This window comes from Parambassis ranga, chromosome 14, assembly GCF_900634625.1.
Source record: "Parambassis ranga chromosome 14, fParRan2.1, whole genome shotgun sequence".
Classification (NCBI taxonomy): Eukaryota; Metazoa; Chordata; class Actinopteri; family Ambassidae; genus Parambassis; species Parambassis ranga.
Window position 1 is genome coordinate 1,048,268 of NC_041034.1, and position 53,247 is coordinate 1,101,514.

At 49.7% G+C, this 53,247-nt stretch overlaps 2 protein-coding genes and 2 non-coding genes across 6 annotated transcripts; 1 reads left to right on the top strand and 3 right to left on the bottom strand.

Moving 5' to 3' along the window:
• Positions 1-19,313: 19,313 nt before the first annotated feature.
• Positions 19,314-22,804, bottom strand: LOC114446219 (uncharacterized). Its single transcript, XM_028421711.1, has 2 exons — positions 22,671-22,804; positions 19,314-21,915 (listed from the first exon to the last, which is right to left on the bottom strand). The coding sequence occupies exon 2, from the start codon at positions 21,852-21,854 to the stop codon at positions 19,368-19,370; it is 2,487 nt and encodes an 828-aa protein (XP_028277512.1). The 5' UTR covers positions 21,855-21,915; positions 22,671-22,804; the 3' UTR covers positions 19,314-19,367.
• Positions 22,805-23,013: 209 nt separating this feature from the next.
• trnav-aac (transfer RNA valine (anticodon AAC)) lies at positions 23,014-23,086 on the bottom strand. The gene has a single exon. It is a non-coding gene; the product is annotated as a tRNA-Val (tRNA).
• Positions 23,087-23,258: 172 nt separating this feature from the next.
• On the bottom strand, positions 23,259-23,331 carry trnav-cac (transfer RNA valine (anticodon CAC)). The gene has a single exon. It is a non-coding gene; the product is annotated as a tRNA-Val (tRNA).
• A 487-nt stretch (positions 23,332-23,818) lies between these two features.
• znf346 (zinc finger protein 346) lies at positions 23,819-32,346 on the top strand. 3 transcript variants are annotated; one of them, XR_003671715.1, is made up of 8 exons: positions 23,819-23,934; positions 24,896-24,999; positions 25,093-25,188; positions 26,524-26,671; positions 27,421-27,636; positions 27,722-27,821; positions 28,214-29,980; positions 32,337-32,346. XR_003671715.1 is itself a non-coding variant. In XM_028421308.1 (7 exons), the coding sequence occupies exons 1-7, from the start codon at positions 23,874-23,876 to the stop codon at positions 28,374-28,376; spliced, it is 891 nt and encodes a 296-aa protein (XP_028277109.1). In that variant the 5' UTR covers positions 23,823-23,873; the 3' UTR covers positions 28,377-29,986. The 3 variants fall into 3 exon arrangements, 1 of the variants encoding a protein (XP_028277109.1); XR_003671714.1 differs by having other exon boundaries at positions 23,823-23,934; positions 27,418-27,636; XM_028421308.1 differs by lacking the exon at positions 32,337-32,346 and having other exon boundaries at positions 23,823-23,934; positions 27,418-27,636; positions 28,214-29,986.
• The last annotated feature ends 20,901 nt before the right edge of the window (positions 32,347-53,247 follow it).

Consider the following 53,247-nt stretch of genomic DNA (forward strand, 5'->3'; position numbering starts at 1 on the left):
TGCAGTCAGACCCGTGTGCAGTTATTTTCACGTTGACACTAAATGAAGCCTGTGTGTGTGCGGAGTGTGTGTTCTCACATTATGTGGCGGTCAGTCACACACACCTGCAGGCTGCAGCTCACTCAGCTCTGAATGGATGTGTGATTACAGAGAGAGGGGGGAAGGTTATAGTAATCCTCCCTCGCTCGCTGCAGGTCACACAAAGTGTTGAGCTGGGAGAAAAAATTTGGGATTTCACTACAGCGGTGAGAGCTGTAACCATGGCAACAAGCATCCAAAAAAAAAGGGACGGCGAGTGCAGACAACACACAGCGTACAGATAACCTGCACCTGTTCCAGGCTCCTTATAAACTCAACACAAACACTGTGAGCGGCTTATTTCATGCTCCGTGGTTCAGGAAGTGGAAATATGACATCATTAACAGCTCAGTCTGGAAGATCTGCACGACTCCTGCGGAGCAAAAAACAGCCAGTAAACAGCTTTAAATTCACTGACTGGACCCAACCTGCAGGGCTGAGACATGAAGCCCAGCAGAACACTGCAGTTCCTCCTGTGGCCTCTGGGGGCTGCACATCCTGGTTCAGTCTGGTCTCTGGATCTGAGCTGAGCAGAAACACGGTGAATGTCTGGTGGTGGTTTTTCTACAAAAACCTGGAAGTCTACGATGTTATTGTATAATATAATATATAACATTTTAGAGTGAGGCGAGCAGCAAGTCCTCACAGAAAGTCTTCCTGTCAGGGCTTTGATTTTGTAGTTCTGTTTGTATTAACTCTAGTTTGAGTATTTCCTGTCTTATTTTGAAATCACTGACCCTCCTCTCGTTTCAGGGGTCTTGTCTTCCCCCTCCTCATGTTCTCCCTCCTCCTCCTCCCGATGATTACCTGCTCCGCCCTAATGTGTCTCACCTGCAGTTCATCAAGTGTCCACTAGGGCCCCCCAAAAATGTGAGTCAGTCCTCACACAGACTCTGTTTAAAATGTTTACAGCCCGAACACTGTGTGATAAACACAGAGGTCATTAAAACACAAAGGGTTAATGCAACTACACATTATGCAGCTTTTAAACCCTCCATTAGCATACATCTGTGTGTGTGTGTCTGTGTGCTGCCAGGTGTCCACATGTCCCTGTCAGCTAGCTGCCAAACAGCAGCAAAAACTCTCACCAATAATTACAGGAGGAGAAGCTGAGGAGGAAGAGAGTGTGTCTTTGTGCGTGTGTGTGTGTCTTTCTGTGTGCGTGTGTCTTTGTGCATGAGTGTCTTTGTGCATGAGTGTCTTTGTGTGTGTGCGTGTCTTTGTGCATGTGTGTGTCGTTTTGCGCGTGTGTGTCTTTGTGCGTGTGTGTGTCTTTGTGTCTTTGTGTGTCTTTGTGTATGAGTGTGTGTGTCTTTGTGCTTGTGTGTGTATGTGTGTCTTTGTGTCTTTGTGTGTGTGTGCACGCAGACAGCTGCAGACAGTACTCGGACAGCTCGGCCCGGCTCCAGCTCATTATGTGCGGCCTGCAGCGTCTCTGAGTGGGTTTCCTGGCAGAGGCCTCGGTTCTTCTCTTTAACTCTTCCACCAGCAGAGGCAGCATCAGATCAGCTGACACGCCAGCAGCCATTCATGTCACTGCCATCAGTGGACGGTAATGACTCCCTCGGGGCAGCAACCAAAATCAGATTTTTTTTGAAACACAAATTCTTGTCTGTTGGTTTTAATTTCCATGATATGACCAGAAGTAAACGGACAGCGTGTGCAGGGACGCTGTCGATCCTGAAGCTGCTGCTGATGACCGATCGCATCATTGATTGATTGTCCATGAAGAATTGATCAGTGTATTCTGACATCTGATGGACAAACCTGTGGAGATGTCCTGATCAATGTTCCTGTTTCCAGACCAGGAAAGGACAGGTGAGGTCACACGTCAAGTTAAACGTAAACTATTTTTCTCTGAATTCTATTCAATGTTTTTGCCCCCTGCTGGTGGCTAGAAGGAATGCAGCAGCTCAAGCAGTCTGAGGGAGGATGATTGTTTTTCTGCCTTCTGGCTCTTCACTGTGATCAAATCCTCACAATCACCAATACATCACTGCTGACAGCACACACACACACACACACACACACACACACACACACGCTCACACACGCACACACACTGAGTGGCAGCAGCGTCCTCCGGCTCATCCCTGACTTTCATTTCCATTTGTCAGAGTGATGCACCGTGCACGCTGCTTTCCATACACCTGCAACCGCCGTTACCACGACAACCACAGTAAACACACCACATTACAGCCGTATGTACAAAAAGGTGCAGAAAGTCTGAAAGATAAAACTTTGCTTCCTTTTAAACTACTAGAACATGGTCAGCTCATGTGCAGAGTGTTAAAAACATCCTCCATTATTCATTCATTCAGCAGGAGCGTTCCAGAGATGGAGGCTGCATACATGAGGGCGGGCGTGTTTACAGGAGTCTTTGTGCCGCCAGACCAGACTCACAAACTGCTCCGCAGCCACAGTCCTTCCTCTGACTGAGACTTCCTGCGCTTTACATGAAAATCCACTTCCTGCTGAACGCGGCGTCACAGATCTCTCCTCGGAGCAGCAGACCGTGTGATGTGAGCTCCTCCACAGCTCGGATGATGTAACCAGCAACAGGCCGTCACTCCCATAAAACAATCATGGCGGCTCATCTTCGTACATTTACCTTTGATTCAGTGCGACAGACAGCAGTCAGCTGATGACCAGAAACACAGCTGAGCGGAAACTTAGCAGGAGCTAGCCGGCTGACGCCTCCTGCTTAATGCAAAGGTTAGCCACATTAGCTTTGTACTGTTACATCATTTAGGCCCCGTTCACACTGGAGAAAGTCAATCCAGCTAGAGTGGGATTGAATCCAGATCGCCTTTAAACTGGATACATTCAGACCTATTTTCAAATCTCACACACACGTGTCCACGCTCAATCCAGCTTAACCTCCTCCAAACCACTAGGTGGCGCCTCATAATATACAGAGTCCGTTCAGGCTGAATCCTGCTCTAGCCGGATTGAGTCCCCCAGTGTGAATGGGTTGATGCTGTTAGACACTAACATAGGCAACAATCCAAGTTTAGCATTAATGTAAAGCTACATCACGCTGCTACGTAAATACCGTCCAGTTAGTAAATGTACACAAGCATGTTCAGCTTAGCCAGCTAGCTTTAACTTAGCTTCACTGCAAGGATCTGACACAGTGTGTGACCTTCTACAGTGATTTGTGAACAGCTAATGTAGCAACCAGATTAGCCACGGGGTAGTTTTAGATAATACGTATGTGAATTAGAAGCCATGTTTACCCCAGAAGAAGAAGAAGGCTTGACTTGGATGTCATCATGCACTCAGACAGCACGCAGGCTAACCTGAGCTAACGCGGTGCACTTCCTGTCATTTCTGCAGCATCTTGACTGGTTGATGACTCCGTCCTCCATGTAGCCTCCTGCTGCTAATGTTGTATCTAACGTACATGTGAACAAACAGCAGCAGCAGAGAGGACAACCCGGCGTGAGACGACATCACTTCCTGAGTCCCGCGGCGCTCATTAAGGCTCCTCAGGGGGTGATCAGAGAGCTGACAGCCGGAGAGGACGTCTGCAGACACCAGCCGCCTTCACACCACCCTGAGAGCCCACAGCCGCTCTGAGTCTGTGACGGAGGTTTGTGTTTACTGCAGTGTGTGTGTGCGTGTTAAACGTCTCCTTAATGTTTGATGGGTGGGGAGTGGCGGCCGCTGCTTCATGTATTTTTAAAGCTGAAGTTACGCAGGCTTTGTTCTGCCTTTTAGCTGGCCTACTTTAAAGTTTGCAGCAGCACTGAATCACATGTCGACTCCACCGGCTGTCGTAAACAACATTTTCACACCTCGGAAACACAAAAGGCAGCGCTGCATGTGCACTTACTCCACACTCTGCCTGCAGCTTCATTTAAAACAGCAGGAACCACTGAATTCCAGAACATCCAGACCTTCACTGTGGAGGCTGTGATGGCTTCAGCACCAGTGGGTCTGTGGTGAGGCTGAGAACGCAAACAGCTTGAGGCCAGCTTTGGTCCGCACGGAGACGGCAACGGCGCCAGCTCCTCTGAAGGTCTGGATGGTTCCGGCGTTTCGTCCACACGGAGCGTTTCAGAGGTGAAAACAACAACTTTTGAAAATGGGTCCCAGGGTGGATGCGTTTGAAAACGCCGTCTCCATGTCTCCGTGTGGACGCCCTGAAACGATGATGACACAGCTCCACCTCCCCCTCAGCTCTCACTCCGACGACAAACTACGCAGCTTGTTTCAGCTTTAGCTCGTCTGCTGACACGAGCAGCAGGTGGACGACAACTAAGAAGGTTTAGATCCATGTTGTTCTGTTTACATCGCACGAGTTCTGTGTGCATGCCCCGTGTCTTCTTCTCTGTTTGTGGAGTGCTTCTGTGGTAGCGTTACAGCGCCACTCACAGGCCTGGCATATGTACTACAGCGTTTTCAGTGGTTTGTGCGGATTCATGTGGACACACACGTTTAGTGAAACGACGCCATCTTTACGGAGAACGTTCTGGAAACGAAAAACGACTTCGTCTCCATGTGGACGGGGCCTCAGCTTCAATAAGCTTCTCCACCATTTTTCATCAACTCATTTTCGACTCTATGCTGACTGATGAGTCATCATAGATTCCTTAAACCATCAGTGTAATTATTCTGCTGAGGGTGGCCTGTAATCTGTAATCTGTAATCTGTAATCCTTTGTTTGCTTATTTTGCTTCTTTGATCTTTTGTTGGTTTTGTGACCATGAGAACACGGTCTGAAGACGCTTTGTGTTTTCATACAAAGACCTGTGACGATGATGCGTTTCCTCGGTAACTGACCTCATCAGGACGGCCCGCAGTGTGATGGAGGAGGAAAACTCAGAATCAGCAGGATTCGGAGCGCTGAAGGTCACGTGATGCTGCGTCAGTCCTCCACACACAGCAGATCAGAGGCCAGTGTGTGTGTGGATATAAATCATTCACCTGTACACATGTATGTGCATTAATATATTATACACGGCCTGTTTGATCCATATTAGACTGTTATGGTTTATTGATCAGCCTCATTAATGATGCACGGTGTGTTTAAATATTCACCGAGCTGCTGGGACGTCCCAGGATGATGAAATATTAACCTGAAACACACGAAACAAAGACGATGTTTGTGTAACGGAGCAGCTCAAATCTGCACACAAACACATCCAGTCAAACAAAGAGTCCAGAGCCCGCTTCAGACTAGACCGCTTCAGACTAGACCGCCACCAACGGCCCGAGTAGACCAGAGTCCCCCACAAATCAGGCCTGAACTGAGTAGAGGTTCAGACACAATGTCTGAGAGCCAAAGTAGTTCAGACTTTAGCCCAAAGCCGGGCCCAGAAGTTGTAAACCAGCTGAAAGAACTCAAATGAAGCTGTTAGCTAAGTTCAATCAGGAAGACTCTGCTCTTCATCATCGTTTAAAGCACGTCACTCAGCAGTTATCCCTCTATCCGCCTCCCTGATCTCTCCCTCACCCTCTCTCTCTCTTTAACCCCCCACTCTGACCAGGTGATTAATACGAGCACCTCCCTCACCAATCAGCTGTCGGTCCGTCCCTCACCTGCCCAATCGCAGCCTAGCAGAAAAACTTAAAAAGTCTTTCATCTCTCCTCCAGCTGCTCTTCAGATCGACTTCTCCACCCTCCTCCATCCTCCTCCACCCCAGGCACTGCCGGATTCACGCCAGTTCAAGGCCTCCTCTCTTCTGCTCTCCAGCCTTCTCCACCACCACCAAGTCTAGACCTGGGGGGGACTTCTGATTCTAGCGGCCTCTCCTCCTGCTCCTTCCCGCTTTTGGATGTGGTCATCGTGTCGGGGTCTAAAACGCCAAAGCACATTCCAGTTCCTGTATAGCCATAAATTCACTCTCTGAAGTCTCTGCTGATAGAAATGATCCCAGAAACAAAACCGCAAGTCCAGTCCAGAAACCATGATAACAGCCTTTTAATGAGGTGATGGTGCAGCTACTGAAGGTGCTGAAGGCAACAACTAGTAACAGTCAGGCCAGTGTCAGCTCGGGCCACTCAGAGGCTCCACACAGCTGAAAGCTTTTTAATGGCCTGTGTGCTAATGAACCAGGCTGCTGCTGAGAGTCCCATATTAGCCATGAAAACACCTTCTGTGGGGCTCCTCGGCTCCCTGCTCCTCAGCTCCCTGCTCCCTGCTCCTCGGCTCCTCGGCTCCCTGCTCCTCAGCTCCTCAGCTCCTCAGCTCCCTGCTCCTCCGCTCCCTGCTCCTCGGCTCCCTGCTCCTCGGCTCCCTGCTGCTCGGCTCCCTGCTCCTCGGCTCCCTGCTCCTCAGCTCCCTGCTCCTCAGCTCCCTGCTCCTCGGCTCCCTGCTGCTCGGCTCCCTGCTCCTTGGCTCCTCGGCTCCCTGCTCCTCGGCTCCCTGCTCCTCAGCTCCCTGTTCCTCGGCTCCCTGCTCCTCGGCTCCCTGCTCCTCAGCTCCTCAGCTCCCTGCTCCTCAGCTCCCTGCTCCCTGCTCCTCGGCTCCCTGCTGCTGGGCTCCCTGCTCCTCAGCTCCTCAGCTCCCTGCTCCTCGGCTCCCTGCTGCTGGGCTCCCTGCTCCTCAGCTCCTCAGCTCCTCAGCTCCCTGCACGTCTCTGTGATCTACCGGCTTCATTATGCACCTGATTACGCTGCACATCGTTAATGGCTCCATTAAAACTGATTAAAGTCAGACAGCGAGCGCTGTCACACACTGAAGTCAGTGGGACCATGTCGCTGCGTGTGTTCCAGCTCCGCCTGGACCCTGAACACACCCTGACCTGGTTTTTGAACATTTATAGTGTGTGTGTGTGTGTCTGTTTATTGTCAGTAACATGCATGGTGCAGCTTCTGGGTGCCGGGTCAACTGCAGAAAGAGCATTTTCTTTCTTGGTTGCCATGACAACAGCTGGTTTTTCAATGTGTCTAAATTATTTTAACAGTCAAAACAGTTAGCATCCCAGAGATGGATACTTTTGTTGGACAGATGGAAAATCATTAGAGGGTCCAGAACCAGCTGTCCCATCAGAGCACAGCAGAGTTGTCTGAAGTCTCTTAGACCCTGTTCACACTGGGGAAATCAATCCGGCAGGATTCGAGCCGTATCTGGAAATATCTGAATATTTTTTTTTTAGTCTGGCTCAGGTCTGAACACGAATGCAGCCAGCGAATCCCGCTAGTCATACTTCTGGTTCACGGTTCTTCTGGTTCACAGTGTCCAGGTCAAGTACAAAAGCTGTATGTAAACAATCGTCGAACTACGACAGCTTTGCTGCTTTGAGTTTATTTTCCACAGGGCTACAAAGGAATAAACTGTGTGAACCAAAAAAACAAAACGAAAAAACAAAAGAACAAGCAGCACAGGACAAAAATCAAGAATCATGACGACATCAAAATGCACGACGCATGCAGGCACACGGTCCTACTGTGACCTGAACGGACTCTGTATATTACGAGGATGTGGGGGTGGAGGCACAGCGGCTGTCAGACATCACCGTGACGACCATAAAGTTTCATCACTACTTGAACATATATCTGTGTTATTAGCTCCTGTATGATGATAATAATAACGACACTCTGCCTCCCATGACGTCACATCCTCTATTGAACTTAGCATGCGCGCTGTGTAATACCACTCTGAGCCACTAGGTGGAGTGAGTGGGTGCAGCATCTAGCCTGCCTTCAGCTGAACCAAGCATCAAGCATGATGATCTGGTGTACTGTTCCCTTGCTGGAATAAATGAGATTATCTGGACTACGTGGATGTTAATCCTAATCCCTGAAGCTTTCTTTACAAACAATATGTCAGCTGTGGCTTCTGTCAGCTGAGTAACTGATTAATCAGTTAAAAGTAATGAAGTGCTTTCAGAGGAAATAATAATGGGAGCAGACATGTGCAGTGGGAGGTTAATGTGGCCCCGCTGCTGCTGCTGCCGCCGCCGCCGCCGCTGCCGCCGCCACTGCTGCCGCTGCTGCTCTTTAACCCGGACAGCATCTATCTATTCTGTATATACTCACACATTTCGGTGGAACCGAGTGAGTGAGTGTGTGTCTGTGTGTGTGTGTCAGCGGCTGGAGGAGGGGGAATACACAATTTGTTGTGCTTAGAGCGGAGGTGCTGAAATCAGCAGAAACATTCTGCTTCAGAAGACTTTTGCTCCGTTTACGGCTGCTTCCACTGCACATTCCAAACAGCTGAGAGCCACGAGGCCGCCGCTCTAATTGGTTTGCTTCACCTGCTTCACACACACACACACACACACTCAGGTGACAGGTAAACAAAGCTGTCAGGGTGACAGGCTGTTTAAGCAGTCAGCTAACGGCTGCTGCAGCAGCCCGAGTGGGATTTATCTTCCACAGAGACAAGGTGCTGAAAGATTTAACCCCCACTTTTCACAAGCTAACAGTTTTTGAAGCAATGGGTAATTTATACAAACTGTAGTAGCATTTCTCCTGAAGGGGGCGCTGTTGTATGTTAACAAAGCGTTGAAATACAAAAGCTGCTTTCTTCATGATGGAGATGAAGTGGCACAAACTGCAGTTCCTCCAGTGTCCACTAGAGGGCTGGCCCCAAGAGTGAGTCAAGACCCCCAAGGTAAATGTACAAAATTTTGTTGTTTTCTTTGTTGAAGACTGTCTGGATTCACTGTACTTGTTTTAGGACTTTAAATTTGCCGTTAAGGGCATGAGCGCAGTTAGCTCTGGTTGCAAGCTCCCTGCCCGGCCCCCTCAGCTCACGTTCTTCTTCCCCCGCTTTGTTTCCTCCATGAGATGGTGGAGAGGTGAAAACAGGAAGCCAGAGGGGGCGGGAGGCAGAGAAGCCACTTTATAACAGAGTGACCTGGAAATGTCAGAGATGAGGAGGGAGGTTCGCTCCAACACACACTCTGATTTTCCCTCACACTCTGTTTCAGACGCTGTTTTTAGGCTGAGGCGGCGCCGCAAGTGTCTCTGTTTCTGAAAAGATTCTAAATCCAGAGAAAAGTCTTGATGCTGGGCCGCCCTGCTGGACAGATGAAGAGGCTCTGCAGCCTTTCATGTTGTTTGTTGTTCTGGGAGAGCTTCACACGCTGAACGTTCATCCTGAAAACCCACTGCTACGATCTAAATGTCTTCTGAGGATGCTAATAACTTGATAATTTAATCATTTGTTGTCATGGAAACCCTCTGACAACCACCACCAGGTCAGGCTGGGTATTACTGCAGGTGAGGGGCGGTGTAGCTCTGATGGAGGCATTTTTTTTTTGTTACCACTAATAACAGTCATAGCAATGAACAGTGTCAGGGGTTAGCTTTGTGCTAACGCTGCAGCAAAACAAACAGCAGAGCTGAGGCTCACAAACAGATGAACCAACACCAAGAGAGCAGAACAAAACACACCTCCACCTCTGAACACACACAGTCTGAGTCTCAGAGACTGCAGGAAACAGATCTGCAGAGTGATTCAGATTAATCAGGGACGACCTGCAGACCTCACCGACAGTCTGAGCTGCAAGAAAACATCAACAATCCATGAAACTCATTTGAATGCCTCACACTGTGTTTAACAGCTGATGTTTGTTGTTTTCCTCGAGCTGCTCTTTGCACCCCGACATCAAAAAAAATTAGAAAGCTGCAGCTTTAGACGCTAACAAGACGGCCGGCAGTGGTTGGACCAATAGAATGCATCCTTGCAGGTACTCTACTCTTCCTGTGCACAGATCGCTGATGTCAGTGCACCTGGTCAATGCTAACGTTAGCATTGACCAGGTGTTTGTGTAATGACACTATGAGGCTGTGAAAGCTGGTTGGATGAGGGGCTGCTGTGTTGGGGGGGGCGTGGTGTTGGAAGTTCCCCCTGAGGGGAGGTGGTGTGTTGTGACGGAGCCTGAGGAGATGCCACGTTCACAGCTGTCTGGCTTAATATAGCAGGAGCACTGATCCTGGCTGTAATGCAGAGGACCGCCTGCAGAGACTGGATCCGGACTTCTGTTAACAGTATGTAAAACCAGCCGCAGGCAGGACGATTAATCATAAACACACGCTCACACACTGGGGACAGCCTGCCGCCTCCTGTTACTGCTCTGTGTCTCACATTTGTCTCATGTTGTCCTCGTCACCTCCTTGTCCCAGACTGACTGCTTCAGCTCAGTGACCACCCGGTTTATCATGGAAATGCATCCACTCATCCATCCATCCACTCATCCATCCACTCATCCATCCATCCATCCATCCATCCATCCACCCACCCATCCACTCATCCATCCATCCACCCACCCATCCACTCATCCATCCACTCATCCATCCATCCATCCACTCATCCATCCATCCATTCATCCATCCACTCATCCATCCATCCATCCACTCATCCATCCATCCATTCATCCATCCATCCACTCATCCATCCATCCATCCACTCATCCATCCATCCACTCATCCATCCACTCATCCATCCATCCATCCACTCATCCATCCATCCATTCATCCATCCATCCATCCACTCATCCATCCATCCATTCATCCATCCATCCATCCACTCATCCATCCATCCATCCACCCACCCATCCACTCATCCATCCATCCATCCATCCATACGTCATTCATCCATCCACTCATCCATCCATCCATCCATCCATCCACCCATCCACTCATCCATCCATCCACCCACCCATCCACTCATCCATCCATCCATCCATCCACCCATCCATCCACTCATCCATCCATCCGTCCATCCACTCATCCATACATCCATCCACTCATCCATCCATCCATCCATCCACTCATCCATACATCCATCCACTCATCCATCCATCCATCCATCCACCCACCCATCCACTCATCCATCCATCCATCCATCCACTCATCCATCCATCCATCCATCCATCCACTCATCCATCCATCCACTCATCCACCCATCCACTCATCCATCCATCCACTCATCCATCCATCCATCCACTCATCCATACATCCATCCACTCATCCACCCATCCTCCTGTCTTTGTAGATCTTTCTGAAATCATCGGTCCATTCTAAGACGGCTGCTCTTTGATTAGCGGCGGCTGATAGAGACTCAGCAGGAAAGGAAATGGTCGCAGACGTTGCATCAAATCATATCATCACGCCAAATTACCCACGAGTCTCTGCTCATTTGCTGCCCATTGTGTCCAATCTGTCTGTCTGGCTCCAACGCTCGGCTGGGCAGTGCAGCTCGGCCTGACCGGTTTCTGGACGTCCCTCTGATAACTGGGACAAATAAAAAAGGATCTGTGGGGGACAGGAAGGAGCTCCACTCCACCAACACTCACCAACACGGCCGGCTAGCGCTAAGTATAGCTGCAAGGAGGGAAGTGAGGAGAAGTCAGACGCATAAAATCAACACTGAGGAAGTAGGTCACATGGCTGCATGTCCTGAGATTCTCTCAGCACTGATGGAACCCCCCCCCCCCCCCCCAGGTGACTTTGAAGGAAACATCTGGCACCAGAATGTCCTTTGGCTCGGATCAGTCTGTGTCCTGAGCTGGTTGGCCACGCCTCCTGACAACAGAAAGCCGAGGTGTCGAGTGTGGTCGCCAACAAAACACACGGCGAGTGTGAAGCCGACTGGATGAACAGCTGAGAGGCGCAGACACACACACACACACAGGAGCCTGCTGGATGTTTTATTATAATCATTTTGTCTTAGAGTGAAATAAATAAATAATTGTTGCCCTAAACCTCTAAAATATGAAATATGATGAAGTACAAGATTTGTACAAACTGTTCGGTCCGATCTGTGGAGTGAATCCACACCCTGTGTGTGTGGCCTCAGGTTGTGTGTTTAGATCATCTGGATTAATGAAGCGGCTCCAGCTGGACTCGTTGGCCGACTCTGCCTCCTCTCTCGCGGCTCCTCCTCCATCTTCTCCGCCCCCCCCCCCCTCCCGTCTTTGCCTCCCTCAGGCCACATGTGTTCTGAAGTTATTCCAGCCATCAGCTTCTGTTTTATGAAGCTCCACATCCTCACCGCCGCCGGCCCTGCAGCTGTGGACGAAGAAGCGAGATGACCTCTGACCTCCAGTCACTGATCATCATACAGCAAACAACCAGCGCAAACACACGCCACGCTCGGCGAGCGACACACAGCCACGCACTTCAGGAGGTATTTCATGTTCGGCGCCTTAGGTGGGCTCTGACACAAACATCTGGCCATCTAGGGACCTTCAGTCATACTTTGTGACGTCCACAAAAGTCACATTATTTGCATGTATTTTATTTTTTTAATACATATTTTATTTTCCAAAAGTAAAATATTCATGTATAAAAACATATATTTCATGTATATATTGTATTTTATTTTTGGAATATGTGTATATACATATATAACTTATTTCATACGCATTTTTCTTTTAAATAAAGAACTTGTATGTTATAACTACTCCAGTCCAGCAGGGGGCAGCGTCAGGTGCTGAGTTTCAGCGGGCGGCTCCCGCTGTAAAAAAAAAAAATAATAAAAAAAATAAAAATGGCGGACCCAACTTCCGGGTTATGGAGACGGCATGATTTCCAAACAGGGATGGAGGTCTGTTGATCTTAATGGCTCGTCAGGAACAGTCATTGATAAAGAACCGGATGTTAACTCTCTCTGTGCTGCAGAGACCGGAAGCGGGCGGACAGCTGCCTCATCAGTTCTCTCTGAGTTCCAGGTCAGTAAAGTGTAAAGTGTCACAGAACGGGGATGGACCGGGTGCTGGGTGCTGACAGAGTTCTGGTTCTAACGGGCAGGCTGGGCCCGCTGTCTGCCGACAGTGACGTAAGCATCGTCAGAGCGCGTCACCACGGCGCGCACACGTTGTTTGATGAGAGTGTGGGACATGAGGAGCGCGGGTCCGAGCGGTTTAAGTGACGTAAGAGTGACGTGTCACTGGTTACATTCTTCCTGGCCGCAGCTCCCGCCCAGAGAGTTACTGACGTCATCTAAATATTGTTATATTTATTTGCTGTGAATAATGTTTCTGCGGTCGATGACATGTTTGGCGCCTTATGCTGCTGCTGCTATATTTGATTTGATCAAACAGTCTGATCATATTTACAGTGTTTACAGCGAGTGAGTTTATATCAAATACTGTTCATGTTTGTAAAAGTCTCTTAAACTGCTTAAAGTCACCACAGTGTGTATTTATGTTGACAGTCTGAGATGGACGCTGAAACCTGTTGTTAGAGGACGGTCCTGCCTGGACACGGACACATGAGCCTCACTGCTGCATTATCACCTCAGGCCTTCTGAAGGTCATGTGACTTGTTTTGTGGGCCTCACGTCCAGCTGCAGCGTTAACTCTTGGAGTTCATGAGCTCGTCATGGATGAACTGCTGCTGCAGACGTCCTCCATGCATGGCCTGGACGTCCTCCATGCACGGCCTGGACGTCCTCCATGGACGGCCTGGACGTCCTCCATGCACGGCCTGGACGTCCTCCATGCACGGCCTGGACGTCCTCCATGCACGGCCTGGACGTCCTCACACACACGTGTGGGGTGTTGAAGTTGTCGTTGTTGCCGCCCCCCCCCCCCCTCTCTCTCCCTCTCTCTCTCTCTCTCTCCTCCCTCTCTCTCTCTCTCCCTCTCTCTCTCTCTCTCCCTCTCTCTCTCTCTCCCTCTTTCTCTCTCTCAGGAGGCAGATAATTAGTGTCTCCCTCTCTCTCTCTCTCCCCCCCTCTCTCTCTCTCTCTCTCCCCCCTCTCTCTCCCTCCCTCTCTCTCTCTCTCCCTCTCTCTCTCCCTCTCTCCCCCCCCCCCCTCTCTCTCTCTCTCTCAGGAGGCAGATAATCAGTGTCTCTCTCTCCCTCTCTCTCTCCCTCTCCCCCCCCCCCCCCCCTCTCTCTCTCTCTCTCAGGAGGCAGATAATCAGTGTCTCTCTCTCCCTCTCTCTCTCCCTCTCCCCCCCCCCCCCCCCTCTCTCTCTCTCTCTCAGGAGGCAGATAATCAGTGTCTCTCTCTCCCTCTCTCTCTCTCCCCCCCCCCCTCTCTCTCTCTCTCTCTCTCAGGAGGCAGATAATCAGTCTCTCTCTCTCGCTCTCTTCCCGGCAGTCAGTTTGAATTTACTGATTAGCCTTCAGCTAACCTGAGTAGGACCGGATCCACCGGCTCACGTCGGTCTGGATCAGGGTCGCCTGTTAATTCACTCTGCTGCAAAAAAAAAAAAACGAGCGACTCCAGGAGAGGAAACCTGCTCCAGGCTGACGTCGGACATGTTGTGCGCTGTCTGTCGCTCTGTCTTCAGCGTCTTTAGTCTGCTAACCCAGACTGAAGTTTATTGTTACAGTCCTGCACTCAACAGCTGACAGTGAAGCTTACAGCTGTCACAGCCTCATCAATCCATGTATGGAGAAAGAGGCGGAGCCTGAGCGGAGCTGAGGTGGACAGATGTGTAAGGTTGTACACAAAGATGGAGGCCTGACTCACTTCAGAAGAATCTCTGTGACAACAGTGTGTGTGTGTGTGCTAACATGAAGACTACATGCTGTAAACCTGTGTGTGTGTTTGTCAGGTAAAGCACTAGTTACCAGGTCTGTCCAGCTGCTCTTCACAGCACACACACACACACTGTTGTCACTCTTCCATCTTCTCCTCGTCTTTGTTGAATGTCGGAGTTTTAAGGTCTGACTGTGACCTGAATCTGCCTCGAAGCTGCAGACTGCCGCTCGCTCCCGGAGCTGCTTTGTCCCGACAGCGGGTCGGACCGGAGCAGACAGGCCTGCTGCTGTGTGCGGCTGTGTGTCCCTCCTCTGTCCTATGTGTTCTGCTGCTGTAACCACTTCATCTCTCATCTTATGAAGTCATGATGTATTTCATGCGACTGTCAGACGGCGACAGTCTGCATCTAAACTGCAAGTAATAAAGAAATATGAAGTGAGTGGAGTGAAGGGCTAGGTGCTAATGCCAACGCCAGGTGAGCAGGACAGACATGTGAGACGGCGGGTTTGAGGCGAATGACTGGATCCAGCTGCAGCAGCACAGAGCAGGACGCTCACCTGTCCCCATCACTCTGCCCGGTCATCTGCAGTCACAGCTGAACCCGCCGCAGGCTCCAGCTTCTGTGTGTGTGTTACTAATGTTGTGAGCACATGAATCCTTCTGACTGTAGAACATCAGTGAAATGTGAGGCAGCTGTGAACATGGTGCAGAACCTGAGCTGCTCGGGCTGCCGGATACACAGCAGATCCTGCTTTTAAAGTTTGTCTGTTAAAGACAGAAGAGCAGAGGGTTGAAATATGCAGGTCTGCATCTGAAGTAACAGGCTGTGTGTGTGTCTGTGTGTCTGTGTGTGTGTGTGTGTGTGTTGAAATCTAAAATAAGTTAAAAAGAAAAAGACATCACAGTAGTTACCAGTTTGTTTCCATATTCCTCTGTGTGTGCATGCGTGTGTGTGTCTGTGTGTGTGTCTGTCTGTGTGTGTGTGTTGGCAGATGGTTGGAGGGGTGTTGAATGATGTGGAAAGCAAATGTGCTCTGGGAACAAAAACACACCACAACACACCGGGGAATAGAGAGAGTGTGAGGCGGGGGAATACAGTGTGGAAAGTTGAAAGATTTCCCTGTGGAAGGCCACACACACACACACACACACACACACACACACACACACGGGGCCTCAGGTTAACCCTAACAGCCTCAGGTTAACCCTAACAGCTCTCAAAGAGCTCAAACTTCAACACTGAAGCTGGACAGCTGCAGTTCCTGCAGCCTCCACTAGAGGCTGGCTCCAAAGTCAGTCCGTATGGACCTCCATGTTATGTCCAACTTTACTGCCGCCTCACGTTTGTTGGTGTGAACAGCAGCTAGGTGTCGCTGGTATCCAGGCTTTCTGCTGCAGCTGCCTGATCAGATTGATCAGCAGGATGCTGAGTGCAGATGCTTCTTTTCCTCCTGCAGGGTGGATCAGATTACTCTCAGGGTTTGTGGCGCTCGCTGCTGGAACTCACCCATCTCCTGCAGGTGGTCCGCTCTCTGCCCCCAGCGCCCGTCAATCATCGCCGTCAGCTGTCATCCCGCCCGAGGCGCCCAGGCTGACGGGCCTGTGGAGGACCGGAGCATCTGCCGAGGTCTGATCACAGGTGCTCGTTTAGCTCAATTTGTTTAAGCCGCTGAAGACGAGGAGGAGGAGGAGAGAGGAAGAGGTTTCTCAATGAGGCTGTGGTCACAATAAAAAGGGATTTAACCTCAGTGATTATATAAGAGCAGACAGGACGACTTATGTAACAGGAGAGGAGGAAATATGAGGAAGAAGACGACACAGAAGTATTTTGGGGGTTGCACCCTCCGAACAACTTCTCTTTTTGTCCAGACCGAAGCCTTCAGACAGCTGGCTCTACAGGCAAACCGGTTTGGTGTGGAGTTTTTAGTGACACCGTCAGAACCCAAACATTCTTCCTTCAAACTGGTGGCAAAAGTATCTCAGCCAGATGGAAGGTGCAGAAGTTGCAGCAGGATAGAGACACAGGGTCTGGTTTAATTCACTCTGAGTGATGACATCATCCACTCTGCCTTTGATCGTTCCTCAAAAACCACTCCCACTTTCAGAGCCTGGTGTGCGGAAACGATTCGGAATTAGAAAATTCTGAATACAAGTTTGATAGAGCAGCATCTAACAAGCGTTTTAAGACCAAACTGGAGTCTGTAGCTTGAAATTTGTAGGAGGAGATACATTTGGCAGATGGCCCTCGTTGAAGGGTTCTCTCATAGACTCCCATGTTAAATGGTTTTGCTTTATAAAGTTTAACAGCCCTCGAAGAGCTGAACAGAACGACGTCTGAACAGAACGACGTCTGAACAGAACGATGTCTGAACCGTTTCTGTAGCTGGAAGCATGTGGAACTAGTTACATGTCACAGTTGAAGGTGGTGTTGAAGGCTCCTCCATAGACTCCCATGTTAAAAATGACGCATACATTGCTCAATATTTGAAAAATTATACTTTTTTGAAAAAAACTTGAAGTTGACCCAGAATGTCCTCTGTGAGATGAACATGTTGATAGTTGAATGGCTGAAATCAGTGAATGTGTGCTGAAGATACGCTGCGAAGAAGAAGAAGAAGAAGAAGAAAAAGAGTGGATGAGGAAAGGAGTTAAGGGAAGAGAGTGAGGGAGCATGTTCTCCACCAAACACGCGACGTCGCAGCAGATGTTCCGGCTTTTTGTTCCAGTGGAGCTGAAACGGAGCTGATATGATGGTTAAAGCGTCGCTGTCTGCGGGCGCCTCCTCTGACGGAGCTTTGTCAGGATCAGAATCTGCATCTGTTGTGGGACTGCTCCTTTAACTGTGAGACTGATGAAAGGCCGCTGTGATTAGCCCCCGGCGGCGGCGGCGGCAGTTTCCTGATGACAACAAAGCCCGTGAAGTTAGATCACAGCTGAAAAACATCAGCCGAGTGGCCTTAACCACGGTAACTAGCAGCCCGAGGGCAGTGAGCGCAGCTCTAATGAGTCGCACGGTCAGACGGAAAGCTCCGGACCCGGCCGCCTCTGGCTGTGTGCGCTTCGTCTCTCTGAGCAGATCATACGCTCGTTTGTGACGAGCTCGGACTCCTGACCTCCTTACGCTGGTGATGGAGGAAATGAAGCTCTCTGCGCCACTTTCATGTCAGAGTGGGTGTCAGAGAGCTGAGTGGGCTCCTGTGATCCGGCCGCAGAGCGCGGGCCCTGTGATCCGGTCCCTGTGATCCGGGCCCTGCGATCCGGCTGCAGAGCGCGGGCCCTGTGATCCGGGCCCTGTGATCCGGCCTGTGATCACAAACATGCTGGTTCAGCAGCGATCCACCGTCCATTGTTTCTCAGACTGTAACACAACCTAAAAATTTCTGGATTTTCTTGGTTGCCTATAGCAACCGAAACTTAAAGTAAAGAGACAAAGCCTGCGTATTGCTAACCAAGCTAACGTTAGTTTGGTCATAACTTCATTTAGCTCCTCCAAACTGCAGAGTAGCCATGTTCCAGTTTAGCTGGGGGAAGTTTGGTCGCTGAGCAGAATGCTGCCTGACTGATAATTAGCTAGCTCGTCATATTATGTCACCAGACGCTGTGCAGCATGGATCTGGTGTTAGCTGCTGTGCTAACACTCAGGCAGCTAATGCTAAGGTTGTAGGTTAGTTTGACAGCCTGAAGACACTGCAGCACAGCCTGTTCTTCTTCTGTGTGTTTTAGACCTTCCACCTGCATGCAGCGGGGTGTGTGTGTGTCTGTGTGTGTGTGTGCTCTGTACTAAATGCCACACATTGAGAAAATCTCAGTTCTCCAGGCTCCACACTCCGTCCCCCGAGTGCCTCATCTGCGCTGACATATGGGCACACACACACACACACACACACACACACACACACTCATCACCTCTCCAGCTGCTCTCACACACATTTTCAGCCTGATTCATAATCTGCTCACAGCGGACATAATCCAGCAGGACTCAGTCTGCCTCACCTTTACCTGCACGCACAGCTCCGGGGAATTAAAGTCTGGATTTATTCTCCAAATCCTCCGAATGTTCTCAGGATGTGAGGATGTACTTTAATTATATTGGGACTTTAATCACTCATGATGCTGAGCGCTTGCAGTGACAGGCAGGTGCTGGCTCACACCAGAAGCTGCTTGAGCCTCCACCACAGATTAAACATGGTGCTTCAGACCTTCAGCTGACGTCACAGATTCTTTGTCTACAGCATGTTCAGAAAGACACGCAGAGAATCAATACAACCTCTGAAGGGATGAAGAGCGATGAAGAGGAGCAGTCAGAGCGTCTGCTGTGATTTCTGTCCATCGATGTGTTTCATTGGACTCTGGCTCCACCTGCTGGCCGCTGAGCAGAAGCACGCTCCACGCCTCTGACCTGTGTGAGGGCTGCGGGCTGTGACAGAGTGCATGATGGGAAGGAAAGTCATCGTTAGGAAACTGTGTAATAATGGGTTTGAAACTCGTCCTCAGCTGCAGACGGACTAACGGACTTCAACCAGGTCTCATTTAATGATCGTGTCTGCTTATAAATTCATGTGTCGGCTCAGGGTTGGATGTGATATAGTTATAGGTATAATAATTAAACAATAATTCAAATCTATTTTTCCTCAGAAATTTAAAACATTTAAAAAATATAAACACACAAATGTACAAGAAGCTGAATATTCGGCCATAAGCGTCACAGCTTTACACTAACTTAAGAAGAAAAACTCAATTTATGACAAAATCATATATACATTGGTTTTTATTGTAAATTTAACACTAATGTCAGAAATTGATGATGTAATGATGTAGAAAGACAAACAGGTGCAGAGTTCACTGTTCTGACAGGAAGGGTCAGTGTCTGATGATGGCGGCTCTTCGTCTCTAATCCACCTCGACCAGGATGTCCACGGGCTTCAGCGTTCGGACGAACACGATGTCGCTGCCGCCATCCGGCTCGCTGTCGCCGTCCTCCGGCTCCTCCTTGCAGGCGGCGCCCGTCCCCTCGAAGGGCAGCTCGAACACCGTGTTCTGATAGGCTGCCGTCCTGCCGCTTTTGGCTGCCATGGCGATGACCTGCGAGGCCACGGCCCAGGCGAACTCCACCTTGCGATGGCTCTGGGAGCTCAGGTCAAAGTTGTGCTCCAGGACGGCGTAGAGCGCCGGCACGTAGTGCATAGAGCTGCGCTGGACGTAGCGGTGCACCTCCACCAGCATGGCCCTCGTCAGCACCCTGAGGTCCAGCTTCTGTTTGGGGCCTGCTCCTCTGTGGATGTTCAGGTTCAGTCCAACCTGCCGGCAGAGCGGGTAGCTGCTGAGTGGGTCCTCCAGCGTGCATGTGACGGCTTCTGTTTTTCTGCCTGGCTTCCTGTCATGGCCGCCGCCCGGGGGACTCGGCTGGGCGTGGCCGTTCAGAGGGACGAGCGCGTCCAACCAGCCGCTCGTCCGTTTGGGCTGGTGTGTTTTGTTGGTCGCGTACCACTGTCGGATCACCTGCGCTGCCTCCGTCTTGCCGCACTGCAGGTCCAGCTCGAAGTTGTGTTCGAGGACGTCGCTGACGATGCTGTAGGCCGTCCCACACAGCTCTCTGACGAAGGCCACCATCTCCAGCATGGAGCCCACTGTCAGAGCCGTCAGGTCCAGCTTCTGGCCCGCAGGCCGCTCTTCGGTCGACCACAGATCGAGACCTAACTTCCGGCAGTACGGGTGCGTCCCCAGGTCTGCCTGCCGGCTCTCAGCCGAGGTGTCATCCTGAGGCCCCACTTCCTGTCTGATGGGAATGTATGTTTCTGAGATCTGGAACGGCGTGCTGAGAAACGTGGGGCTGTGCCGGTCCGGACTGCTCTGCAGAAACTTCTCTTTTATTAAGATGCAGAAGATGAAGTCTCGCTCCTGCTGCACGTCCTGGAGCGAGAGGTGGAAGTTGTTGCGCAGGATGTCAAACAGGAAGCTGCGTGTGCTCCGGCTCATAGCGTTGGCGAACCTGTAGACCTCCTGCAGCACCCCGTTGGTGAGCAGGCGCAGGTCCAGCTTCCGTTTGCCGCCTGAGGAGACGTTGAAGTCCAGACCGATGCGCCGGCAGCAGGCGAACGTGCCGTTGCCGTCCGCTGTCAGGACGCTCTGTGCGGCGCGGCGCTGCCACAGCTTCTGTCTGCAGGATCTTTCTGGACTGGCGTGGTTTGGTTGGGCTGCAGGCGAACACGGGTTGTGTCTGTGAATCTGCGGTGAGACAGAGACTCCCTCCTCTTCCTGCTTTATGCGGCGGGACATTTTTTTTCCAGGCGTCCCTGGATTGCTGGGTCTGTCCTCTGTCTCACAGTCGATGGGACAGGTGTAGGACAGATCCCCGTCCTGCAGTCTCTCCCTCAGTGCTCCCCATTGCTGACCGTCCGCCGCCTCCTGCTCCGTGTCAGGTGGTCTTCTCTTCCTGGTTTTGGTAGCGGTGTGGTGTTGGAACGGCTCCCTCCGGAAGGCGTCCCTGTCCGCGCCTGTCAGCTGTCTTCTCTCCGTCAGCCGGTTTAAATTCAGCCTGAACTGCACCTTATCGAGCTCGAAGCCAAAGTTCTGCCGCACCAGCTCGTACACCATGTGCACCTGCGTTCCGCACAGCACTCTGCAGAAGTGCAGCAGCTCCAGCATCACGCCGCTGGTCAGCAGGTTCCGGTCCAGTTTCTGTCTGGTCGTCTGATTTGGTCCGACGGCCAGACGGACGCCGAGCTCTGCACAGAAGCGGAAGGCGCTGCCGGCTCGCTTGGTTCGATTCCTCGACATGCACGTGCTGCTGCTGCTCCCCAAGGACTGGCCGCCGCCGCCGCCACCTGTGAGCAGCGAGGAGTCCACCATTCTTTTCCACTTGGGGTAGCTGCCAGTGGACACCTCGGAGTCTGCGGACAGAACCTGTAGATCCGGCAGAGCAAACACCTCCTTCCACCTCCCAGGTTTGCTCTTGATCAGTTCCTTGAGTTGCCTGATTCTGCCATGGACACGTGACAGGTACGCATAGCACAGCCGGTCGTTGTCCGTGTCCACGCCGAGGTCGAAGTTGAACTCCAGCATTTCAAACAGGAAGTACTTCTCAGACTTGGTCACGGTTTTGGCGAATTCACAGATCTCCAGCATGACACCGTTAGTCAGCAGGCTGCGGTCCAGCTTCTCCTCCCTCTCCACCGCAGCGTTGAAGTCCAGGCCGACCCGAACACACTCTGGGAACGGGACCGCACCTCTCTGATAGCGGATCCCGTGGGCGATGCGGCGCAGCCAGATGTAGCTGTCATCGATGCCGTCCATGTTGGAATCCCAAACTGCTGTTCTGGCAGCTGAGATGAGATGACGCCTCAGAACCAAAATCCACCCAGAGTCCACACCAAACATGCACAGATCCTCAGGGATGGAGCAGCCGTGGACGACATCTCCGCCGTCACATGACCTCGGTCTGAAAGGAAAAGAGCCGTCCTGTTTAGACTGTCATAAAAACATACCGAACAATCAGGATTCATGTTAAACAGAAGATTCCTCTTCAGGGACATCCAGCTGTGGCTGTGTGTCAGTCCGAGCTGGAGAGCTGACGCAGTTTCACCGCTAGGTGTCAGTGATGAGCAGCAAAGACCGAAGAGAACACACGAAAAAGACAAACTACAGATCTGGACTGAACAGATCACGCACCTGGTAAACACCACGGATTCAGTCTTAGAATAAAAACAACGATAAAAACAAGTCAAAGCACCAGGACACCACGTGACTGAAGCTGCAGACAGACACGGGCCAGCAGCCGGTACTGAGCCGACAGATGTGCTGTTTTAACTCACCGTGATCCAGAGGAGACAGAATAACCTCTAACTCCGCCGCTCCGGTATTGCCAGGTTGCTGTCTTGGAAAACGCGCGTTCTCTTTTAATTTTACGTCATCTTTCAGTCATTTATTCATGTTTTCAGCAAACTCCGGGAGCAGATCTCCTCTACATGTTCTAGTTCTATGCCAAAATGGCCGCTCCTGCAAACCAAACTTCTGCAGACTGTTTTCAGGCTCTGAGTGTGAGGATGCCTGTGTGTTACTGTCCGCTCCCCGCGAACAAACACATCTACCTCCACAACGCTGCACTTAGCGCCGAGGCTAACGTTAGCTAGCAGCAGATTAAGGTCGCAGGCGGACTGGAGCCGTCCCCGTTCAGTGAGAACCATCAGCACTTACCACAGACTGGAGCACAGCGCGGTCCCGGCGGCTGTGTTGTTGTGTGTCGGTGTGTGTTGTTGTGGGGTTTGTGTGTATCTACGTGTGGCTGGTGGCGCAGGTCTGAGAGCAGCACGCTGCCCCAGTAGTTACCAACACACAAACACGTGCACGCCCTCTGCAGGCTGCGTTCAGGGACTCTTCAGACGTTCCCTCTGTCTGCATCAACGCTTGTATGTTTGTATGGCTGCTATCAACTTCTCCTTCGAGCACGTCGGGTGTGAGTAAAGGACAGCAATTATTTTATTGATCCAACACAGGTTAAAAAAAAAAAAAAGAAAACATTTTACAAACTAAAAACTTATGTTTCCGCCCGGTTTCGAACCGGGGACCTTTCGCGTGTTAGGCGAACGTGATAACCACTACACTACGGAAACCTGTTAGCACCGCTTCTTAGTGGTCCTTTACATAGAAGACAGGTTGAAGCCTCTGTAGACACTTTTATGGATGTAATGAATTCTTGTAATGAATTTCTAACAGCCGCCATTTAAAAATGCATAAAGTCTTGCTCTTTGTAAGAACTTTGGTATTTACAGTGTCGTAAAAAGATGTTTCCGCCCGGTTTCGAACCGGGGACCTTTCGCGTGTGAGGCGAACGTGATAACCACTACACTACGGAAACCAAGTGGACGCCTAGGTGAGTAATGGTTGGGTTCAGCTTGTTTAACTTTTCCCATTTCATCCACACTCTGGTAGTCGTTAACAGTACGGATGCATTTATGTTTTTGCCCACTATGGTGTTGTGGCGTCATTAAAACTTCATTCAGATTCATTCAAACGGGACGTTGGTCGCTCTGCAGGTCACCGACAGATTGCATTAAATATAGTGGAAAACAGAAAGTATCTTCTTGTTTAAATGACTGTTCGCCGCCATTATAACTTAAATGTATGTTTTTGGCAACCATTGTGATTTAACTGCAGCAGGAGTGCACTGAAAAGAAAAGATCTGGACACTATTTTGACGTGTACAAAATTGTTAATGGATCAATCACTATCACTACTGTTAATTCTGACAGTTACATCTGAATATGATTTATCTCGTGACTTTTGTTCAGATCCTTTATAAAGAATCTCTGAAAACTCATCCAGTGGCAACTGTGACTTCCGGTTTGGGCCATAGTTTGCGCATGCGTGTCAGGGCGCCGCTGATGTGTGTGTCTGCAAATGATGGCTGTCGCGATGCAGACGGAGGATTTTCCGTACTTACCTTCGGGGCTGGCGGAGAGTATGCTGGTTTACTTGTTCATTGTGTACAGTGTTTGACCGGGGCGTCGGTGCAGCGACAGCCTGTGATTTAACATGCGAGTGTTGTTTTTAGCTTCCCTCAAGCTAACATTAGCCGGCAAACGTGCTAGGCTAAGTTAGCTGCAGCCGATTCAGCTCCAAGGTCGACCGCTGCATGTCTGCATCTGAGCTTTCCTCCGAAAGACGGAGGTTCGGCTCACTGGTTTGTGGAGCAGCGGAGACCGAGGAGGGCTCCTCCAGCCTGGGTGCAGCTGACACGCAGGTTTTTACGTAGTAATGCGGGTTTGTGTGCAGCCCGACCCCCCGGTCGTGAATGTGTGGTTACCCCGCTGCAGCTCCACACACAGAGCACATGTCAGCTTCGAGGTTCCTCTGAATGATCCCGGAGTCTGCCGTGGACGGAGAACCGGTGTGTGTGCTGCCTGTTCCTGCACAGCTGGTTCTAAACCCAGTCCTCAGTGTTTGTTCTTTACTTCTCTGATCTGGCTGCTTTCCTGCATAGTCCCTGAGGATGCCTCACAGATTACTGACAGATTAGGGCTAATCTGCAAATTGCATGGATTTAGAGTGATGCAAATGGTCCCACTGTATGGATGCACACACATCTGTCTGCACAGCTGTCCCACACAGAGTGGACACATCTGGAATCTGGATTTCTTTCCAGGTTGGGATGAAAGCTTTTCAAAGTGAGGACAGTTTCAGGAGAGGCTCTGAGACAGCAGACCAAGCTGGGTGTGTCTGTGTGACGATGAGGAGCCTCTTCATCTACCTGAGTGTTATTATAAAAACCCAGCAGTCTGTGAGTCCATCCTCCACAGATGTCTGATGAAGTGGTGGTAGGGGGGTGTATTTTGAGCAGGGTGTCTGTCTGAACCGTTGCCATGGATCATTTCCGTCCCAGTAGATGTAGCCTGCTTTGAAATCTCTCCCTCTCTCTGCAGTAAATAAGATGATAAAGGAGCACGGCGACCTGTTTTCTGACTCGCAGTGTAAAGTCTGCAGCGCTGTCCTCATTTCCGAGTCCCAGAAGTTGACTCATTATCAGGTCAGTGAGTCCACGGCCTGCTCTCGTTAGCTTAGATGAAGAACCAGAATCAGACGTTGGTGTGTAAACACATGTGTGTTGTTTTCCTTTCAGAGCAAGAAGCACGCCAACAAGGTGCGCCGATACCTGTCCATCCAGAGCGAGAAGGAGCCGGCGCTCAAGAAGCTGAAGCCGCTGGCGCCTGACAGCGTGAGTTTGACTCAAAGCTCTAAAAATATTTCCCTGAGTGTTCGGCTCTGGCAGCAGCGTGGTTCCTGTCATACCTGCTCCAAACCCACTCAGCAGGCTGCCTGTCCGTCAGCAGGAAGAACTCTCAGATAAATGCTCGCTCTGTCGTTGGTGAACTTTGACTCTAATGTCCCCTAAGAACTTGTAGTAGGGGTGGGTGATATGGCAAAAATTTTATATCACGATTCTTTAATGATGAAATCACGATCTCGATTTTATCACGATTTGTTTTTACATTGACACTAATTTGCATGTTTCTGTGTAAATGACGTCAGGTAGCTGCTCTGTCACTTCTCAAAAACTGTCGATTTTTAAAGGCAAACAACAACTCTGATAACGTGCACTCAGTATTAGTTTCAATAAACATGAACATTTAAATAACAATTACAGAACAAAATAAAGTTTTATTTCAAACAGGTTAAAAGAAGACTAATGTAGTTCTGTAAAGTTTTATTCAACAGTCATTTAAACAGACTGAAGTGTGCCTCCTAAGGTTAAACAATAAATACAGTATTGAGACTTAAGTAACTCTTAAAGTTCAATGTGATTTAGAACAAATGATCAAACTTTCATGGGAATCATATCTAAGGACAAAGGGAGCTGCTGCTGTCAGCTCTGTCCACCGTTTACTAGAGTCCTCATGGAGCCTCTTCATCAAATGCCTGCGTTATTGTTTTGGTGACGTCATCAGCTGCTGCCTCTGTCTGCATCTGATGCACACACACGGCTCTCCCACTGCGCACACACACACGTAGAAGAGCTGCTGACGGCACAACAGCAGCGAACCTGAATATAAGGAGCTGGTAATGTTCAGAGAGGTGGGCGCGTACGTGCTCGTAGCATTAGAATACATTCGTATACACGCGGCCCTTCCACTGCGACACACGTCGCGCACACACACACACACACAGGCTTAGAAGACACGCCGCTGCTGCCGGCAGAAACAGCACCGAACATAAAGGTGGAGTTGGTTTTAGGGACCAGTTCCTCCGTTCTCTTTTCGTTTTCAGCCGTAGCTTCCTAACAGGGAGGCTGTCATTGGTTGGTCAGGTTCACATTAAGCGCACTGAGAGTTGGCCGAGGAAAAAAACTCATGTGTCTGCGCGAACATAGAACTGCAATTAATAGAACGTGCTCTATGGGCGATAAAACGATCTGTCCGTTCTGGTAGATCGCCGATACGTTCAAATCCTTCACGATCATTTATCGTCAAATCGCACAGCCCTAACTTGTAGTATTGATTAGAACGTCCTGCAGCAGCACTGATGGTTCTGTCCGTGTGTGTCGTCCCAGCAGGACTGTAACAATGGAGACACGGACCGGCTGAAGGTGTGTCACGTCTGCAACATGACCTTCTACGCCCCGGTCGTGGCCGAGTCACACTATCAGGGCAAAGTCCACGCCAAGAACCTGAGGCTGAAAACGGTCGGACCTCAGACCCCAGGTAGACCCGTCCTCCATCTTTGAGCTGATGTTCCTGTGTGTTCCTGTGTGTGTTACCGTGTGTGTTTCCATTTGTGTTACCGTGTGTGTTAATGTGTGTGTTACCATGCGTGTTGCTCTGTGTGTGTTTCTGTGTGTGTTGCTCTGTGTGTTACCATGTGTGTTACCATGTGTGTTACCCTGTGTGTTTCTGCGTGTGTTGCTCTGTGTGTGTGTTACCGTGTGTGTTCCTCAGCCACGTGTGTTACCCTGTGTGTTTCTGTGTGTGTTACCATGTGTGTTACCATGTGTGTGTTACCATGTGTGTTACCGTGTGTGTTCCTCAGCCACGTGTGTGTTACCGTGTGTGTTTCTGTGTGTGTTACCCTGTGTGTTTCTGCGTGTGTTGCTCTGTGTGTGTGTGTTACCGTGTGTGTTCCTCAGCCACGTGTGTGTTACCCTGTGTGTTTCTGTGTGTGTTACCCTGTGTGTTTCTGTGTGTGTTACCCTGTGTGTTTCTGTGTGTGTTACCCTGTGTGTTTCTGCGTGTGTTGCTCTGTGTGTGTGTGTTACCGTGTGTGTTCCTCAGCCACGTGTGTGTTACCCTGTGTGTTTCTGTGTGTGTTACCCTGTGTGTTTCTGTGTGTGTTACCCTGTGTGTTTCTGTGTGTGTTACCCTGTGTGTTTCTGTGTGTGTTACCCTGTGTGTTTCTGCGTGTGTTGCTCTGTGTGTGTGTTACCATGTGTGTTTCTGTGTGTGTTCCTCAGCAGCCGCCGCCCAGACGGCGCCGTCGGCTCAGCCCAAGAAGAAGCCTGCGGACGATCTGGTGACAGAAAACAACAACAACCCCGACCGCTTCTGCTCCATCTGCCAGGCCTCCTTCAACAACCCGCTCATGGCCCAGCAGCACTACGCCGGCAAGAAGCACAGGAAGCAGATGACCAAGCTGAAGCTGATGGAGACGTACGGCCCGTCCACGGCGCCCGGTCAGAGCTCAGAACCAGGACACAGCTGCAGTGCATCCTCAGACTTAAAGAGGACTGACCCCCGTCTCCCTGTCTGTGTCCACAGCTTCCACACTGAACGGATACCCGTGCACCGTCTGCAACATCGAGCTGAACTCTGTGGAGCAGTACCAGTCCCACATCAGCGGGGCCAAGCATAAGAACCAGTGAGTACACAGAGGCCGGGGGTTGTTACGCTGCTGTGTAATGTGCAGAAATGTGCACGACTCTCTCTCTTTAAATAAACGCCAGTCAGTCGCGCTGAACACGGGGAAGTTGCACGTGTCACTCGCTACCTTTGGTGCTCAGCACTAAGCTGGCTGTATGAAGGAGACGTGTCAGCCTCCTCTGTACTCCTGAGTGCAGAGTGATTTAATCTGAGCTGATTGATCACATCAGTGACCGTTAGGACCCGCCTCTGTGTCGTGTGATCATTTGTGGTTCAGGAGGTGAAATATTGATTCTAACAAATCCTGTTTGTTGCCTCACACAAAGTGTCACCTAGCAGCTGAGCTGAGTTTCCTCTGCTGAGCTCTGAATATAATCTGTCTTCTCTTAGGGTGAAGAAATCCGGCCTGAACGCCACAGAGATGAAACAACCAGCGGAACCATCGTACACGAGCGACAAGACGCTCGCGGCAGCAGACGAGCTGTTCGCAGCCGGAGAGGAGCAGTACGCCCCGGAGAACACGGAGTACTCGGAGGAGTACCAGTACACCTGAGGCTGGACCAGGACAGGCTGCAGAGGACTCGGGCAGGACTCGGACAGACACGCAACAACCAGCCCCTTTACCACATGAACAAACCGGAGCCTCCATGAAGCGGCAGGTCCCCCTCTTGTTTGTCCAGCTGTGACAGTGAAAGAATGTCCGTGTATATTTTAGAACAACAAACTTTGAAAGTGAGGACGGCTGAAGTGACGATGAGTTGGGCTGGGGACGCCCTACAGGACCCTCCCAGGCTTGACAGATGTTTAAAGACTAGGAGGACACGTGTCTTCAGCAGGTTTTTGTATGACGATGGAGGTCCGCTCCTGATGAGGGATCACAGACAGGATTCATCAGCCCAACTAAAGATGACTGAAGGCAGCAAACTCTGCTGACAGCAACAGTTTACGCACAGACCAGCAGGTGGCGGTAATGCAGCAGATTGATGTTTGCTAACCGCCAACAAACTCGAAGAAGAAGAAGTAAAGAAACACTGAGGACGGTCGGCTCGCTGCTGCAGTCTGCTCAGAAACAACATGAGGAAGAGAAGCCAGGTTTGGATCCAGTCGTGGAGGAGTCGCTCGTTTTGATAGTCCCGCTACTTCCTGTTGTCTTCTGACGCCGTTTCCTGTGCCCCGCCCTCTGTTCATTGGCTGTTGAGAACACACGGTCAGTTCAAACTACCCGACTGCGTCCAGACTCGGCCTGAAAACTTCAAACATGTGTGACTGACAGGTCGGGTCTGATCCCCTCACACGCTGACAGGCGGTCTGCTGCAGACTGTACTCTCCTGACGGCATGTAGACCCACGTTAGGACCGCCTCCTGCTGTCATGTAGAAACATAATGTGAATCTGGTGGAGGTCAGAGTGTCAGGGCCGGATAGATGAAGATACATGGTGAAAATGCAGACTTTATTTAATTTATTTACCCGCAAAGTGAGGTTTTGAAGTTTTCTCTCTTAGATGTCAGACTGCAAAAATTTGTACATTTCAAACTTGCTTTAACGTTTTCAAATTTCAAATTATTTCACCTCAAAGTCAGATTTTCAGAATTCTTGAAATTCTGACTTTTCTTCTCACATTCTGTGTTTTTGGGACTTTGTCCAGACGTTTAGTTGTTTTTCACTCAGTTTAAATTCTGACTTTCAGAAGTTTCCTTTATGAAAACATTGTTATGAACTGAGGGTTGGATCAGAGAGTGCTGTGCTGCCTCACTCTGAGCTGGAGCTACACTCAGGCCCAGCCTCCGCCTGCACTCTGAGCGGTGTTAGCATCCAGTAGCCACATGCTAGCAGCTCACCTCCCGTCTGCTCCTTGTATTTATCTCCTGTTTTTTTGATGAACTGTCTGCTCAGTGTGTTTCCATCCTGCTGAACGAGCTCCTCTGATACAGACGGGTCAGGATGGTTGTCGTCACGCCTCAGACGGCGGCTGCTCATGACATGAGTTTTCTGTTTTCTTGTTTCCAGAGACGCTTTCTGTCCATAATATTCAGAGATGTCAAATTAGAAAGTGATGTCACACATTGAGTTTAATATCTGAGTATGAATGTCAGCTGGCTCAGGAGGAAGGAGCCTTTTCTGGATGTACTCACACAGACTCCTGCAGACGGACAGACGTGCTCGCTCTGTCAGCCTGAAGGAGGCACAATGTTTCTGAGCTGATGAAATGTATATGTGTGTGTGTGTGTGTGTGTGTGTGTGAGAGAGAGAATTGGACACACTGAAGGTTGCCGTTTAAGAAATTAAACTATTTATTAAATTGATTAACTCTGGTCAGTGGGCTGTTTGTGAGCGAGCAGGTGGGGAGGTGTCAGGTGATCAGTGTTGGACTGAACCTGAACATCACATGTGATGCATTCAAGAACCAGTTAAGGGGATTCTAGGGGTTAAAAAGTTTTGTTTGAGAAACTGATGTCGGCAAAAGAGAGTGTTCTAATGAACCTCCTCCAGACCTGTAACGGGGGACAGGACACACCGGGACACACGGCTGCTGTCAGACATTGGTTCCAGCCGCGTGTCTACACCGTCGGAATGGTTGGCGCCACTTGAAAGCAGGAAGTTGGACTTCACCCACAGCCGGAGTGTTGTATGTTAGATTCAGCGTTGTACAGACACAGCTGTGGTCTCGTTCCATGTGTGGCAGATGTAGGTCTGTGTTTGTGTGTTTGTTCGGTGTGTGGTGCAGGAATCATTTCCCGGCCTCTCTCTGTCGGTGTGAACACAGCTGTGTGTCCGGCCTGTTGTTACCTCTGTCTGAGCTGTGTCACTCTGTGGAAGGAGGCGCAGGCTGAAGGCCTCACACTACAGGGCTGTAGGTGAGCAGCCTGAGCTTTGTTCCTTTAGCCACATGAGGGCGCACTCACTCTGTGCAGGAGCTCTAACAGGAGCCTCAAGTGTGAGAGACCCTCACTGACTTCTGCTCATGGTTCTTCAGTGTGTGTGTGTGAGTGCAGCCGCTGCACACACTCAATCAGAAAACACTTATTTGTTTATTAAAGGATTTAAAAGCTCACAGCTTCGTCAGCCATGATGGAGTCACTGTGAGTCACATGACCAACACTCAGAGGTTAAACCTCATGCAAACACACCTGATGTGTTTGTTGATCGTCCTCACAGGTCCATCTCATCCGTGAAAAGATGAGTCAGCATGTGCTGAGTCAGCTCCAGCTGCTGCCTTTAAAAAACCGTCTTAGTCTCTAGTGGCGTGTCCTCATTATGTCCTCGCTGTGTGTGTGGACTGACACTGTAACATGCACGTGGAGCTCAGCTGACCTCTGAGAGGACGACCGGCAGCCGCTCTGAAGCTGAGGACAGACCCTCGTCCACAGCACGGAGACATGTCCCACCGATACAGGAAAAGACAGGATCACATCATGTTGGTCATGTGACTGCTGCTCACAGTGACTCCATCATGGCTTCCTGCTGGGTGCTGAGGAGGACAGGACTTTAGTTTTTATCTTGGAGTGAAGCTTCACATAAAATGATTTAATGCTGGAAACGGGTGCTGTGGTGAAGTGAGGCTGGATCTGGACCACGGGCTGTTTCTGTATTATTTCTACCTTTAGGAAACACGCAGCCTCTTCTGGAATCTTCCGTCTGTTCGTTCTGAAATAACAACACACCGCTCCAAAGAGCAGGATGCAGCCGAGCCCCGCCGCGCTCAGATGTTTTGAAATCTTACACTAAATATCCTCCCTGCTCTCATCAAAACTCATTACCTCTCCTCATATACATAATCCCTGTTAATCCCCCTTGTCCTGACGAACAACGTGTGAAAAAACTCTTTGAAATGAGAGTCCGCTTCATTCCAGCTCCGCCGCCTCCAGACAAAAATATCTCAGGAGACCATTAAAAAATGTCAAATTCAATTATGCCTTTCTCTCTTTTAGGACGCCCCCCACACACCCACACACACACACACACACACACACACACACACACTTCTGTGGAAAGTGAATGAAAGGAAGAGGAAGTCCTGAGGGCTTTGAAAGCCTGATTGGGAGAAAGTTCTTGTACTGCTGAAAAAGGAAAAGGTGAATAACAGGCAGGCTGCACAAAGTGGACTGGAGAGCTCCATTCTCCCTGCCAGAGAGGGAGACCCCTCGCAGGGGGGCGGGCTGAGGACCCAGAGGGCCCTCGGCAGACCGGGACCTGTGCTTAATGAGAAATTCCTGGGGATTTAGAGGGGCGCAGAGGTCTTCATTTTCTCACTGCACCCACGGGCCCCCGGTAGCCGGGTGGTGAGGGTTCCCTTTCAGCCCTGAAACGTCCCCAGAGGAAGGGAGAATCCCCCCATTCAGCCGGGACGGGGGCCCGCCCGCCTGCTGGATTATGTATATGAGATGTGGGTTGTAGGATCACAACCCCGCCACCTCCTGCACACTGCAAAAAATGTCAACAAGTCATTTGGAGCTGCACCTGCCGCGACGGGCAGCGTCCCGTCCCCGCTAATGAGCAGCGACACGGAGCCAGCGGCCTGGCTTCGGTCCCCGGGTGGAAACCCGGCAGAGCACAGCTCTTCACTGGGGCTGTTCCAGGTGGGCTGAACGCTCCACCCCTGCAGAGACGGGACGCTGTCACCTGAACGGGACCCATCAGGACGGATCTGGCCCAAACCAGAGTGGGAACCGTCCCCACTCTCTGAAGAGAAGTCCCTGTGAGAGGCTCCACCTGTCGCCATGGCAGCATCAGAGACCACAGGCTCCATCTGTGGAGCGCCCCCTGTGGGACAGGAGGTTCACACCATCTCTGGTAGATTCTGATGAGTGGAGGCATTTAGCTTTTCTCCCACCTGCCAGTCAACGAGACGTGGACACTGGAGGGACAGCTGATGCTTCAGAGGGCAGACGTCCTGCTTCTGTGACGAGCTTCTCCTCCATCTTTAATGGCCTCAACTCATTTTACATACAGGTAGTTATGCAGCCACAGGGGGCGCACAGCCATGGAAACACTGGATGTTCACCGGTCAGATCCACATCATCCTGTCAGGTCTGAAGGTCGGAATCAGGATTATTGTGGAAGCACGGAGGAGAGGGGGGATCAGATCGTCCACTGCGGATCAGACCAGCATGAAGAAGGAGTCACCTCCACAGTGTCAGAGCAGCAGAGAATTCAGACGGTGTTGGAGACTGAGCGCGCTCAGGCTGCAGGGGAGCGGCGGCCCACCTCTCCTTCGCAGGAGTTAATTCTCTGAGTGTCTAATTAGAAGAATGGATGGGGCGTTGAGGGGCCGCTGGGCAGCAGCTGCCCCTGTCAGAGTCTTCAGGGCCCCTGGGGGCCCCCGGCTGAGAAGCTCTTACAGCCGGCCCCTCGGCTGGGCTTTGGAGCTGCTGGACATTGTGTGGGGAGAGCTCTTGCTGAGGTGGGACTGAAGCGAGGACACAAACAAACGGCGGGTCGGCTGCTTGACGGCTTCACAGGTACAGAGACGGCGTCCTCTCCCTCCAGGACTCCTCAGGAAACCGGCTTTATGCCCCCCCCCCCCTTTCATGGGATGGACTTTCTCTGACAGTCGGCGTCCATGACCGCTGACGGCTCCACCTCGACTGACCTCAGGATACAACAGAACCACCCAAACCTGCCTGAAACACCTTTGAAGAGACGTTTAGGGCGTCTTTATTTTTCAGATTGAAGGTTAAAGTTAAAGCAGAGTCCACTAGAGGAAGAAGAAGTCATTCCCCACAAAAGTTAAAATGTCCGCCAAAACATGTCCATTTTACCAAATGTTTGAATTAAATTGGCTAAAAAAGGAGGAAGTCACAGTGCAGTCAGCAACAATGGTTCTTAGCTCTGAGCTAACACATGTCCTCCTGCCTTGGAGCTGTATCTTTATGGACAGCTGTCCACCGACGGCGTGGTTTGGACGCTTGGATCAAATCATACAGTGTTCATCCAGCTGTAATAAAAGCTGAGCATGGCACAGCACACACACACACACACACTGTCAGAACCAGACAGGCCTCCTCCTGAACCCAAAGCACAGCCCGAGGCTTTGGCAGAACCCCGTCCTGCACTCGGCCTCTCAGCAGGAGCTCAGACTGTCTGTGGATCAGAGAGCTTTCACTTAACTGTTCATAGAAGAAATGACTGCATTTCACTTCCAAACGCTCAGGGTCTGTCTTCCAGGAACACTTTGACAGACTCAAAACTCAAACATCCAGTTCTCCCCTCCAGGCCGCTCCAGGCGGCGCGGCCTGCTGGCTGGTAAAGAAGTCGTATCTGCAGCAGAAACGTCCGGCTAATTGGTTTGTTAAGATGAGAGAGGGTGTGTGTGTGTGAGGGGGGGGGCAGAAATTTCCTTTTTCTTTCATTCCAGACAGGTTAAATGTGCAGTTAGGCCGGGACAATGGAGCCGTCCTTTCACATGCAAAGCTGAGGTATACGGAGCGAGCCGGCTTTTTGTGGCTGCTGTGCAGACTTCCATTGAGAGGCAGCAAAGCGGAACGGTATCCCCTCCCCAGCGTGCCTCCCACTCTCCCTCCCTTCTCCTCTGTGCTTCCAGAATAATCCTTGATTCTGACCTTCAGACCTGGCAGGAGGATGGTGTGGGTACAGGTCTGGGTCTGACAGGTACAGGTCTGCAGAAGAAGAAGAACCTGCAGAAGATTCCTTCAGCCTGTTCAGCCAGCAGGAAGCACCACCTGAAGATAAGACCACAGTGTCGCGTCCTGCCTGTTCCCACCAGAAAAAAACAGGTAAACAACCAACGTTTACGTATCTGTGCTCCCCCCTGTGGTGGTGTAAATAGGTGCATGTATAATCTTACAGCTGGGGCCAGTAAAGATGGAGGAGAAGCTTGTTACATCATAAAGCAACGTCCGAGTCAGAGGGATGAAGACGTCATCCAGCCAGCAGCAGCCGAGCCCCTGTAGAGACATATGTGTGAGGATGGACGGAGCACCTCCTGTCCCCGTCAGGCCTTATCTGAACTGACCAATCAGCAGCCATTAGCAGCATGCTAGTGTTCCGTGGGCTAAAACATTTAGAATATATGACATGCTGCTGCTCAGAGGCTGGACAGCCCTCAGACAGGGAGGCGCTGTGGAGATAAAGCAATGAGGAGGTGGTGGAGGGTTTACAGGGTGGTGCAGGAGGAGGGGGTTTGTCAGACAAAGACTGAAGCCGTGAAATGGTGCTTGTAAAAGCTGGGTGTGGGACGGCTCATTGAGTTGTCAATCTGCCCGGCAGGTCCTGCTGCATGATGAGAGCTGTCAGAGCCTCACAGGGAGAGAGCCTGACCCGATGCTGCCTCCATTCTCTGCTCTCACAGCTGATTGACACCAACCCACACCAGCCTGTCACACACAACCCCCCCAACGGCGCCATGGCAGCAGAAGGACCGACCAATCAGGAGGGGACAGGAGCAGGGAGCTACAGAGCGCGCTCAGGGCTGCCTCCCTGTTTATTTTGCACCTTTAGCGTCCAGGTTAAAACATCTGTCATCAGACACCGGAGGTGGCACATGGTCAGCTTCACCCGCCGCCCTGCAGCTCTCCTCCGCCTCCTTCTTACCCATCACACCAGGTCTTTGTCCGCCTACTTGGGGACCAGACGTATTGTCCTTTTTGACGTCTCTGTCACAGAGACACAAAGACGTACAGACTCAGAGGTCAGATGTCAGTCTGGATTGACAGCCGTGATGAAGACTAAAGAATCACAGAGCTCCGCTGGGCATGAAGGTTTGAGGAAGCAGCATCATGAAGTCATGAAGGAGGACGTCTCCGTCCTCACCTGGCAAACATGTCCATCAAATGATGCATCCAAGATGCTTTACATGGCTCAAACATGCTGTGATCAGACCTCTGCTAAACCAGCTCTAATCCACACTAACCTATAAGTCTTATGAACAGTCTCCTGTCCTAGCGTCTCTTCACTGGCTCCCAGTGGACTCAACAATACACTTCAAGATCCTTCTTCTAACCTACAAGGCTCTTCATGGACTTGCTCCATTGTATCTGCAGGACCTGATTGTACCATATGTTCCTAATAGAGTGCAGGTTTACTTGTAGTTCCTAGGATTCATCACAGTAGAATGGGAGGACGAGCTTTCAGCTATCAGGCACCGCTATTATGGAACCAGTTACCAATCTGGGTCAGAGAGGCAGACACTGCCTCCACCTTTAAGACTAGACTTAAAACCTTTCTGTTCAGTGAGGCGTACAGTTAGCCTCAAACATAGTGTGTAGAGCTGGTAGGTATAGATACAGTCGCCTTGGCCTCAGGTAGAACAGGTGTCATAGGGCTGATAAAATCTTAACTTTTAGCACAGCTATGCTGCTCTAGGCCTACACTGTCAGGGGGCACAAACATGATCCACTGAGCAGGTTCCCTCTGACCTCTGGCCTCTCCTCTCCTCTCATTAGTCTGGCTCATACTGGTAATATCGTCTCATAATCTGTGTTCACTGTCTTCCTCATAGTTCTGTGCCTCTCTCTCTCTCTCTCTCTCTCTCTCTTTGCTGACCTGCAGTCCGGCCCCTGATCTCTCCTGTGCTCATCGACTTCATCGGCCCCTGCTGCTCATCTTTGCTTTGATTACTATCAAATTACTATTACTACTTATGGACTGATGATATATATAGATATCATTAGAATATAATCACTGTTTCATCTGCTGCATGTTTGCTCCTCTCTCTCTCCTTCATCCTCTCTGTCCTGTCTCCCTCTTCCTCTCCTCCTCTACCTCTAAGGTTCCTTCCTCTTAAAGGGAGTGTTTCCTTACCACAGTGCTCTTAAGGGGGTTCAGGCTCTGGGTCTCACACTCTGGGTTTCTGTGAAGCGCTTTGAGACCATTTCTGATTGTAAAATGCGCTGTATAAATAAAACTGAACTGAATTGAATTGAATTACGAGAATATACTAATATAAATATTGCATATTGATCCATACATGTTTAGAAGCTGTATGATATTCGCTGGGAGCTCCTGCCACTCTCAGACGAGTTCAACTAGCAGAGCATGCGCGGGAGGTCGCCTTCTGACCTCACCGTCCGCCATGTTCTGCTCTGCTCATGACGACAGCGCCGGGGTGCAGCTCCTGTGGGGGGTAAGTCTTCAGTCTTCAGTCTTCTTCTCGGTGGGTTTAACTCTCTCCTGTGAGCCTTAACTTCAATGAACATGTGACATGTGTGACAACAAGAAAGTACAGCTGGAGTTGACGGACTATACCAGCAGCTAAGCTAGCGCTAGCATTCGCTGTGGCTAACGTCAATGAATAAACAAGGCTAACGTTGTTTAGAACCAGTCTGGCTGTAAGCTAACGGCTGAAACTGTGTCGCCATGTGCTGTTTGCTGCCTGGAGGTTTCTAAAGAGTGACACAGAGCGCAGCTCGTCTCCAGCTGACTTGTTCCAAAGCTGCTGTGCTTTACTGGTGTAGTCTGGTCAGCAGCTAGCTGGCTACTGTTAGCCGCGCTTGTGTGTGTGCGTGCAGTTGTGTGGCGTGTTGCTACAACACACAAGCAGTAAGACTGCAGGAGGAGGTGCTCCAGGAGGAGGTGCTGCTCCAGGAGGAGGTGCTGCTGCAGGAGGAGGAGGTGCTGCAGGAGGAGGTGCTGCTCCAGGAGGAGGTGCTGCAGGAGGAGGAGGTGCTGCAGGAGGAGGTGCTGCAGCAGGAGGAGGTGCAGCAGGAGGAGGAGGTGCTGCTCCAGGAGGAGGTGCTGCTGCAGGAGGAGGTGCTGCAGGAGGAGGAGGTGCTCCAGGAGGAGGTGCTGCTGCAGGAGGAGGTGCTGCTCCAGGAGGAGGTGCTGCTGCAGGAGGAGGTGCAGCAGGAGGAGGAGGTGCTGCAGGAGGAGGTGCTGCTCCAGGAGGAGGAGGTGCTGCTGCAGGAGGAGGAGGAGGTGCTGCTCCAGGAGGAGGTGCTGCTCCAGGAGGAGGAGGTGCAGCAGGAGGAGGAGGAGGTGCTGCTCCAGGAGGAGGAGGTGCAGCAGGAGGAGGTGCTGCTCCAGGGAGGTTTGTGTCGGCATGGTGCAGGCTGCTGTGTTCCAGCCACGGTCAGGAGCTTGATGTTTAAAGAGATGAGGGGGTGTCACATGACCCGGAGATCATGGCGTGCACGGCAGTGCCCCAGCATCCATGTGGTGGTGTTCTCAGGCACAGCTGCTACTGCACCATCAACAATACCACTGTTAGGAGGACGTCCAGAGATCATTTATATTGTGTGTGCTTGGATTCTTATCTTCTGAGCATGATCGACGTGTACATGTGGGGACACACACACAAATATAGATACGTTATATTTGGACTTGTTGGACCTGCTGACGTCCTTTGCTTTGTGTCTGGCTCGAGTTTCTCCTCATTCACGGTAAATACACTTCCGATATTTCCTGTGCCTTTTTTCAGAAAGTCAGATCGATGGAATCGCACGCCGAGGCCGTCACGTGAGAACCTGCAGAGAATCAGCGCATCATTTGTCGTTGGCTTCAGTTGGACCGCCCCCTTTGCTCAGCGCAGGTCTCCAGGCTCCAGTGTCAGAGGTAACATCACTGCTCCCAGTAGACCTGCACGATTCATCCTTAGAAAAAATCGAGATGTTGCGAGCTCGTAGAGCGATCGCGGTAGCTCGGCCTTTAAAGCAGTTAAAGACAATGTGCTGGCATATGTACAAAGTGATTTTGGTTTTCAATGGCCACCTGATGCCACCTGATGCACTCTTTCTTTTAGACAATTAGTCAGTTCAGAGCCACGTTCATGTTTTTCAGCCCTCGGGGAGTGACGTTGCATTTACACAGAGGAAGGAGGCTGGTGATAAACAAACGTTCATGTCCTGAAGGACTGTTGTTCACTTTACTGGCTGTATCTTTATAGTATTTCAATGAAAAGACCTCCTCCAGGTTTACTGTCATGTGTTTGTAGTTTCATAATTTGACCAGTTTTAATGTGCTTAGGTCGGACAAACACAAATAACCTATATTACTTTAATGTGCTTTCTTGGATCTATTTGACACAAATAAGTAGAAATAAATCAAAATATTGTTTCATAGATATTTTGAGGCTGAGTTGGACACTCTGAAAAACGTTAGAATGCATAAATGTGCTTGTTTTGAGTTGGAGCTGCATATTTATTGGATCTATTAATCCTGCCAACAGTTCAGTTGAGTTCATCCAATGAGTCCTTTTTTAGAGTGCAGTAGCTGCAGTGTGCACGCCGTCACCTCAGCTCCTCCAACAGGGATGAGCTGGTCGCTTGCATGGCTCAGTTCATTTTACACCTTTGATGTAACACTGGAGCTGATGATGAATATAACGAGGTGTATGTTTATGAAATGTTGTCATTTGAGATTCAAAGACAGAGAGAGGGTGATCTGCATGAGTTTGTGAAGTCAACAATCAGGTGACTCTGCTGTGATGTTCAGAGGAAACCTGCACAAGTCAGAGTCAGTGTGGGCTGATTCAAAGTGTGTCACACCTGATGAATTGTCTGAATAATCTTCACACGGTGACAACGCAGGACACAGATGAACTGATTCATTATATCTGCAACACGAGGTGTGAGTTTGTGTCTGTGACGTCATCGCGCTGCACTGTGTGCTGTCACAGTGTGCTGTGTGCGTTCAGAGTGCTGTGAGTGAAAGTTGGTTGATTTGTCACGATGTGTGTGTGTGTGTGTGGTCTGAGAGAGTCACACAAACACACTCAAGAGACGCACAGAGACTAAACACACAGAGTCACAGGTGGAGACAATGAGGGCACAGGAAGCAACACAAGCCCTGGAAATAAAACAGGAAGAGAAGCTCACTAATGTAAATAAACTGAGGCTGAGGAGGGCTCAGAAACACACACACACACACACACACACACACAGGAGACAGCGCTGGCGGCTTGTTGACGTCTGAACATCACAGCAGTGTGTAGCATCGTGTGTGTAGCAGCAGCTCTGAAAAAGCTGCAGTTAAAAATGTAGAGTGTGTATTTTAGGCCCATCAGAAGCAGTTTGTTCCGGCCCGGCCCGGCTCGGCTCGGCTCGGCTCATGCTGTTTGTTTGGACAGCAGCAGTGATGTGGCGAGCAGCGGCCCGGGAGACTGACGAGGAATGTGGCTGCAGGTCTCATGTGGCCTCATCAAAGGATGACCGTCTGCTCCATGAGAAACCCTGAGATCACTGCCAGACCCACACACACAGGCTGACACACACACACTGACACACACACACACACACACAGCCAGACACACACACACACACAGGCTGACACACACACACACGCAAACACACAGCTCTACATTTCCAGCACATCAGCTGCTTCTTATCTTATCAGCTTTTACTGATTTAACTGCTCAAATATCAAAACCAAATTCTCTCAATTCCTCATAAACGTCAATTTCCTGATAAACATTTATGATTAAAAACAGAAATTCCTAGAATATTTATATCCCACTTTAAAGTCCACTTTTTATTGTGTATATTTTTCTACACTTATTGTCAGAGAACATTCTATTTTAGGTTAAAATCATTAAAATGCAAAATCAAAAATGACTCACTAGCAGCACCACCAGCCAGCCCTGCTCTCCCTGAGGCGGACCCTCGGGCGGACCCTCGGGCGGACCCTTGGGGGGACCCTCGGGCGGACCCTCGGGCGGACCCTCGGGGGGACCCTCGGGCGGACCCTCGGGCGGACCCTTGGGGGGACCCTCTGTGGTTTTTGGAGCTTCCTTCCTTTTGTGCTCTGCGGTGTTTTCTGCTGTGTGCGACCTGTCGTCCATTGTGTGTCCAGTGGGTGTGTTTAGGTAACAGGTGAGGGTTGTTCTGGCTGAATGTTCACTGATGAAGAGCACGTGGTGGCCTGTCTGTCAGATGTCAGCCCAGTGCTTCCTGCGGCGCTCCGCTCGGCTCCTGTCATCCTGCTCTTCCTCGCCTCTCACCTTTTAATAGCTCAGAGCGGCCGGCGGCCTGTCAGGACGTGGCGGCCTGTCAGGACGTGGCGGCCTGTCAGGACGTGGCGGCCTGTCAGGACGTGGCGGCCTGTCAGGACGTGGCGGCGCTGCGTGGCGCCCGCCTGTGTTTCCTCCCCCCCTCGGCTCAGACACCGCGGCCTCTGTGTGCCGGACTTACCTGTCGGGCTGCTTCTATTGTGACTGATGTGTGTGAGTGTGGGCAGCAGCAGCTCAGCCTCATTTCAAGCAGACTTTACACTGACTGTCCTGATGCAGGCTGCCAGGATCTCATGGAGACAAACCCGCTCACCCGTTAAAAAAAGAGACGTGTTCCTCTTTAATGCTGTTTCCAGAGCAGCTTTATAACCAGCAGAGGCTGAAGGATCCAGAGCACCACCAACAAAAAGATTTGAGGAAACCTGAACGTTACAGGAGCTAAGCTACAGCTAGCTGTGTGCTAACAGGAAAGCTACTGAACCGTTAAACCTGAATTTAAGTGAAGGAATTTTAGGGCTGTTTTTTTATTCCTGTCACTGACGCTGATGTTTTCAGCTATTGATCGTGAGCTGTGTGTGTCGGCTCAGCAGGCGATCACTGATTAACGTCTGTCTTTGTCTCATTAACGTCTCCTGGAGGAGACCCGGCTCGTTGTCGTCGGCTCTCTGTCTGCCTGTCCGGGTGTTCTGACCCGGAGCTGTGGTCAGACTGTGCCGGTCACGGTCTGAGCCTCCCGGTCACCGGGGCTCTCGCCAGACCGTCGCTCACCCCGAGGCGCTGGCCACAGCTTCGGAGGCAGACAGGTCCCTGTTTATGAGCGCTCAGTCTGACACGGTGACACGCTGCTGATGAAGATTCAGACGTGTAACAGTTCACCAAATACTCCGAAACCATTAGCAGAGATTTCAGCACAGAGCTGGATCACACGGATCCTCCTGGCTGACCTCTGGGTGAGAGCAGGAGGACACCGTCTCCTCCTCCTCCTCCTCCGCTCAGAGCAGCTGCTCTTGTCTTGTTCTGGACTTTTGTTGTTCGCTATCACTCGTACAAACATCACAACCAGCGACACACCACAGAGACCAGTGCAGTACACTTACAGCTCTCAGCACCTTGTCTGTTAGCTTCTGTTGTTTTGGTTAGCTTTTTGTTAGCAGGCAGTCTCTAATATGTACGAGCACTCACATAAATATAAGAAAAAATAGCAGCAAGAGGAAACAAAGAGCTCCCAGTACTCACACGAATGTAGTGAAATAACATCGGTGGTTTAGGAGGGCAATAATATTTAGGTTAAGGTAAAGAAATATCAGGACTGCAGTACCAAAAATGTCCAACAGCTGTTTGACAGAATGTGTTCATTGATATGAAACATTTTTTTATGTATGAGATATTTTTAGATATCGTTAGCTGTTAGCTCTCCACTGTGTAAAAGATCCAGCAGCTAATAGTCAGAAATGCAACGAATTTTCGGCCGCTGAAAATCTTCGCCGCTGACGCTCCAGCATGTCTGCGGTGTCTTCTCTTGCTCCATCTGAGCAGCTAACTAAAGAGATCCCCTCCTCTGATGCATCTGCAGCTGAAGTTATTCCTTTAAACGCAGCACTAAAGCGTCTTCTAAGTAAAGAGACGGGCCGCGGAGGGAAAGTACACTCGTAGTCCGTCAGCACGCGTTTCACTGAGATCTGCTTGGATTCTCTGCACTTCATCACGGTGTTGATTCACGTTTAAAGATCATATTATATATATATATATATATATCACTATATATGTGACATCAGACTTATTTTTTAATTTGACAAAATGTTTATTTATGCACTGGCCCTATTTAAATACAATGCACACATAATGTACACATGAGTGGGGTCAAGTTATTTTATATTGTGCATTGTTTGAATGTGCTAAATAAATATTTAGAAACATTAATATTAAGTTGTGCATTTGCAACGCCCTGATTTTAGTGAGGTTAGCACACAGTTATAGCCATAAATGCAATGGTACTAATAATTGGCATAATACGTTTTGTTTTGGGTTTCGGCCAAGAATTTTCATTTCGGTGCATCCCTATCAGAAACGTTAAGTTTTGTTTTAATTTTGAGGATCACTGACTGATTAGCTTAGCATCACGAGGCTACAACAAAACATCCATCATACCCACAAACAGCTGTTTTAGCGGTTGTGTCAGAAAACAACATGAGTGATGAAGAGTGACTTCAAATGTCCTCCTGACATGTTTGGGGGCAGCTGGTCTGGAGGCTCCACATCAACATCAGCGGATCTGCTGGTTTGTTTGAATTAGCCTCCCGCTGTGATCCTCTCTGTAGCTGCTGCTGAAGTCCACAGTTCAGCGTTTCTGTTCCTCCTCACTGCTGCCTTCACAGACACACAAACGTGATGTTTAACTCGACAAAAACAAAAGGCAGATGGTCCTCTTCATGGATCACTCAGCTTCTTGATGGTTCCCGGCAGGAGTCTGGACTCCTGGGGTAAATCCTTATCTCCCAGATCGTGGAGCACAGGTGAGCGCTGCGACATGTTTGACTTACTGAGGGCATGTAAACACAATGTTGATTAGAGGACCTCTTTTCCAACAATGGTAGCTGTTAGCTTTGTTTTCTAACAAAGTTCCCACGTCAGGTCTGCAGCTATTTACAAACACAGACTGTTAGCTTCATCTAAACAGCTTTGTTCCTTCAATATTAGCACAGCTAGCTGCTAGGCTAGCAGCCCCGTGTGAGGCTGGCTAAGAGTTTACCGTCTCACTTGAGCTTTAAGCACAAGCATTTTCTACTTGGCATTAAAGACGGTTTAAAAAATGTTGTTTACTGTCTTACGTGATAAGCATGCTAGTATTTGCTAATTAGCGCCACAGGGAGCAGACACAGTGACATAGCTGTACGTCTGATGCAGCTGAATTTTCCCACCAGCCCTGTTTCCACCATTACACTGTGTTGTTAAATGTGGGAGGAAAAACAAGAAGCGTTCTGATTAATGTGGGATACAGAAGGATGACAGGGCGGCCATGTTTGATGGCACTGTCTGTTTCTTTTATTAGGAGAGGATCTGTGTGTGTGTGGAGCGTACACAGGCGGAGGAGGGCCGCTCTTCCGGGCTGAACGTCACATATTTCACTGATGGAGGAGGACCAGTCATGATGATGACAGCCTTATTCTTCTTCATTGTTTTTACTTCACATTCCTTTTTATTTTTCCATGTGCTCCACATGCCCACAGAGACTCTCCGGGGGCTGGAGGGGGCATTGCACTCACACTGTAACTCTTTTTAACGGCCTGAGTGTTCAGTACAACTTTAAAACAATCAGCCCTCACAGAGCGTTGTTGTTTCCTTTAGCATGTGCTGGTTGTATGAAAGATCCTGTTCAATTATCAGAATGATATTTCTAAGTCTCTTCTTAGAGCTCAGTGTGCGCATACAAGAGTGGCACATAGTTGTAGTGAAGTGCAGACATGTAAGCCACAAAAATAATAAAGTGGAGCACAGGAAGAGACCTGAGTGCAGATATGTGAGAGTGGACCTGAGGATGTTAAGAGAGAAGAGTGGATCGGGGGATCCTGTGAGGTCCCAGGACCTGATCTAGCTCTAAGACCCCGTTCAAACTGGGGAAATCAATCCGGCTACAGCGGGATACTGTATCTGGATTGATTTCAGTCCTCCTCTCAGAGGCGGATCTAGCTGGATTGGCTCAAATGTGGCTCAGGTCTGAACGCAAATACAGCTAGTGAATCCTGCTAGCGACGTGATACTTCCGGTTCACGGGGACAGTGTCCGGGTCGTGTACAAAAGCCGTATGTAAACAACCGTGGAACTACGACAGCTTTGCCCCGAGTTTATTTTCCACAGAGCTACAAAGGAATAAACTGCTTTTAGAACCGAAAAAAAATGAAAGAACGAGCGACACAGGACAAAAAAAATGCACGACGCATTAGACATTAGACAACGGACTCTGTATATTACGAGGCGCCACCTAGCGGTTTGGAGGACAACAAACAAGCCGGGTAAGGCCGGATTGAGCGCGGACACACGTGTGTGATTTAAGATTTGAGAATAGGTCTGAATGTATCCAGCTTAAAGGCGATCTGGATTCAATCCCACTCTAGCTGGACTGACTCTCTCCAGTGTGACGGGGCCTGGTTCCACTGGAGACATGTCCTTTAGCTGAAGGCTCTGCCTCTCTCTGCTTTTGCGGGTGCTGCTGTTGTTACAAAGATTAAAATTGTCGGATTGTAGGGAACAAAGTGGATCCACTTCGAGACATGTTGTGTAGCTGAGCTCTTTGTTGTAAACTTCACTCGTAAAACAGCCTCATGCAACCCCAGAGTTTTAAAAGTCTGTTCACTTTGAACATGTTGTTATTTCTAAAACATGAGATGACCCGCAAACACAGCCACGCCCGCAAATCATAAAGTCTACACACACACTCACACTGAGGACTGGAGCCAGCCTGTCTTTGTGTGACGGGAAGATTTACCAACACTCCGAGGCAAATGAATCGGACCACAGACCGACGCAAAACAAAGGCTTTATCTGCCGCATCTGTTTGGAGCCGTGAGAACTCTAAACGCACCATGGTCCCTGAACGCAACACTGACATTATGAAATCCGCTCTGATTGACATCTGACATGGACGCCTGAACGTCCAGAGGCGCCTGGTTAAGAAAAACAACACTTTCACTTACAGCGGCTGGAACCATGTGACTGTCATGTGACTGCTGCTCAGTCTTTTCTTCCTGTTCGTGCTGAGGAGTGCAGAGTTTTATTGTTTACTGTAAAAGTTCTATTGTTGTTAATTTTTAATTTAAAAAACGTCAGATGAAGGTTTCTGGGTCAGATTTGCTCGTATTAATCGAATGAGTGTTTCATACCTTCTGACCGGTTTATGAAAGGGTTAAATAAGATGAAACCAAGCAGCAGCCTCCGGGGCTCAGACTTGAAGAACATGCGGAAGTGTCAGAACTTGTAGTTCATGCTGCAACCACTGGGGGCTGGCTCCAGCAGCGAGTCATGTCCCATAGACTCCCACGTTAAAATGGCCGACGTCACAGCAGAAATGAACACGTTTACAGCCGGGTACAAAAAACATCCTGGTCTCAGATGATAGGTCCTCTTCTAGTATCAGTTGTACGGAGGTGAATTTATTTATAACCCACCTGTTTTAATTATATTCAGACTTTTAATTACGCATAATTATGGGCGTTGCTGCTTTGAGTGACAGACGGTTGCCGTATCACAGCGAGTTTCCTGCTTCCTGAATCGCCTCAAACAGCTCTACAGAAACAAACGTAGTTTTTTCTGTCAATAGATGAAAACACACTGTGGAGCTCAATGCTGACTCTTTATTTCGGAGAATTTTGAACATTTTTAGACATAATAAATTGATCAAATGTTCCGATATTCTTTTGTCAGCTATGGTGCATTTTGTGGGAAAGTTCAGAATCAGTGCAATAACAGTGTAATTTGGCCGAATCTATTCTCATCATTAAGAAGAGCCAACTGCGTGTGTGTAAATTACTCAACATTTATTCTAGTATCTAGAGCTGTGTAAACTACTCTGTGTGTGTGTTTGTGTGTGTCTGTGTGAGTGTGTGTGTGTGTGTTCGGGCCTTACAGTAGGAAGCATTTAGAAGCTTAAATTGCTACCTGGACCTCCTGCTCCATTAGCTGCCCTGTGAGCAGAGAGAGAGCGGCTCTCTGACTGTAACACACTCTCTTCACGTCTGTTGACGCACATTTGACTTAATGACAGCCAATCAGCCACATCCTCGGGGCTCCATACACCAACAATTACAGACCGGCCGGCTGCAGCCGACAGTAATCGCTCACATCAGCTGAGTAACGAGTCTGTAAAGACGCCCAGAGACCGTTTTTTAACTGTGTGTGTTATTTCACTGGTTCCAAACACACATTTTTCTGCATGTTTATATGAAGAACGTGGATGTGTGATGTTTTCTGTCCATTCTGAGGTTTCCAGCCCTGTGATTGGCCGATTGGATTAAAAACAGGAGTTCTTAATGAGGAGCTCGTTAACCCAAATGGTGAAATGCTGAGCAGGTCAGTGTGAGCAGTCACATGACCAGGGACAGGCATGAGGGAAATCCTCACATCCTCTCCTCATCTCAGCACAGGGAAACTGTCGCCATGACAACCCGATCCTCCGTGACACAGAGGAGACAAACATCCGCCCGTCTTCTTTTTAAAGCGCCTTATTGGTCCGTGTGGTCGTCTTAGAGGAAGTGGCTGCTGCTGTTGTTTTCAGAAAGTGATTTATGAGACCTCTGAGTTCCTCTTTTGTCTTTACAGCTGTGGTTTCCTCAGTGACACCGCAGTGTGTGTGTGTGTGTGTGTGTGTGTGTGTTCTGACCCATGATGAAGCAGCTCGGGTCCAAACACCTGCTGCTCCTCTTCACTGATAGAATGACTTTTATCAGCAGCTGTTAATTCAGATCAGATTCCTTCATGTGTGGATAAACAGTCTTTAGAGGTACATCATTTTTTAAAGGAACCCGTGTTGCGGATGTGCGCCGCCTTGTGGTCATGTAAACATATGCACATGAAACATTTTGAACTCATCACTATGGCAACAAAAAAAAAGGAGTAAACGCTTGCTGCAGACAGAGGAGGAGTCCGTCTGGTGGACTCGGTTCTACCATTTTACATGGAGGTCGGTGAGGCTGGCTCGTCTTGGGAGGCGGCCTCTAGTGGACACTGGAGGAACCAGTGCAGGCTGGATGTTGCCTCTTTGTCTCTGTGGGTCTAGCATAAACCTGAGAAGGGTCTTTCTCCTTGCTTGGCGGGGCAGTGAGGCGGTTACAATGATCTGGTTGTACTACAGAATAATATGGCTTCTCTCACTCACCCCATGATGGTACTGAAAGGGGGTGAGGGGGTTTAGGTTTAGGTTTGGGGGGAGGTGGGGGTGATTAAGATTTTAGTGAGCTGCCTGACTGGTTCAGGGTCAGAGGGTAAAGAGTGGGGCTTTATTAGTGCCGTAAATTAGAGCCAGACGTCTCCATCAATCCTGTAAACACCCTCTGCTTTCATTAGCCGGACGGATGGACAGAGGGACACACAGACAGACATAGCTGTCAGAGGCTGTTGGAGCCACACAGACACTGAGACCTTCAGGTCCACCCTACTAAATCTTCCTGTGATGTTGGGGGGGTGTGCCAGCCCCACAGAGCTCCAACTGTACTCCGTCCGTCCTCGATGACCCACCAACACCTCAGAGTTCACAGGCAGCACACAGATCCTCCTTCATGGGGAAACACCCTCTAAACAACACAGAGTGTGGCTGCAGATATCTCAGTCATGTTGAGTCTGCCAGGCGAAGCTTCTGCATTTTGATGTACTGCATGAAAGAGTTTATTTTATTACAATTAACAGCATCGTCAAACCTTGAAGTGCTGCGTCCAGAGGCTATTTTAATCATTAAAGGCTGTGTGTGTGTGCTGGTCCTCCAGGATTAAAGGGCAGCCGTTGGAGATTGTGTGTTTTGTGGTGTTCAGGATGCCACAAAGGCCGGGGCTGACGCAGCTGCACCACACTGGGCCCTGGGGGTGGGGGTGTGATTGTGGGCGGGTGGAGACATTAAAGCATCAGCTTTTAATAAACAAACCAACCCTAATCCTAATGTTGTTTTAACTGTGTTTTCAGGACGTTGTAGTTCATCATTTGAGAGTTTATAGATGTTAAAATGGAGACGTTCTGTCATCTTGGTAGCTGCCATCTTGATTGGGCTTTTTACACCTTCCAAGAGAGTCCTGACGGGTCCACCTGAATCTGTCTTAAAATGAGAGCCTCCTGTTTTTATGTCTGCCTGCGTGGCACTGTGAAGAGAACCAAACCAACCGCTGAGCCTGTGAGTGTGTCACAGTATAGTGACTGTAAATAAAGATGGACGACATGACAGCTCCCCAAAAGTAAGGCCAAAGCATCTGGACTGTCCCTGTGTGGCTGGCTGCAGTAGATAACATAAACCCCACCTTCCTCAATGTTAGTGGGTGGAGCACAGACCCAGGAAGTATCGGTTTTTTTTGGTTTAAAAAGCAGTTTATTCCTGTGGAAAATAAACTCGGGGCAAAGCTGTCGTAGTTCGATGGTTGTTTACATACGGCTTTTGTACGCGACCCCGACACTGTCCCTGCGAACCGGAGGTATCACGTCGCTAGCCGGATTCGCTAGCTGCATTTGCGTTCAGACCTGACCCAGATTCGGCTAGATCCACCTCCGAGAGGGGGATTGAAATCAAGCTGGATATAGCCGGATTCGCGGTGCTCACACAAAAAAACTATCAGGATATATCCAGATACGGCCCCTGCTCTAGCCGGATTGATTTCCCCAGTGTTTGTGGCTCCAGCCGGTGTGGCCTGACAGAGGACGTTTTCAAACCGGCCCTGACAGTGATGAAAAGCCCCCGTGGCTCCAGGAGCTGCAGTGAAACACACAGTGCTCAGAGCGTGGACTCTGTAACAGAGGTCTACTTGATGTCTGAAACTCTGAATCTGTTCAGAGGAAGCCGGCTTCCTGGTGGCTGCTTGGTGCAGTTTGATGCTTTCTACACGATGTCAGCTCTTAAAGGACCAGTCTGGTTTCAGAAAAGCTGTGAAGCTGTCCATGATCCATCTTTAATATGAACAGCAGTCCTTTTGCAGCACAGCTGGACTGATCCTCCAAACTGACCAAAGAATCAGGGCTCCATGGACACTGAAGTGGTTCACTGTGGTGGGTGGGGGTGCAGTCATGTATATAGAGCAGGGGTGGGCAATTATTTTTTTGCGAGGGCCACATAGACTTCCATTAGAAAAGCAAAGGGCCACAAAAACATACAAAAACATCTGAAGCTGAAGGTTTTTATTTCACTATATGAAGTCAACACTGACCTCATATATCAGCCTGTTCTTGTTTTGTAAAATGACATTTTCTGGTAAAATAAAGGTTAAAATAAATAATGTGATATAACCACATAAATACATTAATAGCATAAATACTATAATCAGATATATGGAACTACTAAAGGCAACTAACTGATTAATAAAACAGCTTTTGATGTTATTATTCATATGTGACTATTGTCATATGACGTAGTTTATCTCAACCGCAACCGCGTTTCACCTTAAATCACCTATAATGTTTGCTGCGTTACCAGCTCTGTGCTGAGTTAGGGTGCGATGTTCCATTATCAAGAACGTTGGTCGTCTTCTCTGTCAACATATCCGCGCTTATGTGTGTACGTGTGTGTGAACGCGGACGGGAGGAGAGAGAGAGTTGCGCGGAGTTGAATGAATGGAAAGATAGCGATATTATAAAGTCGCATTGGCGGAAAAAAGGCTCAGAATCAATGTGCGGCGGAGGGAGTTGATGATGTGAACTGGTCTGTGTGTTTACTGCTCTCTCCTCTGTCCTCTGTGTGTGTCCAGGTCCACTGAGTGTTGCTGGTTGTATGTTGAAACACACTCCCGCACAGAGCAGCACAGATGATGTGAAGATATTTTTACAGAAGAAAACCATTAGAGTTAAAACTAATTTTAAAAACAATCCCAAAGTTCTGAAAGTTGGACAAGGTCTGAGCTTTTTAAGAGCAGATGACGATGTCGGCTGCAGCACCGCGGTAACATCTGAATGCGCTGTGGCGTTTCTTCACGCTTTACCGTACATTTCAGCATAGCCGCGCAGCATTTTTAAAGTGTACACAGCGCGACCGTGTCTCTACAAAAAGTAGATGGGATGAAGCAGTGCACCAGCGTGGAAGAGACAAGGAGGGTTGGAAAGACGTTACCAGTAATGCCGTGCTGACAGCTGACTTTTGATGCCTTCTTTTTTTTTATTGTGTGTACGAGTCCGCGGGCCACATTGAAGACGCAAGCGGGCCGGATGTGGCCCGCGGGCCGTACTTTGCCCAGGTCTGATATAGAGTGTAAAGCAGGGGGCTCAGCACACAGCCCAGCGTGGAGCCGGTTCTGAAGCTGAGGGCCGGTGATGTGTGTCCACCATTGACAGTAAAAACTATGGACAGAGCTTCCGTGGCGCCGCCCCTTTGTTTCTGAAGAGCCGGCACTAGAAGAGAACCTATCATCTGAGACCAGAGTGGTTCTTTGTACCAGGCTGTAAACAAGCCTGACACAAGTTCCGACACTGCCGCATGGGCTTTAAGTCTGAGCCCCGAAGGCTGCTGCTTGGTGTCCACCCATTCTGACCCTCTGACTGAGATCCGAAAGAAAGCTGTTAATCCACATGCAGATGGAGTGTGGAAGCCCCGTGTTCTCCAGATTCTCCACCAGTTTGTAGAGAAGGATGGTGTTGAAGTGTCACACAGTTATCCACAAAGAGCATCTGGATGTAGCCGTCCCACCTGCTGCTCCAGGTTGGGCAGCGCAGCATGGAGCGCTGTGGCCACAGCGTCCTCTGTGGATCTGTTTACCCTGTAGGCAGTGATGTGATGTGGCTCCAGACCAGTTTTTCAAAGTGCTTCATCACTACTGGTGTGAGTGCATGTGGCCGGTAGTCTCTCAGATGGAGATGTGGATTGCATTTACTACTGCATTTAAACAACATTTCTTCAGGTCTGTCGGTCTGATGTTCCAGGTGTTTCCATGTGTTTCTTCTCTGCAGATCTCAGATTTCTGGTTGAATCAGTTGTTGTCACCTGTTTACGAGTGTGTTTCGACCAATTCCACCAGTTTTATTTAGTACTACTTAATGCCAGCCGTCAAAGAACCGAGCTGTGAGAGAATCAGTCCTCAGAGGAGGACGGAGGCTGGGTGGACGGGTGGATGTCAGAGGCAGAGATGGAGTGAGAGCGGAGGTTCAGGTTTACTGAAGCAGGTCTCATTAAGAGCTCACGAAGAACACGAGGCAACAGGAAGTCCACGCTCGCTGTCCTGCTCTGCATTTTACTGCTCTGTTATGGTCTGCTCTGTCTCAGCCTGTGTGTGTCTGTGTGTGTCTGTGTGTGTCCATCCTCACGCTGCCTGGTCCTCACACATACAGCAGTTTTAGCTGTTTCCTGGTTCGTGAATCTGACTCTTACTGAGGTTTTAGTGTCTGCAGATTGTGAGTCCTGTTCCTGTCCCACATCCGCCGGCACTCCTCCGTCCACCACCGTCAAATTGGGAACATATGTGTGCTGCTGTACCCTTCCTCCTCCTCCTCTTCCTCCTCAGTAGTGACTCTTACAGGCTCCCTAAGTCAGAATTTGAATAAATAAACATATTAGTTTGACGTAAAAAACCTGAGACCTTCTCCGACTCCCTCTCACTCATGGCCTGTACTCAGCTGTTAGCTTCACTGCTAACATAGACGCGGTCTCTTAAGTCATTTTAAACGGTAGACGGATGCAGTGTGGCCACATCAGCTGGGCTGATTCCAGCCTGTCGCAGCTGATTCTTTGTCCTAATCGTCTTCAGGTGTCAGTAGAATTTACTGCTGCTGGTCGGGACAGTGTGTGTGTGTGTGTGTGTGTGTGTGTGTGTGTGGCAGCTGAGCAGCTCACCTGTGTGTGATGTCATCAGTGGACTCTGCTGCTAGCTTGTTGCAGCTAGCTGAGTTGCTACAGTTAGCACTAGCGTGTATTAGCAGGAAGTGATACAACAGACAACACAATGTGCAGACTGACCAGACTGACACTATGCTCACACTGACACACACACACACACTCACACACTCACACTATCAGTCTGTCAATCACTGAAGGACTTCCTTCCTCTTGATCATGTAGAGACGCTTGTCCAGAGCTCCAAGGAGACATTCGTTTGTCTGGATACTTTAGATATGCACTCTGCACACACACAAATACACACACGCAGCACAGACACACACACACACAAACAGGCTTTCACCTACACACAGAACAAAGAGACGCAGCTTATTGGTGTCAGGATGGAATGAGGAGCCTGGTTCATCCTCAGAGGTCACAGTGTCACATCCTACAGGAAGTAAACACACACACACACACACACACAACTTGTCTTCTTCGTGCTGATACTCAGATTTCACAGCCTGACTTCCTGCAGTGAGGATGGAGCTGTGGGAGTGAAGGAGACTTCACCCGTGCAGGCTGGCTCTCTCAGAAGGAGACACACTGATCAATAGCTGGACTGGAAATGAATGTGTAAATAATGTGTTAACCCCACATGCTGTATAACTGACTCACATCATCGTCATGTGACTGCTGCTCACATGTGGACAGAACATTTAGTTTTTACTGAATCTTGGTGAAGTGTAGATTTGGCTCAGTTGAGTTTCAGTGAAGCCTTCACATATTTACTGTTGTCATGTGACTCTTCTGTTTCTGTATGTAAAGCGAAGCGTTTAAAGCTGCAGGCAGATGTGCTGAGGATTAGAGACGATGAGATTTATTAGAAGGAATCACTTCTTCTGAGACAAAAGGCTCCTTGAAGGCAGCTCCCGCCTCCACGCTGCCCACCTGGAGGGTGATGGCAGCCTGAAGGGCCACATCACAGGGACACACGCCCCGTGTGATCAGCAGCTGCAGACGACGAGTGAGAGTCAGTG

What these genes read in the sequence shown, in the direction of transcription:
- LOC114446219 (XM_028421711.1), bottom strand. Translation starts at nt 21,854, where the DNA reads ATGTTTGGTGTGGACTCTGGGTGGATTTTGGTTCTGAGGCGTCATCTC.
- znf346 (XM_028421308.1), top strand. Translation starts at nt 23,874, where the DNA reads ATGATGGCTGTCGCGATGCAGACGGAGGATTTTCCGTACTTACCTTCG. An exon ending in CGGCCCGTCCACGGCGCCCG is followed by an intron (nt 27,637 to 27,721) that starts GTCAGAGCTCAG and finishes CTGTGTCCACAG; the next exon opens with CTTCCACACTGAACGGATAC. An exon ending in GGGGCCAAGCATAAGAACCA is followed by an intron (nt 27,822 to 28,213) that starts GTGAGTACACAG and finishes GTCTTCTCTTAG; the next exon opens with GGTGAAGAAATCCGGCCTGA.